At 38.7% G+C, this 72,089-nt stretch overlaps 3 protein-coding genes across 5 annotated transcripts; 1 reads left to right on the plus strand and 2 right to left on the minus strand.

Moving 5' to 3' along the window:
* Positions 1-1,185: 1,185 nt before the first annotated feature.
* Positions 1,186-10,501, minus strand: proza (protein Z, vitamin K-dependent plasma glycoprotein a). The gene is made up of 8 exons (XM_034030215.3): positions 10,278-10,501; positions 7,130-7,290; positions 6,981-7,005; positions 5,717-5,830; positions 3,394-3,516; positions 2,744-2,829; positions 2,290-2,407; positions 1,186-2,170 (listed from the first exon to the last, which is right to left on the minus strand). The coding sequence occupies exons 1-8, from the start codon at positions 10,354-10,356 to the stop codon at positions 1,650-1,652; spliced, it is 1,227 nt and encodes a 408-aa protein (XP_033886106.1). The 5' UTR covers positions 10,357-10,501; the 3' UTR covers positions 1,186-1,649.
* Positions 10,502-12,522: 2,021 nt separating this feature from the next.
* On the minus strand, positions 12,523-28,024 carry LOC117417628 (LITAF domain-containing protein). Of its 3 annotated transcripts, XM_059035626.1 has the most exons (6): positions 27,799-28,024; positions 22,944-23,577; positions 16,331-16,437; positions 15,883-15,948; positions 14,027-14,171; positions 12,523-12,996 (listed from the first exon to the last, which is right to left on the minus strand). In XM_059035626.1, exons 3-6 carry the CDS (start codon positions 16,431-16,433, stop codon positions 12,888-12,890), a joined length of 423 nt encoding a protein of 140 aa, XP_058891609.1. In that variant the 5' UTR covers positions 16,434-16,437; positions 22,944-23,577; positions 27,799-28,024; the 3' UTR covers positions 12,523-12,887. The 3 variants fall into 3 exon arrangements, with proteins under 3 accessions (XP_058891609.1, XP_033885667.3, XP_058891610.1); XM_034029776.3 differs by lacking the exons at positions 22,944-23,577; positions 27,799-28,024 and adding an exon at positions 18,616-20,747; XM_059035627.1 differs by lacking the exons at positions 22,944-23,577; positions 27,799-28,024 and adding an exon at positions 18,381-18,597.
* LOC117418345 (tektin-4-like) lies at positions 27,948-31,728 on the plus strand. The gene is made up of 5 exons (XM_059035299.1): positions 27,948-28,157; positions 28,510-28,572; positions 30,604-30,709; positions 31,014-31,112; positions 31,310-31,728. The coding sequence occupies exons 1-5, from the start codon at positions 27,948-27,950 to the stop codon at positions 31,543-31,545; spliced, it is 714 nt and encodes a 237-aa protein (XP_058891282.1). The 3' UTR covers positions 31,546-31,728.
* The last annotated feature ends 40,361 nt before the right edge of the window (positions 31,729-72,089 follow it).

Consider the following 72,089-nt stretch of genomic DNA (forward strand, 5'->3'; position numbering starts at 1 on the left):
AGGATTTCTAATGCAGAAATCAAAAGAATGAATGCACTCATCCAGCTTTTTTAGGTAAGCTTTCGATTTTCAATTTTGTCTTTAACGTAATGTTCATATGCACATTACTGGGTAAGGTAAGGGTGTCTACCAAGAAATTATAATAATTACGTGCAGTTCAGAGTTCAAATGAACTGCTAGCCGGGGTTAACTGTATACAAGATCAACTGTATACAAGATATACAAGGCTGTGTGGTCCAGTGGTTAAAGAAACGGGCTTGTAACCAGAAGGTCCCCGGTTCAAATCCCACCTCAGCCACTGACTCATTGTGTGACCCTGAGCAAGTCACTTAACCTCCTTGTGCTCCGTCTTTCGGGTGAGATGTAATTGTAAGTGACTCTGCAGCTGATGCATAGTTCACATACCCTAGTCTCTGTAAGTCGCCTTGGATAAAGGCGTCTGCTAAATAAACAAATAATAATAACATTCAGAATTGCCGACCTGCAGACATGGGGCGTGTCGCTTGGGTTCCTCATGACAGCATGGTTATTTCATGTGTGAAGCCATGTATATCTCTCATTTGTTTCTGGTATGTGTTCCCCTAGTGACGTCACGTCAACTTCGTGCATCATCGGTGCGTTGTCGGTATTTTCCGGAATTATTGATCATTTTACATCTCTCAGTGCTATAAAATTGATCATGGAGATTTAATTTCTTGCTCATTGTGAAAGTAAACCAAGTACGACCTCAAAGCTAAAAAATGATTTTCTATCTAAGATATGGACTTTAAATTCAAAAGACAGTCAAACATAAAAACCCTTCGTCAAGCTTTTTTCATTTCCTAAACAGCAGCGCCACCAAGTGGAAGAAACTCAAATACACCCTCAGAACTTTTTTTTTTGTTTGTTTGTTTTATTTTTTTTACTAACGGTGTAGTATTCTTTACAACTTATCCCTTTTTGATATAGAAATGTTTCTTCTTCATTTCTCACATTAAAAACTGGATGGAAAGTATGGGAAATTACTTTAAAATGTGGTGACAGAGAAGTTAACTTCTGCAGATAAACCCTCTACAGGTGAAGCAACTTCTAAAGGAAATATTTCATTTTTTGTATGCAAAGTTCCCATTTGATAGACCCACATCCTTTGTGTTAATGAGTGGTATAGAAACCCACCAGCCCAACAGAGTACTTCTACAGCAGAGAGTGTTTTACATCTTTTATTTGTCTTAGTAATAATATTCACATTTCAGTGTTCTAGTTGTATGAACAGAAGATATTATTATTATTATTATTATTATTATTATTATTATTATGTATTTATTTGGCAGATGCCTTTATCCAAGGCAACTTACAGGGTTACAGTGCAAGCTTAATATTTAAATACAGTATAGTTTACAGTAAGTGCAAATAATACTACTAAAATACAATATGAACTAGGATGCAACAAGTTCAGGTTTAGTGTTAAACAGTCTTCACAAGGGATAATCAAAATGGGAAGAAAATTAAACAAATGCGAGGGTCTTCATTTCTGGCAACTGTATGTTAAACTGACACTGCTAATCAAGAAAATTAAGATTTTAAAATGTAATGCTGGCTTTAAATGTATAGACAGCTACAAGACTTGCATTTATACTTCCCTTTGTAGAGAGTATAATTTTATTTTGCATTTAGGCATCTCTGAGCAAAGGCTTGAGCCAGGAGAGATATCTTGATATTTTGAAGTAAACATACCCATTCCTGCAATTGTATTCGCTGGGTGCAGCAATGAGAATGCCAGTCAGATAACTGAAATCCTTGTGGGATGTGATAAGAGGACTCCCTGGGGAGGACTTGCACAGTGCATTTTCATTATCTGCTTGGACACAGAACATTTTGCTGGTGATTGTAAAGTTGTGTTTTTGTTGGCACCAATCTAGAGGCTCATAGTTAAGGCCTTGGATATTGAGCAGACGCTCAACGAATGTATCGCCATCCTTTTGCCAGCTAGTGGCTTTTGTTTTCTGCCCTGCCTTCATCAGTACATTCTCAGCAAAGTCTTTTTCAGGAAGACAGGGGGGGACCACTGCTTTTTTGAATATGATCTCCTCTCTCAGTTTGACCACAGCAATGTCGTTCTCATAGCTGTTTTCCCTATATTTTGGATGTAAGTTAATGGTCTTGATGTACAGGACTTGCTTTTGCTGTTTCCCTGGGAAAAGAAAAACAAAAAAGAAAGAAAATAAATCAAACGGTTCTTGTTTTTGCAAGAAGGTAAATTATCCATCGTGGTTTAATAATTTTGACACTACAAATAATTCTGCAGCTTACCTACAAAAACACGAAAGTTGGCGAATTTCGAAGTGCAGCTGGCTGTGGTTAGAACTGCTTTGTTGCTCAGGATGACGCCGTTACAAAATGTTTTGGATTCTTCGTTTTTTAACTCAACCTTATCCAAGAGACAAGTCCAAAACAAACATGTTACACTTTGTAAAAGAGGAAAACCTACTTACTGCTTAAACAACACAACAGACCTGCTACCCTCCCAAAAGTACTGGGACAGGGTGGTTCGTTGCTGTTTCATGACAACTGGATAAACAGATACAGTACATGCAAAAATACAAGTGTGAAATACGGATGGGCAGATGTACAGACACACAGACAGACACCCCCCATCTGTGATCCAGAAGCTGAAGTTTTGAACAGGCATGAGAGGCTAGTGGCTTATTCCCCTGCTGTGCTGCTCAGCCCCAATATTCCCCAATACTGCATAAGGATACTGTACCTGCCAGGGGCATTCTTCTTCTGCGCACAACGATGAAACCGGATTCCAGGAACTCGGCTTCTTCACTTTTCCACAAGGAAAATCCACTGCAAGTGGAAACGAGTGAATGAATAAATACATTGTGGGTACACAGCGGGTCACAGGGATACATCATGGAGAAAGTCTGCCCATTCTGCATTCTCTGTACACACCACCTCTGTAGAAAATGCTTGAAAAAGGCAAACGCTATTCTTAAGGTCTAGTAGCTGTGTGACCCCACAAACGGACCTGTGCTTGGTATAGAAGGCCTCATTATTATGTCATTTTGAAACCCTATCAAGATATATATTTATATTTAAGTGCACTCCCAATTTGAGAACAGGTTCTTACTTTCAACAGTGTGACATCACAGCGGTCTGGAACAGGCCACACCCACTTGTGTAAATAATATTGCTGATGCAGCTTTAAAATACATTCTAGAGCAGGCCAGGGTGAGGTTTTTTTTTTTTTTTTTTTTTTTTTTTTTTTACTTCACTTCAGCATCAAATTCAACCCAGACCTGAGGTTTTCTGAACAGTGAATGTTTTTTTTTTTTTTCGCGATGGTTCTTTTGAAACTATAACAGTATATTTTATGAAGTAACTTTATGGTAGATAAGTTAATACTCTTACCAACGGCTTTACACTTGTTTCTGTCTCTCTTATCAAGCTCATATCCTTTGGCACAGAAACAAGCATACGATTTATACCCTGGCTTACAAAACTGATTGCAGTTGTCAAGGCATTGTGTATTATCTGAAAAACAAACACACATATTCCTATTAAGCAGACATGTGTCATTGTATCCTAAAATATGACATTAGAAAACTGCAGTTTCATTCCCTGGGTATCTGTTGCAAGCACATTATTTTTCACGATGTGAAGCAGGCACTACACTGATAATGTGACTGTGAAGCAGGCACTACACTGATAATGTCATGATGTGAAGCAGGCACTACACTGATAATGTGACTGTGAAGCAGGCACTACACTGATAATGTGACTGTGAAGCAGGCACTACATTGATAATGTGACTGTGAAGCAGGCACTACACTGATAATGTGACTGTGCAGCAGGCACTACACTGATAATGTCATGATGTGAAGCAGGCACTACATTGATAATGTGACTGTGAAGCAGGCACTACACTGATAATGTGACTGTGAAGCAGGCACTACACTGATAATGTGACTGTGAAGCAGGCACTACACTGATAATGTGACTGTGAAGCAGGCACTACACTGATAATGTCATGATGTGAAGCAGGCACTACACTGATTATGTGACTGTGAAGCAGGCACTACACTGATAATGTCATGATGTGAAGCAGGCACTACACTGATAATGTGACTGTGAAGCAGGCACTACACTGATAATGTGACTGTGAAGCAGGCACTACACTGATAATGTCATGATGTGAAGCAGGCACTACACTGATTATGTGACTGTGAAGCAGGCACTACACTGATAATGTCATGATGTGAAGCAGGCACTACACTGATAATGTGACTGTGAAGCAGGCACTACACTGATTATGTGACTGTGAAGCAGGCACTACATTGATAATGTGACTGTGAAGCAGGCACTACACTGATAATGTCATGATGTGAAGCAGGCACTACATTGATAATGTGACTGTGAAGCAGGCACTACACTGATAATGTCATGATGTGAAGCAGGCACTACACTGATAATGTGACTGTGCAGCAGGCACTACACTGATAATGTCATGATGTGAAGCAGGCACTACATTGATAATGTGACTGAAGCAGGCACTACACTGATAATGTCATGATGTGAAGCAGGCACTACACTGATTATGTGACTGTGAAGCAGGCACTACACTGATAATGTCATGATGTGAAGCAGGCACTACACTGATAATGTGACTATGAGGCAGGCACTACACTGATAATGTCATGATGTGAAGCAGGCACTACACTGATTATGTGACTGTGAAGCAGGCACTACACTGATAATGTGACTGTGAAGCAGACACTACAATGATAATGTCATGATGTGAAGCAGGCACTACACTGATTATGTGACTGTGAAGCAGGCACTACACTGATAATGTGACTGTGAAGCAGGCACTACACTGATAATGTCATGATGTGAAGCAGGCACTACACTGATTATGTGACTGTGAAGCAGGCACTACACTGATAATGTGACTATGAGGCAGGCACTACACTGATAATGTCATGATGTGAAGCAGGCACTACACTGATTATGTGACTGTGAAGCAGGCACTACACTAATAATGTGACTATGAGGCAGGCACTACACTGATAATGTCATGATGTGAAGCAGGCACTACACTGATAATGTGACTGTGAAGCAGGCACTACACTGATAATGTCATGATGTGAAGCAGACACTACACTGATTATGTGACTGTGAAGCAGGCACTACACTGATAATGTGACTATGAAGCAGGCACTACACTGATAATGTCATGATGTGAAGCAGACACTACACTGATTATGTGACTGTGAAGCAGGCACTACACTGATAATGTGACTATGAAGCAGGCACTACACTGATAATGTCACGATGTGAAGCACAACCTACACTAATGGTCTTCAATGACATTTGCAACCTCTTCCATCGTCCGACAAAGAAAACAAACAGACATTTAAACAACTCACTGTTTCACTGGGGTCTCTCTTCAGTCAATGTTAATTGTAGCTTACAAAATAATTCCATATACCTTGTGCTTCCAATCATTACATATGCTTCAAAGGTGCAGTTTTTAAAGAAGCCCATGTTATATCAAACATGTATGTTCATTTTAAAACAGACATCTGGTACAGTAAACATCATCTCCACTTGAAACTAGTGCTTGTGTTGGTAGTATTTCTTGCTAGTTTTCATAGTGTTAACACTCTTATTCCTTCCATGAAATGAGCTCCTTTCAAATCTGTCTCCAAATATAGAATGCACCCCTACTTACCAGTTTCACACCTGTCTCCAGAGAAGCCTGCTTTGCAGATGCAATCGTATCTTCCCACGCTGTCCGCACACACCCCTCCGTTCAGACAGGGGTTGGATGAACACTGATCCCCATCTACAGCATTGCCAGCAAACCGAGACACAATGGATTTTCAAGAAATACTGCACAGTGGTCCAGAATTTAAAGCTAAACTTTCAGGCAGGAAACTCTATATACAATGGCAAATACGATAATTTTAATTTATTTTTTTAATTAATTTAGTGTGTCCAATTATTATTTTTTCCCCAATTTGCAATGCCCAATTGCTTTTCCCTTCACAGCTCAGGAGACCTGAAGGTTCGGTGGGCATCCCCCGATCCCACGACCAAGCCAGCTTCCTTTTTCACCCAGGAACTCGAGAGCGGATATCAGCAAGCTACTGGCCTCTGAAGGACAAAGGCCAGCCCTGCAGGTGTTCGCTGTTGAGCTCACTGAGTGCCTGCCCAGAGGGATTCACTGTAGCACGATGAGGGGAAACATTCCCTGACATTTTTGCCTCCCTAAGTCAGGAAACTGCCAAATTCATGTCAAACGCTGGCAGAGAGATGCTTCAAAGCATTGGTCATCAGACTGTATCAGCAACAGCAAAACAGAGAGAGAGCTTGTCAAGTCTAATAGCTGCATTACTGACAAAAGATTAACCTCCACTGAGACACCTTCCAGCACCTTGAGGAGTCTGTGTCTCCCTGTGATCAGGGGAAACGGTGTCTGTTTTGAGACAGGTCCTAATAAAGTGGCCAGGCAGTGCAGTTATTTTTAAATGATGTTCCCTTTTTTTATTACTTAGAGTTTTGAAATGTGTTTGAATACAGCCTTTGATTCTAAATAAAGTGCCAAAAACAAACTATGCATGCAAGTCTCAGCTGCTTATTGTGAATGCAGAGTAAGAGCCTGAAATCCGCACTCGATACACTAAGTGCATGATTTGCTTTTCAATCAATACAAAACCTACTTTTATTGAGTGAACCGTTAAAGATAAATGCGCATGATCACATTAAGCAGTTTTCACTCTGTATTTCTTGCTGAATGCTGCCACCTAGTGGAAAAATACATTTGACACATTTGAGTTCAACATTCGTCAACTTTGTCGTTAAGTTAAGCGTTTGTAAAATAAAATAATAATAAAAATGCACAGATTTGTGAAAAATCCTGCGTTAAAGAGTTATAAGGTTAAACGTTGATTTCGTCTTGCTTAAACATAGACAGAGCGTAAAAGCCTACTCACCAATATACATTGACCAGAATATATCCTGTAAAGAAAGAATGAAAATAAAATGAATGTAACTTGGAGCTGCATACGGACATTTAAAACCCTGCCACTGTTGGGAAGAGTAACACAATGGTATGAAAAGGGTTTATAAAAAGAGCACCCACCGTATTGTAGGTGTCTTTAAATACTTCCCGGGCTTCTTCGTAAGTACAGACCTCTTCAATGCATTCGCGTTCTATGTTACCAGTTAATATTTCTTCTCCTTTAGAATTTGCACGTTTATGTCGTCCAAGGATCTCATCCGCATTTTCTTTGGCGAGAAAGACTGGAATAAAAGAGAGAAGCATCCAACAGATATGAGACAGTTAGCATAACTTTTAAAACCCATTGTTAAATTGTTAGATTTTTATGAATTACATGTAGTGTACAAACAAAAATTGTGCAATATTGAGGATGCTAAGAAAATAGTTTCCACATGGAACCAAAAATGATTCGGACCTTTTAAATGGCATGCCTGATGCAAATTGAGCTAATTAAACTGGTATCAATGGAACAATGTATATTAGCAGGGTGTAATGTAAAATAAATATAATGCCACGTGGAGCTCCTTGCTCCCAATCCAACCTCATGTAATAAACTGTAGAAATGGGTGGATTATTAAGACTTCATACCAAAAACACAAACTCACTTGCTAGCTGTGTTTCTTTTCAAGCATTCTCTCCCAAATCATCTGGGTGATGATCACAGACAGAGCCTAGGCAATCATATTTGCCCCCATTTTATACCAATAAATAAATACTGGTATCACATTTAACATCTTGTAGTTCAGGATGGTGAATTGTAAGGCGGTTAATCTATTTCCATTTTCTTATAAATTAATTTCTTACTTGTTGTCGATCCTATGGTAATGTTTTGGTTTACCTTTATTACGTAGGTGCTTAATACGTGTTTAATTAGGAGGAGTAGTGCTGGTCCTGAAGGCTGCGGGAGCGAACGACACAGATATGCCATAATAATAACGAGGGGTGGGCATCGTTATGAAAATTGTAAATCGATATCGTGCACGTATTTCGATATCGATAATATCGAAGTCTTCCAAGATATAGAAAAATATAATAACACAAATGCAATATGAAACATATTGTAGCGTGCACGGGGGAAGGCAGCAGTATGGCTGGTAGGTGACGTAATCACACACAATGACATAAGTTCCTTGCAGAGTAGACGGCTCTATGTCGGCGCTATGTTTTAGTGCGAGAGGTCCCGGGTTCGCACCTGCCCTACACCTGTGTGTGGATTGCCTCGCCCTGTGTGATGCGCATGCCTGCGTTAACCGAGATCGCTACAATATACTTCACTGCGCAGGCTAGCCAATTCAGAAGTAATTCAATCTTCTCTGCTTATAAATGCACGACACATCTAAAAGTATTAAGTACGGTGTCCCGCTGAATGTTCCATTATTTTGAGATGTGTTTTGATGTTTTAAAAGTACATCTCATTTATAATACCGAAAGTTCACATTTTAAAAACACATTAATAACAGTGTAAGTAATCGCATGGAAAAAATGCAATGAATCACATTGACGCATATCTCAAAATAATTCCAATAGTGCTTAATGCAGCATGCAAATAGCATTTTCCCGTGTATTATTTGTTTATTCAGCAAACGCCTTTATCCAAGGCGATTTACAGAGACTAGGATGTGTGAACTATGCATCAGCTGCAGAGTCACTTACAATTACGTCTCACCCGAAAGACGGAGCACAAGGAGGTTAAGTGACTTGCTCAGGGTCACACAATGAGTCAGTGGCTGAGGTGGGATTTGAACCGGGGACCTCCTGATTACAAGCCCGTTTCGTTAACCACTGGACCACACAGCCTCCTATGTGTATTATGTTTTTTTGTGTTAAGCTTGTCTTTAGGTGTTTATCCCTTTTAAAAAAAAAAACGGTCCTGTTTGTTTGTTGATGCGCGCACCTTTCGATAATAGGATATAGTTTCCGGTAAGGGATTGGCCGGTGAGAGGAAGCAGGTGAAGAAACGGGAGTAGAGCACACGAGAGAGGGTACACAGGTTACGGATTTGTTGTTTTTCTTGATTTATAGCTGTTGAATGTCTCTGCGAGCGTAAGTGATTTTTTTTTTTATCCAAAGACATCGTGATATGGAAATTATTATCGATATCGAACGATATGTGTTGGTTTAGTTCGTGGTCGTTAAGACAGTTGCTAAGGAAGTGACGCATTCCCTTTTGTAGTGCAGTGGCGCAGGCGATCAGAGTATGCTAGGAGGGCGCTGACAGCTGACAAAATTATTACTCGCGTGGCAGTGCATTTATTTCATTTTCCGCCCCTCATGGCTTTGTGCCCTGGGCGGCTGCCCCGCTCGCTCACCCCTAGTTACGGCTGTGATCACAGAAATACACCAGGGATGCCAAATCTATTGTTCAACCCTTACTAAATGGTCTTCAGAAGCAGTGCAATGAGCCATTGCTTCCACGGCAGATTATGAAAACACAAGCCACCTTGGTGACAGCAAAAGCAGATGAGCCCCTTTTAAACCACTCCAGATTTACCAGCCTGGATTCCTGCTTGTCACACATTAACCTGATGTTTGCTGTAACATTCAAAATTAATCTGAGCAAATAAAAAGTCAGTAAATAACACAACATGAAAAAAGATATGGCCTGCACAGAGTTACCCTTTACCTAGGAAAGAAAGGGTCTGGCTTCCAAATAACCTGGACACATTCCTTTATATTTAATGTATCTTCGTGCTGCTTCCTTCGGCTTAACATTTGCAACTAATATCTTCTCATGCTTAGTTGTTTGTTTATAACTGGGTCACAAGATCCATTCCTTTCGGGGGTTTTACTCCTTAGGAATAAAGACTGGATTGGAGGTGTGCACTACTGTGTAAGATAAGATAATATAATATCCCTGATGAATAAATAAACAAATCCATGACCTATTCAATCTAGAGCTTTCCTGTCTGAATACATGCAACAAGACTCGAGTGCTGCTGTACCCCAAATGCTGCCGATTTACTGAAAAGGCAGAGCAAAACATTATTCATTTGATTTCTCAACAACTTCTTTAGAATCGTCATAAACATGCATGTGTGCAACTGTGTGGTGATGACGCAATTACAGTTTATGAGATGAATAGAACAATACATTACAAGTTCTACATTTCATTTTATAGTTGTAAAATAACTAACATTTATGCCCTAGCAATTCCAGATTCGTTTTATATGAACTATATGATTTCCTAATAAACCCTAATACAGTAATTTGTGATGAATTTGTACTGTACCTTTTTGTTCAGCTTCATTAATTGAGCAGATCAGCAGGAAGATTGTCCACAAAGCCCCAGTTAAAGTTACAGACACCATTTTGATGGGCTCTCTTGTGAAAGCAGCAGGGGTAACGCTTTATATAGTGCACACACAGTTCAAAGTTCCCCGCTTGTTGTTTCACGGTCATTTATTTTGGTCACTAAAGCGCTGTCCTTCAAATCTGTCTCTAGACGAGTGACACAGAGCCGGATTAGTCCTGCATGGTATTTAGTGTTCCAGTCACATATCCAGCGGGATAACAGAGTCTTTGTGTTGCTAAAGCACAGAGACTCAAGATCTCTCCACTTTGTATTAACTGGTGACTTATTTACTGTCTAAGACAATAATGAATGATTCGTTTTTGCATTAATGATATAGTAGCCTAATTAGACCATACAGTATGTGTAATAGACAATGTCTTCTCACCAACAAAACATAACTAAATAAGTAATTTTTATTAAAACAGTGCAGGACTTTAACATGTAATCCCAGTCAACCGCTCAAATCTATTGTGGCTTGAGACCTGACATTCATTAACCAAATGTTTGCTACAAATAATCAATATCAGATGAAGTCCTCAGTACAAGTACTTGTGTACCATTTAACATACTTACAAGACTATTATTATTATTATTATTATTATTATTATTAATAATATATTATTATTATTATTATTATTATTACAGTGGTTATAGGTTTATTATTCAACCAGACTATTAAAGCATATACAGTACTATATAATACAAACAGCCTATTGAAGGTATTTTTAAAACCTGTATGGGGCCCTGGAACATGGAACTGTTTATTGAGTGAAGTTCAGGGTCAGTAGGGGAGCTAATCATCAAATAGGGGTCGCGATTCCATGTAGTTGCAGTAAACATCCACAAGATGGCCACAAAATCCACAAAAAACAAAGTATCAGCACATACCATATGTAGTATGTGCTTGTGTCTATAGAGACTGGCAGGTGGTGTGCGTCAGCAGTCATGGTATATTACAGAAGATTTGCAATCTTGTTGCGGATTTAGATTCAGTGCTGTCCTGGCTGCCTACGATCTTCTTACACTGTTGATGGTGTTTTCAATTAGGTTTTCTTTTCTCTCTCTCTCTCTCTCTCTCTCTCTCTCGCTCTCTCTCTCTCTCTCCCTCTCTCATCTCATTGCCTCCCTTCTGTTTTGGATTCCTGTACCAACAGTTTGTGAATTCCCAGTAGCTTCAATTCCCAGCTGACGGAGATGGCGAAGGTGTGCAGTTTTAATTGTGTGTTTCAGATGCACCAGTGAAGGAAAGTGCAGGGATTGCTGAACATCCCCCCAGGGCCACCTGAAACCTGGTTAGCAATCCCTAATTAAAATACCACTGTCAGTTCTCTAATTAGCCACCACTGGACTAGGAGTTGAAATCTGGTCCATTTCTTGTATTGTGCTGTTGAAGTAAGGTCAAAAACAAGGTCTAATACTGTAATTCCACGTGTAGTTACATGGTAATTACACTGTAAATACACACTCACACACACAGACACATGTACATAGCATGTTGTTATAAAAGATGTACGTTTATAATAGTCACAAGACTACTAAAGAAAACATACAGTCTATTTTTTTTTTTTGTAAACCCTTATTTTAAAAATACCATAAAACCTGCTTATCAACCCCAAACTTGCCACACTACTCCGAATCAAAACGGAGGGAGCAGGGAGGATTTTCTTTCTTTCTTTCTTTTTTCCTTTCTTCCTTCCTATCTCTCCCTCCCTCCCTCTCTCTCTTTTTTCCTTCCTTCCTTTCTCTCTCTCTCTCTCTGGCTGAATCTTTTGGGATTGTGTGTGGTGCTGCTGTCACCAGCTGGTCAGACACTGTAAAAATGGAAACGTCTGCTTTGTCCCAAGTGTAAATGACCAATTAATTTGTGATGCCAAATGCAGATTCTTTAATGGTGGTGTTTCAAACAACACAGCCCATCACATATACCGTATAAAGGCTACATCTCCCTGATGCAAATCCAATTCAGTCAGGATGGGCCAGACAGGATGGGCCAGACAGTGATAACAGGTTCCAGGTGGGTATGTCACAGCGAGTCAGATTGGCTGGGTTTTGGAAATGTTTTAGCTCAAACCCACTTACTTTTCAAACAGTGGTTGGTGGGAACGATGTTGTAATTGTGGGACCCAATGGAGCAAAATGTCAGTGATGATCAGACTGTCAGAGTTCAATAACGCAACAGGTCTTGAAACATCATCTCCCAACTTTATTTCACAATTAAAACCTAGTTTACAGAATGGTCAAGCTCACTTTATATCACCAACTAAACCTCACTTTAAAAAATAAAAAGAAAATGAGCAACAATACATGTATGAAATCTTATTTAAAAAAAGCATTAGTAAAGAACCAAAATTGATATTTTGAGCAACATGATCATTGGTCCCTTTTTCGTTGGGTTGAATTTCTTATATTTTATATATAGTATATTATACATGTCTTAACACACTGTCTATTGAAAACTGATCAATTATGTGCTTTTATGCAAATAGATTTTACTGGCTGACATTTGCACATGGAGCCTAATCTCAAGTCCTGTACAAATAAGGGCTTTCACAGCCGTTTGTGGATGTGGAGCAGCTGCTTGCAGGTCGGACACCTGTGCTCCACATCCTTACAGCTATCCACACAGAAGGGAATGAGACAACAGCCCAGACAACCCCTGCAGAGAGAGAAGGTTCGGGTGAATAAAATAAACACACACACACACACACACACAGTTCAGAACTGCAGAATTACAAAGTGCTGTACAGCAAACAGTGTATGCACTTGATGTAACGGATGCTTTTCAGTTTGAAATGAATGGGGACAGAGCAGAAGAAACCATGCATTACTTTTGAAAGCAAGATGAAGAAAGCATTCAGTCCTGTAACAGTCCAGTAGATTCTCATTTGTTTTTTTTTTAAGCAACAGACAGTCGTGTAAGCATACTCATTTTAGCAATGACTTTGCAACGCAGCTTCTCAGACAGCAACTGCTGTGTCTCATCACCTGTATATAGAAACCCCATTTTACACCCCAGTGTATCCCATCATACTTTTTGCAAGTGTCAAAGCAAGTTAATACTGAGTCTGTGAGGGGAAGCCAAAAATATTACATCTGAGAGGAAAAGCATGCCCATCTCTGGACATGGGGTTCATGTATTACACTACTCATTGATTATAGAGAGTTCTAAGTGGGAAAAAAGTCATGTATTTTATATTTTACAGAATGCTGTAGCTGTGGGATAGCTCCTGACTTAAAAACTGGGCAAAGCTGTTATTGTGACAAAACTTCTACAAGCTGGCCACTGAAATCAGAAACATAAATGCACACTCACAAGCACGGTATAAGATACCTGTCTCATATCTATTGGTAACAACCCCCTTGCAGTAATCCATAACAAGCCTAAATATCAGCATTGGTGTCTTAACAGATACATTTGAGTAAATCATGACACTTAATAGTGTATCTGTTATTAATTAGTCATTCAGCAGACGCTTTTACTTGCAATAGGACCTCGGTTTTACGTCTCATCCGAAGGATGGAGCACAAGGAGATTAAGTGACTTGCTCAGGGTCACACACACTGAGTCAGTGGCTGAGCCAAGATTTGAACTGGGAACCTCCTGGTAACAAGCCCCATTCTTTAACCACTGGACCACCTAGCCTCACGTTGGGGGTGTTTGTAAGGGTTGGGGGTTAAAGACTTACACAAATAAACAAATGAATCCACAGACGACCCAGGTGAGCGCGCCGGCTTGGTGCTCGGTTGTGGTGCGGACCTGCTGCTGGCAGTGGATGCACAGCGCCATTCCCGGCAGATCCGTGAGGGGCTGAGTCACCACCACAGGTGGCACTGGAACCAAATCAAAGAGAGACATCAGCATTTAATCTGCAGTACAGCTGCACTTTGGTTTCAAGCACAGGTGAAATACCTTTATTATTATTTATTTGTATATTAATGTTAATCTAATAAACAGTATCAGCTCTTAAAAATCAATCGTCATGATTACCTTGATTAACCCTGCAAAAAACATTTCTTGTACAGCTAGGGCCAAAAGTTTTGCTCACGTAGAAGTTTAGGATTGTGACATAATTTTTTAAAAAACAACCACCATATGAACATAATTTAGATATTTTATTTAACATCATGTAATCAAAGAAACTACAAAATGATATCGCAAAAATCTACCGGAAGCCATAGTAGCAGAAAAGTTTTTCATGTTAGATTTTGAAATGTCACATTTTTCAATTTTTGTCAGTTTTTTTTTTATTCAGTATGTGGGAAAACTACAAAGCGGTATGTAATTCAATATGTTAACGTAACATTATTCAGCAGGTTTCATTCGACTTTATAAAGCAAAATGAGTTAATTCTAGAGGTTGATGCAAAACCTTTTGTCCATGTTTTTCTCTTGCATAAATAGCTTGTTTACCTGGATTTACTATGATTCACTGTTCTCTGTGATTTCACTATGGTATACTCTCTTAGATTCCATTCACACTTGAGCCGCCTTTTCTCATATGTGAATGCTCCAAAAAAAAGGCAGCCCAAGGCCAACCTAGATTTAGGCCACCGTTTCGATGTGGCCCGGGGCCTGCAATTGCAGGACCAGGGTCGGCCTCTACATATATATGAACGCAAAGCAGACTTAGGGCCGTCTTTTCGTATCAAATGACCAATTTTGTTACGTAGCTCATTCGACACTCCCATACTCCCACGCATGCGAAAGGTAAACAGATAGGCGAATGCTCCGCTAGTCATGACGGCAGTGGTGGATCAATATTGAATGGTAATTATTTCTACATCATACAACCTTAATTATAAAAATATGAAATTAAAAAAGAATCTAGCGGGATAACGTTCAGGTTGTTTCCTTCGCATAATATATGAGCTGCAGTGCGTTCATAATTAAGCTTCATTTGTCACAATTACCTTTTCTTCCTGCTATTTAGCAACTAAGCGATAAATATAAAAACTGCAGGATTGTGGATCTCAATAATGATAAAAAATGCGATGACTTGGCATATTCAGCCACCATTGTTTATTTTGCACGCAACGATATACAAAGCTACAGAAGTGTGCGTCTTTACATTACAATGACGATCATTTCTTTAGCTGCTTGCTTTTACACACACATAAAACACTGTTCTCATCCACACATATTAAGATCGTTGATACACCATAACATTAAGTCAAAATAATCAATAATATATCTTTTTTTTTTAATATATATACCATAACATTTCTACTGTGCTGCACTGAAACCATATTAATAAGAAACGTCTGCTACAAATCAAGGATTACTGTATATCCTGGTAGCTCTCCATTCTGAGTGCAGGCTAATGTTCCTTAAAAAAAAAAAAAAAAAAAAAAAAAGCAATTTGCCACATTTTAGGCCTGCTTTTCAGGCACATATGTGAATGCGCAAAGGCACCTTAAACCGCAAATGTGAACGGGGCTGCAGACCTAAATATGCGACGGCCCTGAGCCAGCACAGTAGTGTGAAGGGGGGTCTTAGACGTAGCCGCGTGTCTCTGCCTGTGATACAGAACTGTTTCTCTTACCTGTTGGCAGCTGTTCTCCTGCAAGTGAATAGGGTGGAGGGGGAGGGTACGTCATTGCATTTACCCCTAATAAAGAGAAGAATAAATGCAGTTTCAAATCCTGACAATTGTGAGCATAATTAAAGGATTTCAGTTTCATACAATTTACACTCACGCTAATAGCAGTACAAACATTCTTTGTATTAGTTTTTACCTTGCTAGCAATCTAGAGCTCTATTCGAGAGTAAGGAAGCTATTTAAATAATGTGTAATAGCTCCATAGAGTTTTCGTGTTTGCTTGGTGAGGAAACTGCCTGAAGAAAATGAAAAGACAAGGCAGGATGTATTTAACCTGCAGCATTCATGCTGAAAAACTAGTCTTATCACTACTGCATGGAGAGTTTCTTCTTTTTGTAGTACCTGGGTTTTACTTACAGTCCCAGGACCACATCTTTGTCTCTTTCCATACCTGGATTTACAGGGTAGGGCATCTGCTGACCACTGGGGTAAGCATTCATTTGATTGGCTTGGTAGGGTGCGCTGGGAAAGGTATTAGAGCTTCCCTTCTCCATCTTCCTAAAGACAGTAAAAAAAACTATTCAAACAGTATGACACAAGCCATACCCTTATCAACATTTACCATAGTAAAAGCATAGCAAAGCACAGTGAACGCATGGTAAAGCACTGTAAAGAACAGTGAGGTATGGTAAAGCATATTAATAAACATGGTAAACCAGGGGACATTATGGTTAATACATGGTATTAAGCATGGGAAAAGTGCAAAAATACTGTGCAAAAATACCATGGTAAACTTGTATACTTAAAGAGTAAGAAGCTCTACAAATGGAAAGTTAGAGAGTCCGTATTGGGATTGCGGCACAACACCTCCGACCATGCAGCACATTTTCAACATCTGCCCAATCAGATCTTTCAAGGGCAATCTAGAGTCTTTGCATGCTGCTTACCCCTGATGCACTCGATTGGCTTTCAGATCTGGATGTCGATCTGTAATATGTTGCAGTCCAAAATGCCATACGAAAGAAGAAGACGGCTGTTTTAAATAACCTACCTGTCATTTTTCTTTTCATAGTTAACATCCTGACAACTTTTTACACTTATAACTTTAAAGTCTGTTCAGAATGTCTGCTCTAGTGCACTGGGGTTTGAGATCTGTCCTCTAAATCACTGCAGGAAGAAGGATACTTTTTTTTTTTTTTTAAACCAAGTGTTCTGGCTTTTCTGTTCCGTACCATATCGTGGATCCTGTTTGATAATGTGAGCAATAATCCTTACACTATCAGTGCACTAGAGAAGACATTTTCAAAATAGCTTTTAAACAGACTTTAAAGTTATAAGTATAAAATGTTGTCAGGATGTTAACAATGAAAAGAGAAATGACAGGTACGTTATTTAAACAGTTGTAGCAACACGTGGGGACGTGTAACGCTATATTTTTCGGAACCCCGCTACTTACTCTTTAAAACTGGGGAGTATGTAATAGTTTTGATGTGACTATCAGTATTGCTTTCTATTAGTTGATCCCATTGTAGATACAAAAGCAAAACATCATGAAATAATCTGGAACAATGTGGACATTCTACTAGAAGAGTGAGCAAGGCCACAATAGCAGTCTATGCATGAAATGGGCCTCATACAAAGACATAAGGCAAGCTTTATGGGTATATTATGGTGTGAATGAATACCAAATATAAAATACTGTAGCAAGAGGACAAGAGACCATAACATGCAGCTAATACTTGAGAGAGGAATATGTTAATCAGTTGAACACCTTATATCTATATCTGTGAGTTTTAATGTACTATACTTATGAGGGAAGACAGTCAGGTATTCTTTTTACAACAAGTCATTAATGGTGAATCTGTCGACAATACTGTTTTAGAAATGTTCAGCAGTACTAGCCCACGTAGCCGCTGTATCGTTTAAATACATATTGGTAATATAATTGTATTATTTTAAGATATGCAAATAATCTGTTACCCTAAAGATGTGATAAAGTTACAGTACAGTACATCTGTAAATTATTAACACAAGAATATACAAGTAAAGCTAGGTTAGAGGAAGTGCAGCAAATAAACTGTGATCTTGTTTTATATATATATATTGATTTTGCTGGATCAGTAAGGGGCAAAGGTCTTAAAACAACAAGACACACCCAGACTGAACTATAGATAATAAACTGAATAAAAATTATACATGTTTTATTAAAAAATAAAAATAAAACACACAAACCGGGTAACCAACACATAACTATAAGCTGTCCTGAAATTCTAAAACTGAACCTGATCCTAATATATTCCCCAAACTGGGTATCAAATCAAGGTCACAAAACCATATACATTCTGTATACGTATTGGATTAAATCCAATAAAGAATGGAAATTTTATCTATGACCTATTATTATAGTGTTGCACCTTTGCTTGCATTAATCCAGAACGGCTTCATGACCATTAAACTTGATTGAAGAAACAAACTTAAATAAAAACACCCCAATAACTCACAAGGTTTGTGAATAGAGCTCACATATTCATCACTCGGGTGAGGAGTTCTGTTGGACCTCAATGTCTGTCCCTTTTTCTACTTGCCATTTGTTTTCCTGTGTTACCGGATTTATGAGTTTTCGAATATAGAAAGATAAAAACAATACCATACACAATTATATATGTATATTAAAAAAAGACACATTAGTATTAAGTTTACAAAGACAATAAGGATAACGCTGTTGGGTTTTCTTACCTTTAATAGCTGTGCGATGAGTCACTCCTGTTGAAACATTGTGTAATTTATATAGTCTCACTATCGCTGGGAGGGGAAGGAGTGAAAGGGAGTGGGAGGGTTTTTTGTTCACCATCCCATAATAGTCATGAGGCAACTGTTCTGCCCACAACTCTTGATGTGATTACACAGTAGGTTACTACTGAATGATAGTTAGAGATGTTTTGTTGCACAATAGATAGGGAGTGGCCACAATCTATATGTTATCTTGGGACTTTGTAACATTTGTACAAATCTGAGGTTTTTGATTTTGTTTGTTGTTGTGATGGATTCTTGTGCTTTTTACCCATAGTCAAGGGGTGATTTCAGTTCATTTCATAATCTCTTTTTTTCAGTTTATGTTTTGTAAACCCCATTGTGTGAATTTGCAATGAGAATGAAGCGGTAAGAACCATTATGCAGATCAAGTATGGGGAATTTCTTTTAAATAACCACTTTTTAGTAGTGCATGAAAGGTGATTACATTCTTAAAAAAACAAGATTATACAAGGTGTTCAAAAAATATAGCGTAGCGCAGCTCGGGGGGCGTGTAGCTGGGGATCTCTAATTAGTCTCTAATTCCCTATCACGTCATTGACGTGATGTGTTCTGCAATACATAAAGTCTGCATCTCCCTATTTTTCAACAGTTTCAGTCACAATGGGAAAGATAGTAGGTCTGACAAACTTTGATAGTGACAGGAGCTCCTGTATACTGCAGAGAAACAGACCTTGATGGAATTAGAGCCAACAGTTAATCAGAACAATGTAAGCATCTTGCCATGTTGAGTGGGTGCCTTCTCAGATGCCCTTGTTGGTCATGTAACAGACTATGAACAGTGCTGTGGTGCCTTTTGGAAGGAATTCCACATTCTAAATCTGTCAGGTTGCAACTGTTAGCTAAGAACAAAACTAAATTGAACAAGGAAAAAGTACAACATCAAATGACAACATGAAAACTGAAGCATTCACTGTTTCTTCTGCTTCTAGTTTTCCCGTGGCGGGTATTCGTTTCTGTGACCTTTCTTCTACTTCAGACGCCTACTTCATCATTCGACTGCACGCCTCCAAGACAGATCAATTTCGGTGTGGTCAGTTCATTCAGCTGTCAAGTATCGAGTCCCCTATCTCCCTTTCTTTTCAGCGGCAAGGTATCTCCCCAGCAGGAGACCCTGCCGCCCCCCCAGACCCTCTGTTCATTGATTCCCCTCGCTCTATCGTCACTCGTCACTGGTTCTCAACCCTCCACCCTCATATCATATTCATTCTATATAGCCACAGCCACCTCCGCCACGAGGACCAGAATCAATCACAGCCTGATCAAGAATATGTGGAGCTGGTCCTCTTTTGTGATGGATTCTTAGTCATTCATCACCATTGATATAGTTGCAGCCCATTCTAAAATTGCTAGTATGCCCAGAGTGGGGGCTTCCTGTCCGCCGAGGCCACCATAGGTTTTCCCCTAATCGGCCTCAAGGGGGTTTTTCCTCTGCACTGAGCGGCAGGTATTCACAGTCACACCTACTAATAATTCCTAACCACCTGTGTTCGTCCTGTTTGTCTTTCTAGTCTTTTGTATATGTTATACGTCGGCATATTTTCTTTGTTTTGTCTCACGGTGCAGGTGTTTCGCGGAGAGCCGGGGGTCCATCCTTTGGTGGGCAAGTGATCTCACTTCCCCGACCTCAGGTGCAGGCATCCGCCTACCTTCCTTCTAATGGGGGGATGTTGCAGGATGGCTTGCAGTGGTGAGGTGTGGTGACGTCACGGACCAGGAAGTAACTGAACCAAAACAATGGATGGGCGGGTGAAACTGAACGCAACGGCGTTCAGCTGAATTTATTAAATCAATAAACCAAAACAACAGATTTGAACAAAACGACAAAACACAAAACAAAAAGGCGCGATGGCCAAACAAACAGAAACAAGTATATTTTTAAATATAGCAATTGTTTTTCGCTCGCTCTCCCGTGTTCTCCCGTACTCTCCTCTGTACACTCCACCCCCGCAGCACGGACAGCTGCAGGTTCTTATACTCTGGCCAAGGGGTTAACTAGCTGTTAATTATCTTATTACCCCTCGGCCACAGTCTGCACGCGTTTGGTAAGGATGCGTGACTGTCAGCTAGTTAAATAATCAGTAGCTGATCAGCCACGCATCCTCACGGGGTTTTTAAATATAAAAAACAAATAACAAATACGCGGTGCTTTTACCTGCGCCGCAAACAAAAATACAAATAATAATAAATAAATACATAGGGGCGGGACACTCCGCCACAGGGGAGTTCTCAATGCCGTGAGTCAGAGCGGACCCCCGGCCACACTCTATCCTATCGCAGCTCATGCGTTTATCTTACCTCACCTAGTGAGGCTCTGTTCTATCCATTCCTCTCTTCGGGACGTGGCCGCTTTACGCTTCCCTAACTAACCTCACTAACTTGCATGCTTTCTCTTTACTTCAGATCCCAGGCAGCATGGACATACCCAGCTCAGCCTGTGAAATAAATAAATAAATACATATAAGAGGCTTAATATTTAACATTAGGGTAGTGTGTGATATGTAAGCAATAAGGCCTGACAAGGTGGGTGATATTGGGCAATACCGCCCACCCTGGGGGTCTTATTGCCCTTAGAAAACGGGCAACAGTTACAAAAAAAGACAGAAACAGGTTTTGTGGTTTAAAACTTGAACAATAGGTGGCTCAAGCATATCCGTCCAGGTGAAAAGGCACTTATGCTGGTACTTTTTGTTTCCTGGTCATCTATTTCAGTGGTTTTCAACCTTTTCATTTCAAGAACCAGTGTTTCCAACAGGGACTACCAGGTGTACCAGTGACAATGTGCAATCTTAAACTGCTGTTGTAAAACCTAGACCTACCCCATTACAACCAGGTTTGTGTCTGTACTCGCTTGTTTGTTGCCTCATTCTGCTGAATGGTTCATATATTCATGAACTCTGCATGTTTATATTTTTTTATATTTTGCAAGTGTTGTGTTTGGAATTGGTGACCGCACCTTTAATTGTGTACAGTTGTACAGTAATATGGAGACAGCGTGTTGCAGCTGCCGTGCTCAGTGTTAGTGACATCCTGATCTGACAGCATGTAACACAGACAGCTCTTATGATTTACATAACGTTTATTCTCCAGTAAAAACAAGTTTAAATTGCAGTGAGTTTGTTCTTCTATATTTACGATATCTGATAAATAAACTTTGTTTTCCCTGCAACCGCTGACCCTGCTTTAGTTCAAAACTCACGCTACGTACTGTTTTACATAATGGTAACGGTGCTCATAACTTACTGTGCCTGCTTCTTTGGCTGAAGAGATATTATCAGCTCACCTGGAATCTTTAAATCAATTAAATCATACCGTACTTAAACTGGTGACGATAAACAATGTAACTAAAGGTGCTTTCACACAGAGGAGTTATGACGGTTCAGAACCGCCACTGTAGCGGCTTATAGGTCTGTGTGAATTGCTTATACCGCCACTGAACCGTCATATTTTATGCCGTTTCTGAACCACCTCGTGAGGTAGTTCAGAGACGGCACTGAACTATGCATCAGCTGCAGAGTCACTTACAATTACGTCTCACCCGAAAGACAGAGCACAAGGAGGTTAAGTGACTTGCTCAGGGTCACACAATGAGTTACTGGCTGAGGTGGGATTTGAACTGGGGATCTCCTGGTTACAAGTCCTTTTCTTTAACCACTGGACCACACAACCTTCTAATGATAAAAAATATTAAATAACAAACAAACAAAAAAACATATATATAAATGATCTTGTGATCACAACATAACGGCTGGTAGCCTAATATTGAGACCCTTGGGTGAATTGTATTTCAGCTTTGTGTTTTTATGACTTGGCGGCAACTGGTACTGGCATTTAGCAGTGATATTGCCTTAACACGTTGCTCCCGGGTAACAAATGTTTTTTTTTTTTTAAATTATTTATTTATTTTTATTTCTCGCTTGCATTTTAAGTTATTTTAGCTTTAAACTACAAGTTCAGATCTTTCTTTCCACTTCATGTTGTTCAGATTGCATCTAATATTACCCATATAATATTGTATTTTAACTGTAAAAAAAAATGAAAGGTTAATCAAACAATGAAACCGTTTCTTGTTTAACCGTTTTCCTTCAGTGCAGTCAGTCATTTTACATTTTTCATATTCCAACTTTTTTTTTTGTTTTAAATAAACCTTGGATTTATTATAAGCCTGACTGGTTTACATTTAAAACTCACCTCAACACAACATGTATTTTCATTTAGACGAAAATGTATAGACAACATTTAGAAATTCTTACCTGAATTAATTTATATACACCGTCCACACTGACGCTGATCACAGTGTTGCCAGATCCTCCCGAAAAAATAACCTCTAGATGAATGCGCGAAAACCTTTAGAATTACCCTCAATACCTCTAGGAAAAAAATATTTAGTATGAGAGCTCAAGTTCCTGTTTTTCTAATTGTAACCGCAAAGAATTAGGCTGGTGAAATGTTCAATACATACTGAATTTATTAAGAGACACTGGCATCCAACTTAAAATAATTCCAGAAGCACATCATGTTAAGTCCTATTACAGCAGATTCTTGTTAATCGCATAGCCCAGGTGCCCAACAGTTTTAATGTAATACATTTAATTGTATGCCATATAATTGCATACAACTGTGAAGTACAGTAGTGGTAAATAAAAAAAAGTGGGTAAACTGCCCTGTTTGGTGGAGTTGAACAGATAGATTGAACAGATAAACATGAACATATACATTGTTATTGGCCCTCAGCCAACCAGAGCCCCCCCATACAGTCCTTTACCGTTTCAGGTGCTGTTCACGTGAGCTACAGAGCCGACGGTGCGCTTCACTGAAAAGTTCTGTGAGCGTCCTTTCACGGGCTAGGATGAAGGCTACTAGCGCCGCCCTGCAGGTCCAGTGAGCCTAACAACATAACATTAACAGAACATAAACAACCAATCATACACACTCACACACGCACACGCACACACACACACGCACACGCACACGCACACGCACACACACACACACACACACACACACACAGAGTCCAGTGGCCACGCCCCCCTGCTCATGCCACAGTTCTGAGAGCTCTCAGCTGTCAGCCTCGCACCCAGCAACGCAACACATATGCTCACCGTTAAAATATGTTGTCTTTAACCCAGGATTTGCATAGCACAGGAGAGTAGAAGTGAGTAAACTCTGTATCCCTTATATGAGAAGTGGGTAAACGGGATATTGCTCAAATTAAAAGTGTGTAAACAGCGTTTACCTGCATATACCCTCGACTACACGCGCATCTGCCACCTTAGTAAAGGAAGAACTTGTATATTATGAATAAATCTTAGGGAACAAAATGTTTTCAAAACCTCTAGATCTGGAGGGAAAACCTTAGATCTGGCAACACTGGCTGATCGTTTTTTTCACAGGAAGCTTGGCACGCAGAGCGGCACAGCGTACTTCCCTGCACGTTGAACCCTGAACACAACTCCCCTCCCGGTAGCAGCAGATTGTGTTTATATGTGCATGTTAACCGTTTAATTAATTTACCAGAGTATATATATAAAATTAAATTAAAGTAATAAATAAACTAAACAGTCTGTTTAATTCTGGTCCTTTCTGCCACCGAAATCCAGGTTATATTACTAGAAGCATCAACTGGCGATTATGACGTATGTTGTTCTGTTTAGTTGCCAGGCTACAAGTATCCAAGGACGCGTTGCTAAACCGAGAGAGATTGGCAGTACATGTACTGAGGACAGAAGCTAACCTGAAGGATGACACACGTCATCCCGTGCATTATGTAAATTATGAAGGGCTGTAATGCAGGAAAAAGCGCAAGAATTAAACAAACAAGGAAGTGAAAAGGTTACCGTACCAAGCTGAAAAAAAGTTCCTTATGAACTCCAATAAACCAATGTTCCCTTTCGCCAGTCAAATCGTAGAGTGCCTAAATAAAGTTCTGAGTCAACACGTCTGTTACATCTTGCATCCCAGATATAATAGACTTATACCATTTTCACACAGAAATGCAGCTACTGTGCCGTCTCTGAAACGTTTTAAGGAGTGTATAAAATACCCTTTCACACAGCATGAAATTGCGCAATCTATGACGGTGTAATACCATCATAACCCTTTCACACAGCCAAGAGATCGCGCGAGTACAACTTTCAAACATGTCAATCAACAGACTGTTCACTGACAAGACCTAACACATGCACGCAGTGCTTAATTTGTAAAGAAAGAGGTGCCGGGATGCAAGAAATGACAATAATACCGACCCTAAGAAGAGCATATTCAAAATCATAACACGTTTATTTGAGAGTATTGTAGCTACTTGCGTTATATGTTTACAATCACGTATTCTACATTAAAAATAAAAAAAAGTTCAGAAGGACGATATTGACGAAAAAATGCACCACAACACGAACATTGGTTTGAGCCACGGTTTGCACTATTATCAGCGATGTGTATGCAACAGAAGCTGCTTGTAGATTACAAAAACGATTAATTAAACTTAGGCTAGGTAGTTGTTAACTTAGTATGTTTTATTCTCTTTTAATTAAATTATATTCATTGAAAAAGGCAAGAGAACCAGATTGTTATTATCTTTATTTATTTTTTCATTAAAAAGTTGCCGTTGTTCTTTGTTGAAATTAATGTGTTGAGCTTTCATATTTTGTTGTGTACTACTCATTTAATCAAACCAAGTAGTGCAAGAAGTTGCTTGTATCGTTCATGACGTTTTTCAAATTAAGTAAGCTTATTTATATATACAAAAACGAGATCAGAGTTGCAGCCAGAGTACTTAAAGGCACCGGCGTATATGTAGCTACGGACGGTAGGGACAAGTCCCTACCAATGTCAAGGGACCGTTGAATTGTCCCTACCAATAATTTTGATAAATCTGAAACGTCTTTTGTCAAGTCATTTTATCTGCTCCACAAAGGGTTAACTCTTTCAAGCCCCCCGCTAATTTGATTGGCTTAGGCCCTTCCATAATGCATCACTGTAACACGGACTCAGTGCGTGGCTGAGGTCAGGGACCAGCAGAGTGTGTTGTTTTCATGGAAGTGCGAAAGTGCACAAGGACTCGGGAGTGAAAGGTAAAATCCGAGTTTAAAATAAAAAAAAAATCTAGTCATTCTTAAACGGTGTATATTGTGCCACAATTTTCACATTTATTTAAAAAAATAAGAATAAATATAATCAGTTTAATTCGATATTTAGTTTGTGTTGTCACATTATTTCAATCCTCCTCCTTCCTCCCTTTGTAACTAACTTACTCCTTGCTTGATATTTTTGTATCGTGTGTGTAAAAAGCGAACACGAACATATGTATTTGATTGAATGGACAGTGTGACTATCCAGGCGGCTAAATAAATGCACTATATTATATAGGCAGTAATAAAAAAATATATATTAAAAAGTCAAATTAAACGGGGGCGGGGGACGACGACAGATATACAAATTAATTTCAGTGGGGCGTGAGTAAAAAAAGGTTGAGAACCGCTGGCTTAGGCTGGACTCTGGAAAGACGCTCATCTGATGTTGCCGCTTGCCGGTCAGTCTGATAGGAGTGTGAGCCACTGACTGAATGAAAGCCAGGTGCCGGGGCTGAAGGTATTGTCAGCTCGTCAGCAACATAGTTTGAGTGAATAAACCTACCGACCTACCTACCGACCTATTACGTTAGTGACCCATTGCTAGCTGCTAACCCCACGTCCTTGGTGGCTAGCTAGCTTGTTTCACAGCTAAATCATTATGTGTGTGTGAGAGAGAGAGAGAGAGAGAGAGAGAGAGAGAGAGAGAGAGAGAGAGAGAGAGAGAGAGAGAGAGAGAGAGAGAGAGAGAGAGAGAGAGAGAGAGAGAGAGAGAGAGAGAGAGAGAGAGAGAGAGAGAGAGAGAGAGAGAGAGAGAGAGAGAGAGTGTGTGTGAGTGAGTGTGTGAGTGTGTGAGTGTGTGAGTGTGCTTGAGCATGTTTTGATATCGTCATCCAACTAACGTTAGCTAATCACTTCAATTTGGCTTTAGGTGACTAAAGCATAATAGCAACCAAAAAAAGAAAGATGGACATAAGGAAGTTTTTTTTTTACAAAAAGTCAAAGTGTAAGTAGGAAGATGTTATTAAAGTAATAAACACAATTGATACTGATTCTCATAGCAAATGTAAAAATAATTTCCTAATGAAGTTAGCAGTCATACTTTCTCTCTAAACAGCATGCATCAATTTATCATTTTATCAGGCGAGTGAAGCAGTGCAACCTGGTAAAAGCAGTACAGAGGCAGGTGGAGCAACAGGGTCGCAGGTGAGGTCTGTAATGGCTTAGTGATTATAACAGTGAAAGTGTTAGACTCAGTTTTGAGATATATTATTGTTTGAGGCACATTGTGATATAATAGTAGGCTAATGCTGTATAGTAATACTCAGCAAATAAAGTTAGCATAGCCATATATTTTCTCTCTATATGGCATGCATCAATTTATTATTTTATCAGGTGAATGAAGCAATGCACCCAGGTACGAGCAGCAGCACAGACACAGGAGAGGTAGGCAGAGCACGTGAGCGTGCATGTGCTCATGCTTGTAGCGCCAGGGGTATTGGTAGCTTACAGTAAGGCTGGGATAGGTTATAATTCAGGTTGTTAGTAATTCTATAGCAGGGATGTCAAACCAGCTTCCAGGAGGGACACTATCATAGTGTTTTAAGTGTATACCCGCCAACTTCATGTCAATCAGATTGTCCTCGATTCATGTCCAGCATTCATTTCAAGCCACCAGAAGTTACCATTTAACAGCTGTCTCCTAAAAAATTTCTTCCCGGGGGGGCATGCCCCCGAACCCCCCTAGCGACCGTGACTCCGCCCCCCTAAAAAATTGTGTCCCACCAATGTTGAAACCAAACCTACGCCCTTGCTTAAAGGCACTCAAGCTGAAATCGTAAAGTAATTTAAAGTAGGCTACAAACGTGGCAGCGGACTGTCTCACTTTAACGCGAATGCGCATTATTGTTTATTTTTTTAAGATTTATACATAATATTATATTATTTTGAACAATAGTTTTTATTTATATTTAGTAAACGTCAGTGTAGTTATGGACAACCATACACAGGAGCCTGCTGACTAGAACAATTAAAATCTTACCTGGAGCACCGAGATTCCTTCTTGTATTCTATGAACTTCTGTGCATTGGGCTACATAAGTTAATGAAAGACTGATATAAAATAGACGCAAAGGCGAAAACGTACTTAAAATAAACATTAGATGGTTTCATTATCAAGTAGAAATAAGGTATGCAATATGCAAGACCTGTGCTTTTCGATGTTTGGACCTCTGGTAAATTATCACTCTACGGTCATGGACTGACCTGGCTCCTCGGGGACAAAACGAGACTGGAGAAACCACTGGATGCTACTGAAATAACCCGTGCCATAGCTACTGACAACCAGCAGTGCAGAGAAAGGCTTACACGGTCTGATCAGGACACAGATAGCGTGAAGGCCGTACTGACAACCCGCAGTGCAGAGAAAGCCGTGTGGGGTCTGATCTGGTCACAGGGTGGACGTCATACTGACCACCCGCAGTGCAGAGAAAGGCTACAGGGTCTGATCTGGACACAGATAGCGTGAAGGTCGTACTGACAACCCACAGTGCAGGGAAAGGCGTACGGGGTCTGATCTGGTCACAGATAGCGTGGACGTCATACTAACAGCCCGCAGTGCAGGGAAAGGCGTACGGGGTCTGATCTGGTCACAGATAGCGTGGACGTCATACTGACAGCCCGCAGTGCAGGGAAAGGCGTACGGGGTCTGATCTGGTCACAGATAGCGTGGACGTCATACTGACAACCCGCAGTGCAGGGAAAGGCGTACGAGGTCTGATCTTGTCACAGATAGCGTGGAGGTCGAACTAGTCAATGTAAGAGGAATATATAACACAACGTGTACCCATTCTTTAAACTTTAAATCATCAGTAAGCTAAAAGATTTGATGAGTTAATAAAAGTCTGATATTCATAAAACTATCCTTAGACTGTTAGTGACTTCTTAAAAAAAACATCTAACACATTTTCACGAATATCTAACTATTTAATTAAACAGTACGACCAAAAAAAAAACCACAAAAACATTCGGGCCGTTCGATAAAATTTTGTTTACAGGGCCCCATATTTCATTCATATAAAATAAACCAAAATGTAATTCTTTAAGCAGGCTAACCTAAATGATACCCATTCATCAGTGCTTAATTTGTGCCGGGGCTTGCAGTGGCACAGCCCCGGAACCTCTGGGCATGCAGTCATATTCTCGGTACCTGTAGTTACAAATCTCATAAAATGCTTTCTTTTGAAATTCTCAACACAGTTGTATCAAGTCTGCAAGTTCTTTTGTGCGCTGCCACGTTTGTAGCCTACCTTAAATTACTTTACGATTTCATCTTGACTGTGTTTAAGTAAGATGACACTGGCTGCAACTCTATTGTCGTTTTTTATACACAAATAAGCTTACTTGATTTGATTACATGAGTAGTAGACAACAAAATATGAAAGCTGAACATTAATTTCAACAACGAACAACAACTTTTTAATGAAAAAATATATTATAGCCTACTTCAATAGGAATATTAGCCTGCTATATTATATTAAATCAAAACAATAAAAAATAATAACGATCTGATTCTCTCTAGCCTTTTTCAATGAATATAATTTAATTAGTAGAGAATAAAAACATACTAAGATTACAACTACCTAGCCAAAATTTAATTAATCGTTTTTGTAATCTACCAGTTTTTGTAATCTGTTGCATACACATCGCTGATAATAGTGCATACCGTGGGTTAAACCAATATTCGTGTTGGGGTGCGTATTTTTTATTTTTTTTTAAATCAATATTGTCCTTCTGCAGTCCTCTGAAAGCGTTTTCAATTGTTTGTTTTTTAAACCATGTACAAGACCCAATGTATTGCATATGATAAATATTCGCATACTGTTTTGTTAATGGTGGAAAAATACGATACATTACATTAAAAACGGCGTAATAGACCGAAAACAGCAAGTGCAGTGCTCTGTGTACCACTTTTTAACGCGTACCTGAAAATAACACTCCACCATGCTTTCTAACATGATTAGGCTTAGATGCGGAGTACATCCAGAAGAGGGCAGCATAGCACCATGTACGTGGGAAAGGCGCTCGGTAACAGTTGTTGCTGCCGAACCTTTTCAATATTGGAGAAAATATTGGTGATTGATTAGGTATATACCCACCGACAACTACCAGCAACTTTCCTTTTTGGGCAAAACAATATTTAAATTTAATAATGCAGAATGTGATCATCACATATATAGTTTTTGAAAGAACGTATAATTGTGTGTGTTTCTGTGTACAGAAATAAAAACAAATGAAAAGATTGTTTTGGATGTACACAAAAGGTTTAAATGCTTTAAAAAAATCATTTATTTCCGGACATTCGGGCAAAAGCTCTTCTTCAGCTGTGTAGAAAGAAAAGTAAACAGAGTCCAGTAAAAAAGTTGTTTTTCAAGAATTCTAGGGGATGATGTCATGATTATTTCAAAATAGAATGTTCATTCCAAGAGGATCCAAAGTTCCCAGTTTGAAGATGAACTCCTTTTGTTTCCAAGCAGCATTTGTTCCAGAGCACTGACTGATCCCACAGATGGTGATGCGTCTTCAGCAGCGTGATTATCATTGTTGAAATGGAAATGTAGGGTGTTGATTCGAATACTTCATAAACGTTCCAGAAAGTGGTCTCCTAAACGCCTCAGTTTACCTCAGTGTGTTGCATTTCTTGCAGATAATGCAGTATACTATTCCCTTAGAGGTGGATGTAAAAGGTTAATGGGTGTTGAATGATGCTTTAGCGTCTCCAATCTTTTAAATACAATATATAAATATATTACATGAATTATCTTTTTTGTTTTTCTTTAAAAAACTAGGAATTAAATCTTATTCGAATCATTCAAGAACTTCTGAAAAAGACTCAAGCCATCAACCAAATAAGGGGAGATACTGCCATCCTGACCCTCAGAAGACATGTTTTGTGTTAAAAAGTCAATTTGGAATATCCCAGAAAGGAACCTGAACTACCATACACTGTTTTCTGTACTATCATTCTTCCATATATGGGAAAATGTTAATGTTGAAGATGAACAATGATAATTTAAGTAAACGGTATGTACGCAAGTTGCACAAAGTATCCAAACTCTTATGACAAGGGAAATACAAAACAGAATACAAAACAAAGCAGCCTGTAAATCAGTTTCATTTTTAAAACACAGAGCTTAGAGAAGAATCATATGGCTTTCTGCAGCTCAAGTAATACAGTAGCACACTTGTGATCTTTTAGATCAAACAGAGAAGCCAAACAGACCCTTAGAGCTGGACTGGTCTGATAAATATGAAGCTTACAACATCAATGACAAATGTGGCCATTACCACAACCAAAGCACTGATTAAGGGGACCTGAGCCCCTTTCACACTGGCATGCCTACCCGGGTCACAGTCCCGCGTAGTGTGAAACCACATACCTGGGTCGTACTGTTTCTTAAGTAATGCCTTCAATTCGTAATCCCTACCACAGTGCCTTTCCTTCCAACACATCTTTTATCTGATCTTCAAAGCCCAACAGAATGCTTAATTCAGATGCTCTTGTCTGTCCCTCCAGGCTGGTGGGTGAAGTTGGTGAGATCACAGAGTCCATTGAATCTCTGCAGCGCAAGTTTGAGGAAGCCAAGCAGTCTCTGAGTAACATGGAGGACACCCACATGATGCTGGAGAAGGAAGTCGCCAACAAAGCACACAGCCTCTTCACTGACCGAGAGAAATGCATGAGCCATCGCATGTGCTACCCAACCCTCATCCGACTGACCAAATATTAATACTGAAATAAACAGCGTGGACGACAGAACAAAACAGAGAAAGGAAATTAACAAAGACACTTTAAATCTCAATCTTTTTTTTATTATTATATCAGAATAAGAAAATAAGTCACATTTGAGCTAAGGTATCTTTATTAGATACTCCTACTCAGGCACATTTACCTCTGCAGTGTTGGTTTCGAACTCTTGCACAGTGCAATATCAGCATGGTCCACTTGATGACAGTAAAGTATTGCAATATATTTTTAATGTGGTGTGCAGGTTTGCAGGCAGCAGCAAACTGGTAACAGCTAACAAAATAACTCCATCTTACCTGTCCTGCTCTTCCGTTCGCTATATTCAGTAGATCTCAAATGTGCAGTTTTGAAAGAAACACATGTTATAACAAATATGTATACCCCTTTAAAAAAGATCTTTAGTGCTATAGTAGGGTCAATAAAGCTCTGCTTGCAAGACCTGCTAGGTACCCTACACCTTCTTTTCTAGAATCAACCAGCTGCTTTCACTAATGCTTTGAGTCAATTAAATGACAGTAACAGCCATGTCAACAGACCACTTGTTTTTGTGAATAAAAACCATGCCTCCTTCCCTGAAGGAAAGATGTATATGTTTGAGGACTGGTTGTAGATCTCTCCAGAACAACAGGGACACCTTAAGACTTGTTGCCACATCAAATCAGCACCTTACTGATGAGCTAGTGTATGGTGTCTCGATACCCTACCGACTCTGGTTAGCAAACACTGGTGAACACAGGAACAGAGACACCAGTTTGTTCCTGCTAGTGTTGACTAAGCATGTCTGGTGATGCATGATGACCCCTTGGGCATAATCTATGCCTCCTGCCAGACGCATATCATTGTGTGAGGAGGTTTTTCCAGATTTGCACTTTTTGTGGAGATGTCAATCTAGTTTTCTTCAACCATTTCAAAGCAGGCAGATGTTTCCCCTAGTTGGTGCCAAAAAACAAGGATAACACATCATAAACCAACAACACATGACACAAGTTTGTCGTCACCCCTCATCCACGCTATACCCCTAACTGATTGCAATCTTGTCTATCAGTGTATTATCAGAATGTTTAAATCTGTTTACATTTTTTTTAACAGTCTAGGAAATTCTCAAGGTTACCAAAATGTATTTAATTAATCAAAACAAATAAATAAAAACAAAAACCAAAAAAGAAAAATCAAACAACTTGAATAGTGACTATCCTAAAATGATCTGAATAAATGTCTCAGCCTCGACAAAAACTGATCAGTGTCTGTTTTCTGGACGTCCTACTTTATTAGAAACATTGAGAAAACTTTAAGGACAGTTTTAGGGAAAGTTTTTTGAAGGTTAAACAGTGGTTTAGAAAAATGAGAACAAACTAATAATTCTCAGTTGAAAAGGGTTAAATGAACTTCAAATCTAATTTATAAAAGCTTGACACACACACACACACACACACACACACACACACACACACACACACACACTCTATATCTAAAACATTCTTTACATAGCACAGGGATCTCTCATTAGGGTTGGTGCCCAGATTCTCCTATCTTCACCTGCCAACTCATCATAACAGAATGACCGTTACACACCACTGTGCTTGGAAGCTATGATACTGGAGCCAGTGCCCAATATATTAGTCTTTATTAAAACAAGATTAGGAGAAAGCATTACAAATATATCCCTAAATATTCACCTTAAATATATAGGTAGCACATTAGTTTAAGTAACCATTTACCAACTACAGCAATGCATGCAGTGGTACACAACAGGCCTCTACAGGGCATTATATTGGTATTCCAAAGGTGTTTTTCAAACAAACAAAAAAGTACCGATTCTAACCAACCCTATGAAAAGAAAGAACCTGCTTCAAATAAATGCGTGTATACATCTTTTTATGTGATAAAGACCTGTTAAGAGAATAGCAGATTGCACTGTGATCACCCAGCCTTTGATTTATGTGATTTATTATTGCACAGAGCCTTTATCTTTCAAAGCTAACTGGAAACCAAAACAAAGACAAATGCTAGATAAGACGTCACGCACGATTTTCAAAAGGTCGTAAATGAGAACTCCAGTGTTAATCAGCAAATTGATATGTAGCGTTGATTTTGGCATTTTCAAGCGGCCGTTATGTCTATTTCGTTAACAAATAATCGTCTTAATGTGATTTCCCAAATGATGTTGATTTACGAAATAAGATCATACCTTAACGAGCAGTGCTTCTTGAGACTATTTCTTTTGTTTACGTGGGAATTTAAAAGGAAATCCGTGTTAATTGTCATAATTTATCAGGAGTTAATTTGCACTTGGAAAAGGAGGGTTTTAATTAACGAAACAGTATATAATTCACCTTCAAACAGAAATTTAACAGACCGCTGCCGATGATAGAGAGAGAGAGAGAGAGAGAGTGAGTGAGTGTACAGGACCAGAGTTAATTTCTTACAGACAACCTACATAATTCAATATTTTTAGTTATGAAAATATTTTAGCCTTTTCTATTGATTATGAAGGAGATTTATTCACTTGTTTTACCATTTGTAACCTTACAGAACGTTTGTCGTATTGCTAAAAATGAGAAACTGTTATTTGCATGACGTGTAATGTTACTACCAAGAAATTATCAGTGCAACTGTACAGCCTATTTGAATTCTGCATACCTACATTTTATGACAGCTGACCGCTAGTGTAGATTTTATATGAACTATACAACTGAAATCTTGGTATTGAAAACGGCATATTAGATATTACAATAAGGTTTCCTTAGGTGATTGCGGATTTGCTTTTAACACGTGTGTCTTATCCACACAAGAACGAAGAACAGTCGTCAAGGACACACAGCGATGCACTAGGAATGTGATCAAGATCATTGACATGGAATGTGCCTAAATGTATTTAATGTTGTCAGACTCCCCCCACACTTTATGTACAGTGTACACTTTCACCTTCACACGTTTGTATGCATATACAATGTTCTTATAATACTGTAAGTGTTCGGTGGCTACTTCTATCTAATCATGCTGAGTTTATTATCACGGAGGTGACTAAAGAGTACCAGAGAAAATGCATGATTAGAGGAACAATTAATTCTAAACAACTTGTGTATTAGGTTAGGGAGTTCTATCGTCATTTTAAAAGCTTAATAAATATATAATGAAGTGTTACATACATGGTATACATGTATAATAACTAACAACTACAGACAAAAATGGCACTTCAGACGTATTTATTTATAGCCTACAATTGTACATTCTAAAATACAGACAAAAGTAGATGTCATCATAAGAATATACATAGATGGTATTTGTTGCAAAATGCACATTAAAAGAGTTGTATATAGTAAGCTGTGGCAATGCAGAATTTTAAATGAAGTTTATAAATTATACATAACTTAGATATTCCCATTATTTTTTATTTCCATTTGTTTTTTGCTCGCTGGTGGGAGAGCCGTCTCCCTGTATGCTAGTAGTTTCCTGAACAGCAAATTATGCCATTCATTTGTCTTGACCTCGTTAACATGCATTTTGATTAGCGAGTCCCCCTTATCTAATTGTTGAGACAGGAAGTGATGTAGGTGACCTGCGACAATTAAGCTTTTTAACGAGAAATGTGTTCATTAACGACCTCATCACCTCAATTTCAATCCTGCCCGACGTGGCCAGAATGTTCTCCCGAACATAGTGAAAAATTGGATGTAGTTTCACCTCAGAATGTACAATTAAGTTTTGAAAGTTTTGTGGATGCCTGATAGAGTTCCATCCTGAAGAATTGCACGGTTTTCTGCAGCTAAACTATGACAGCATCAAACTTGTGATCTTTTAGATCGAACAGGGAAGTCAAACAGATGGGCTGGCCTACTACTGCAAAAGTCAGCTAAAAAGCAAATTCAGTTTAAAAGCAATTGGAGCACCAGGTTTGTCTTTTTTGCTGTTTACATAGCGGTGAATCCAGGTTTAAAAATTACACCCAATGCTTTTAATAGCCTGTCTGCCACATGGCAATATTTGCTGCCTTTTCAAATGAGACGTGAGGGAAACTGGTTCTGACTGTCCGTGGGCAGTGAATGTGCCTCAGCCAGGCTTCCACCGAGAGCTGGAAGCATTGGCTTTCATTCCTTAAGGGTGTTGTGACAGAAGACGGGCCCCTGTTGAAACAGTAACAGTGCTTCTGTAGTTTTGATTTGTTGTGCATATGAAACAACTGCAACTAAACATTTTGGAAAATTGTCAAATTAAGCAAGTTAGTGATTGTTTAATGTAATAATAGATGGGCTTCAGTGAGCTACAGGAATAATAATTCCATCTAGGGTTTATGTTACGTCATAAACTATGAGAGCGTTAGGTCAAGTAATTTATAAACTGTCACAGAAACCCAAGATGGAGTTATTTTCCTTTAACTTGAAGCCCATCTATTATTATTTTTTTTATCAATAAACGGGTGTTAAGGTTCAAATTGCAAGTGAATTTAATGAATAATAATAACGTAAATTAAGTCAATACTAAAGAATCTTACATATCATTTATAATTCAGGAACGGTGAATTAAACTGGGTAGATAATGAACTGCAAAAAATAACGTATTTTTAAAGAAAAGGGGTATGCTTTTTTTTTTGTTGTCGAGTAATTAAAAACGAGACATTTTGTTTGAAAGTGGTTGGGGTGCACAGGAGTCAAATGTGGGTCAAAGGTCAAGTATAATCTTCTAGACGAATATGCCATTTTGACGCCACTACTGCGGTATTATGCCTTTTTTTCCCGAATGGCTCAGGATGCAAATATAGACTTCATCCATGTGTATATATATATCTATATATATATATATATATATATATATATATATATCTATATCTATATCTATATATATATATATATATATATATATATATATATATATATATATATATCCTACCTCACACTTCTACATTTCATACTTTAGTCACAAACATTAACGTTCCTTGCAGGAGCTTTACAATAATATGCCTTACATCCATTATTTATTATCAAAAGTGCCGCCTGCCATCCCTTTAATGGCAGCCTCTTGGAAAAGCACTGTTGAGTTCCCAGATAAATGCCCACATATTGATTCATGTGGAGTAAAGTAACCTTTCCTCAGAGGAGTTAGCAAGCGGTTTTTAGGTTGTCATAGAAATGAGCTCTCCTCCATTATGTTGTTTTTTATTTTCACTTCAACCCACGTAAATGGTTTTTAATTTTCAAGGACAGATTTCATTGCCAAGATAACAGATACAACATTGGTAACAGTGTGTGAAGATTTAAGATTTACATACAGCAACTGGGGGCAGTGTTTGCTTTCTTATAAAGTACGGGACACAGATAGGATAATCTAATGGAAATGTATCAATGACCAGGACTGGTTTAAGCAGGTCAGAGCTGGAGCTTTGCTGGCTTTTCTCTGCCTGGGATTGTATATACATGCTGGGTTCCCAGTAAGAGGACCTTTCCCAACACTAAGCTCACAGCTCACCAGCAGTTGCTACAGAATTAATTAGGTGAGCTGTAAAATTACATTTGATTATTCATATAAGTGCTCTATTTCAATTTCAGCACTTGTGTATTAATAATATATCCAGTATGGGAATGTAGAGGTTTAAATTAGGCATATATATATACAGTGCCTTGCGAAAGTATTCGGCCCCCTTGAACTTTGCGACCTTTTGCCACATTTCAGGCTTCAAACATAAAGATATGAAACTGTAATTTTTTGTGAAGAATCAACAACAAGTGGGACACAATCATGAAGTGGAACGAAATTTATTGGATATTTCAAACTTTTTTAACAAATAAAAAACTGAAAAATTGGCCGTGCAAAATTATTCAGCCCCCTTAAGTTAATACTTTGTAGCGCCACCTTTTGCTGCGATTACAGCTGTAAGTCGCTTGGGGTATGTCTCTATCAGTTTTGCACATCGAGAGACTGAAATTTTTGCCCATTCCTCCTTGCAAAACAGCTCGAGCTCAGTGAGGTTGGATGGAGAGCATTTGTGAACAACAGTTTTCAGTTCTTTCCACAGATTCTCGATTGGATTCAGGTCTGGACTTTGACTTGGCCATTCTAACACCTGGATATGTTTATTTGTGAACCATTCCATTGTAGATTTTGCTTTATGTTTTGGATCATTGTCTTGTTGGAAGACAAATCTCCGTCCCAGTCTCAGGTCTTTTGCAGACTCCATCAGGTTTTCTTCCAGAATGGTCCTGTATTTGGCTCCATCCATCTTCCCATCAATTTTAACCATCTTCCCTGTCCCTGCTGAAGAAAAGCAGACCCAAACCATGATGCTGCCACCACCATGTTTGACAGTGGGGATGGTGTGTTCAGGGTGACGAGCTGTGTTGCTTTTACGCCAAACATAACGTTTTGCATTGTTGCCAAAAAGTTCGATTTTGGTTTCATCTGACCAGAGCACCTTCTTCCACATGTTTGGTGTGTCTCCCAGGTGGCTTGTGGCAAACTGTAAACGACACTTTTTATGGATATCTTTAAGAAATGGCTTTCTTCTTGCCACTCTTCCATAAAGGCCAGATTTGTGCAGTATACGACTGATTGTTGTCCTATGGACAGAGTCTCCCACCTCAGCTGTAGATCTCTGCAGTTCATCCAGAGTGATCATGGGCCTCTTGGCTGCATCTCTGATCAGTCTTCTCCTTGTATGAGCTGAAAGTTTAGAGGGACGGCCAGGTCTTGGTAGATTTGCAGTGGTCTGATACTCCTTCCATTTCAATATTATCGCTTGCACAGTGCTCCTTGGGATGTTTAAAGCTTGGGAAATCTTTTTGTATCCAAATCCGCCTTTAAACTTCTCCACAACAGTATCTCGGACCTGCCTGGTGTGTTCCTTGTTCTTCATGATGCTCTCTGCGCTTTAAACGGACCTCTGAGACTATCACAGTGCAGGTGCATTTATACGGAGACTTGATTACACACAGGTGGATTCTATTTATCATCATTAGTCATTTAGGTCAACATTGGATCATTCAGAGATCCTCACTGAACTTCTGGAGAGAGTTTGCTGCACTGAAAGTAAAGGGGCTGAATAATTTTGCACGCCCAATTTTTCAGTTTTTTATTTGTTAAAAAAGTTTGAAATATCCAATAAATTTCGTTCCACTTCATGATTGTGTCCCACTTGTTGTTGATTCTTCACAAAAAATTACAGTTTCATATCTTTATGTTTGAAGCCTGAAATGTGGCAAAAGGTCGCAAAGTTCAAGGGGGGCGAATACTTTCGCAAGGCACTGTATATATATATATATATATATATATATATATATATATATATTGTAAGGCAGTGTGTTGTGTGAGACAGCAGGGAGGGGGTTAAAACCTCCCTGAAGGAAAAATGGCACCTTTTTGTATTTAGTTAATTAGTTTTGTTAATTATTTTATTATTAATTATCCCCTGCACCTGGTAGCTATTGTAAATTAGAGCCAGGTCAGTCTGCTCGAGGCTGCTGAGTAGAAGGAGGCAGATGAGGTGCTCTGCTTCTGAGCAGTCAGAAAAGTAAGTGCTGTGTTAGCGTGTGGGTTCTGTGGTGCCAGGTAAACGGCTTAGCCGTCCTGCAAGTTAGCCAGGGAAAGTACCTGTTTAGTAAGCGCTCAAAAACGGAGTTAGGTTTTTGTTTTGTGTTTATTTTGTTTCTGTTTAATAAAAATAGCGCAGCCGCGCTTTAAATCTTCCATTTCTCTGTCCTGGGTCGCAGTTCTTAAAGGGGCACGAACCCGAGTGAGTGGCAAGCTCGCTCACAATATATATATATATATATATATATATATATATATATATATATATATATATATATATATATATATATATATATATATATATAAAAATTGAACTGCAGTATAAATGTCTTATTTTCAAAAGGATAGTTGTAGTACCAGAATATATATTTTCTATCAACTATTGGAGTATAATTTTGTATTTTCAGCATATCTTCAATATCTTACTTTTTTTATTTTGTAATAATTTTTTGTTAGATTCAACCAGTCCAGACTGGCATACAATTGCCATTACCCAGATACAGTTCAGTTAACATGAGCGATCTTTGCAGACTGCCCTGGGGTATTTGCCTGAACTGAACACATAGTTCTGCCCTGAAATAATTAATAATTAATAGTTTTTGAAGTTATTTATTTAACAGAGGAAAAGGGTATATTTAAATAAAACACACTTGTTCTAGTTTAAATATTTGTATAGTTATAGTTTTCTGTCTAAGGGAGTTTCATGCTTGAGTGTATTGGGTACTGCACAATGGTAGTGGATGTCACTCAGCGTAGCAACATACACTATGAACGAAAAAAGCTATCTAATTGGAAAACAGCTTTGTAATGTATATGTTACGTAAACAGTCAGACTACTGGCAAATCTCAAGATTTACTGGTAAATGACGACATTTACCAAGTAAAGCGGTAAATGTCTGAAATAAAATATGAACGCTTTACTTCAGACATTTACCAGTAAATCTCAAGAATAACCATGTGCCTTTACCAATAAGCTTTCGGTAAATGTCTGAAAAGCCATATATTTCTTCATAATTCTGGACATTTACCACATTTAAGATTGATCACATTCTTTTACCGTAGCATATTGTAACGACCCTGGGTAACTGCGTTTGGGAAGGCTCTGCCCCAGGGTCAGCAGTTCAGTGCAGCAGGTGTTCAGGGATGTCAGAGATGGGAGAATCACCACCAATCTGGGGCTCGGCTTGTCATGCCAGTGGTCCCCAGCTGCAACATTGCTGGCAGAATCAAGGGACGAGCAACTTCACGGGATCGAGAGTGGGAAGCTGCATGCGGCTTGTCTCTCTTCTGTTGTGGCTGCGGAGAGAGACAAGCTGGAGAACGAGAGAGAGACAAGCAGGAGAATGAGAGAAAGAGAGCAGAAGAGAAGCGGGACTACAGTAAAGAAGGAAAACACAAGAGACTGCACTTGGTTGGCTGTAGCACACGGCCAAAACTTTTCTTTTGTTTTAATTAATTTGTCACAGTCTGAGTAGCACTGCACTGCTCAGCTGTAGTTGTACCACTGGCTGGTAAAGCAGCTAGCTTTTACCTGCCCAGTGTAGAGTCCCGGCTTAATAAACTGCAACTTCTGTGTGAGACGCCTTTATTTTCCCCACAAACGCTACAATATATACAAAATAATGAAACCAACAATGATACAATCAGTTAGACCATACACACAGACACATTATTATATAAAGTTACAGACCACAATATTTACCTTCATAATATTTTTGGAAAAATCGTGTGTGACTGTACAATTGCTATCTAATTAAAACATGACTTTAGAATATGCTATTAAATAAAAAAATTCTACATAACTGAATATATATATATATATATATATATATATATATATATATATACAAAGTTGTCTTCCAATTCCATAGCCTGTATAACTACACCTAATGAAGACATGCCATGTGTCAAAACGTGTCCTGTTTTTCTTTTGTTCTAATGAAAAAGTAAATAAAATGACAGAAAATTTTGCTGCACAACATCAGTGGTCATGTCTTAGAGAATACAGTGCAAACAGTCCCACCTCCACAAATATCAACCACTAAGTGAGGTATCTATGGTTGATTTACTATTACTAAGAACTATTTAATGACTTTGTAGAGACATTATATATATATATATATATATATATATATATATATATATATATATATATATATATATATATATATATATATATATATATATATACACACACACACACACACACAAACACAAACACAAACACAAACACAAACACATTTTTGCTCCAGTATGTCTACACTACTCACAAACTAGTCTGCAGCCTGGAGAGAGGCTCTCATATCTCTTTTTTTTAAAAACACTTACTTCAAGATTATTCTGTTAATAATACAAAATATTATTAACTCCCCTGGAAATGTCCTGGGTCAGGGTTGTTAATGTTATTACAAGCCGTAAAAAAACAACAACAACAACAACAACAACAACAAAAACATTTCAAAAAGTTTTTACTTGCCTTTGTTAGAAACATTTTACTGGGTAGAGAATTAACAGCCTGTGGAATAACCCATAAGATAAAATGTATTTGCATTCTTTTAAATTACTCATAAAACAGTCAGAGCTACATTTCCCAGCTGTGTCGAAATTATTCCAGTGATTTATTTTTTTTAACTTAAGCCTGCATTTTTAAATGATTAGTCATTTTTTTTTCAAAGGCTGGCAATTCATATTTACAAATAACAGACAAATGTATTCCACTACTATACTCACTAGTTCCCTTATAAGTAGGGTGTCTGATTTCCAGGTTTTACCCGATTTAACTGGATTTCTGCCCCCCCACCCCCCGAATGCTTTTTTCTGCTTTCGGGTTAAACTCCCCAAATAGGCACATACTGTATATGTATAAACGCATGCGCAGTTGTCTGTGATTCAAATACAACAGAGCAGAACTGGCGCCGATGACGGTAAGCTGATTTACCTATTAGAAAAATAAGCGCAGCTCTGTAGCATACCAAACACGTCAATGGGCGTGGGCTTGCATGTTAAAGGCCTATGCACACCGGACGCGAACGAGCGAGCGAACAAAAAATAATTAAAACTATTTATTTAAATGGAGTAATGCACACCGCCAGCGAAGCGAGCGGCGTGAATGATGAGAGCAAATATAGAAATACATTTGTTTTGTTTGTTTTTGCACTACATACTGTTCGTGTAGCAATGGACCAATCAGAAATAAGGTCAAAGGTAGTGGCTGTCACTGTCTCACTCATGCAGAGATTACCACAGAAATGAAACAAAATTGACATCAATGAGACTTTAATTATTCAAGTCCAAAAATATAATGTTCTTTATGATGCCAGTGAAACTTTGATATTATAATGAGATTCTTACATTTGGATACAAAAGTAGTTTGAAATGAACAATCTTAACTAAACTACGAGCAGGGATGAAACTGAGTTACGGGAGTGAAAATCACCTTAATACATCGCGAGTAGGACTGCAAAGTCACAAAAACTTACGCAAAGTCAAGATAAGAAAGAAAAATGAATGATATATGGAGCCCATGGTCCGTAACAAATAAAATCTTACAACATTGAAACCACATGGATTTCGTCTGACGGTCCCACTGGAAAAAAACAACAGCAACAACACTGTCCTCTATAATCTGAAGGAAGCTTGATATTTATTGCTTTGTAAGTTATTTATTTTGCAAAAATATTGTGCTTGAATGCTTCTCCCCTATGTCTCATTACTACATACTGTGGGGACCCTGAGTTGCCCGGTTAAGTGTTTTCACATGCTTTGCAGATTGAAACAATGGGAGTGTGGATGTTTATTTGCGTAATCATAACCCTTTAGCCTATTTGAAATCAGGAAACAAGACAAGTTAGCAAAGACAGGCTGCAGTACAGAGAATGGGAGTTCTGCTGCGTGGTTTGTCTTTTAATTACTCTATGATCCCTTTTAACACCCAGGTTGTGAATGTGTGCTCCTAAGCTCTTAAGCTCATATAAAATAAGTGCCAGCAGAAAGGCGTTGCACGAAGTGTAGAAATTCAATGTAACGATACAGCTGGTATCTGAAACCCAGTACAGGTAAACTGGAGAAAGAAAATCAAAGCTGTCAAATCTGTGTTACATGAACTATCAATCACTGAAGGGATCAAACATTACCAAGGCTGCAGCAGCTAGTGCCACCACTGCAATATACCAAATAGAGTTGCTCAGATAATGATCTTGCCATTGGATGGAAAGCAGAGGTACTTCAATTTTGAGGTCCATTTAATCTCTAATTTAAATGCTAATCGTACAACATGATACAACAGTCTAAAATGTATGGCATCCAATTTTGAGATTCTTGAAAAGCTATGCGTTGAAAGGAGGTTAATTGGAAGGATATCATCATAATAGCATTCTGATGTTAAATGTTAAATCATTTGATGACACTTTTTTGGCTGAAAGCCATTCAGATAAGGAGGGATTTGTAATGTGTCTTCCTACAATTAGTAACTTTCAACTTTAAAGGTTTCCTTCCAGTAATAATCAAACAGCAGCATGAATGACTTCAACGTACCTCCACTCTGGTCTTGTAACTAATGACAAACAGAACTGAAGAGTTACTCAGTCCAATTTGCTTTTAATGTAGCATGGTCAAAGGTCTCAATGAAAATCAATACAACAAAACAAAAACATTTAAATGCAAATTCGTGTTGAAATTACCAAAGCATACTGATTGGAATAAAATGTGGTCTAGCCTAGTGACATTAAATCAACTGCAACAGAAAACATCACATGCCGTAAATTAGAAGCAGAATTCACATAGATGGCAATAAACGTGCCTCTTCATCCTTGAAGAAAGAAAAACATAACCCTCCTCTCCCTTTCTTCTTAGAGTTTACCCGATTCACCCCTTCTAAAAGCAGAAGCATAGCAAAGTGAAAAACATGGTTAGCCATGTCACACGCACAGTAAGATCGCATTACACGCAGAATAGCAACTTTCCATGCATATTTACTACAGTAAACTTTGAAATGGAACATGCAAAGCAGCACCAGCTGTTGCCTGTCAAATAAGAGAAACAAGGTCACCAGAAGCTGTCTAACTTGCTTTGTTTTATTGGGAATGTCATATTGAAGTGGGCCCTTAGAAGATTATCTTTGAAAGAAACACACATCAGTCTACGTTTATGTAATGTTTCAATGACATAAAACCCTTTTGGAGTGCCAATGTACAGTAGGGTATGTTACTTCCTGTTTAACAGAACAATGAGTTTGAATTATCTTTGCATCACTATGAAATGACCAGCAGTGAAAGGAAAGCATTGTGGGATTGTGCCTTTGTACATTTTAACTGATTTTTATATAACCTGTTGTCTGCAACGTAAGAGGACTAGCCATTACACAAAAGGCACGGCATTGGTCAATTTTGAAAAAGTGGTCTGCTGTTGCTAAGGAGATGGTTCAAGGGAATTTAGTAAATGTCAAATTAATTTAATCTACAGCAACACATTCCTCTCTCTACCTGTCCACCTTCACAACACACACAGGGGAAGGTGTACTAAGATGGGCCAGTCTCAGTGCAGACATACTGCAATTTTCATTTTCATTTTGTCGTATGTACTAAGAAATAATATGTTAATGAAGAGAGCCGCAATATACTAATTTAAATATTATTTGTGTCATCTTAGCGAGATCTCTAGGGAGAGTTGTGCGACATTTTTTCGAATAAAATAGCGGCAGTTTAGTTGTTGTTTGTTGCAGCAGAGAGTGCCTGAAGGATCATGTCTATACATGCAATGGTGCAAGTATCAAAATAACATAGTTTTTGTTAAATGTAAACGTCATCTGTGCAATGCATTCATGTTTGTCCGACATAAGGAGGTCTCAAGTTTAAAAACAATACAATAAAATCGCACACACATACATTTACAGTTCTCGATGTATTTTAAATATAAATCATTGCGCTGAAATAACACTAATGTGTTTTGGGTACGCTACACATTACAGTATGTTAAAATATAAATCTGTACAGTACATTAGTATACAGTACATTAGTAAAATCAAATGAATACCTAGCACACTTTTTTGTACTTTAACCTACTGGTAACGCAAAATAAATCATGCTGCTGCATTGAACACATTGGTGTTTTTTGAAGGCTTGTAAGTACACCCTGACTAGTGAGAATTAGGTACTTGGGTGTTCGTCTCAAAAATGCATTGAGCACAACTAGCAACACATGAGAAAAAGCGGACTGGGAAATGCCAATTGCGACTGTTTAAAACATGCTTGCAAAAGTTCTGAACAAATTGATGCAATTATAAGTGTCGCAATTGCCCGCAGCTTTAGTATATCTCATTACAATATTTTGACCCAACATTTTTGTACATCTACCCCTTAATCTTAACTGTCCCCTGAAATTAATTTTACAAACACTATCCTATTGTCTAAAATGTACCGGGAATGTATCATAATTTATTTTAAGAACCAATATGACTGGTGCTAGTAACCTGCAGTGTATTTCCTTTAAGCTGTATGAAGAAGCACACAAAGGCAGGTAAGTGGGTTTTCTTCTCTACAGTATACCATCAGTAAATAGTGATTGAAGAGCAAAGACAAGGGTTGCCAAGGTTACCAAGTTTGCTGTTCTTTACACCACTTTCAAGTTATGGAACAGGGGTCTAAAAATGGCAATTTTGTCTACAAGGGACAGCAGGAAATGAAATGTTTACTATGAATGTTTCCCATAGGATATTTTTGCATAAATTAACTTGACTGTTGCCACATTCTGTGTTGTATTGAATACTAGGTAAGCCTACTTGTGCCATTTCTCTAATTTTAGGTAGGCTTGATGGTTTAGTGGTTAAAGAAAAGGGCTTGATATCAGGAGGTCCCCGGGTTCAAATCCCAGCTCATCCATTGACTCACTGTGTGTCACTTACCCTCTTTGTGCACCGTCCTTCAGATGAGACATTATTATTATTATTTATTTCTTAGCAGACGCCCTTATCCAGGGCGACTTACAATCGTAAGCAAATACAAACTGAGGTCCTATTGCAAGTGACTCTGCAGCAGCAGTTGTTGATGCAAAAGCGTCTGCTAAATGATTAATCAATAATAATAATGTGAGCATTAGTATTGCATTTTAATATTTATCACACGTCATAATGCTAAACAACATACTGAAAATTGAAGTTGAGATGACGCTCACATTAATCAATGGAAGTAGGAAAAATGACCTTAAAATAATACAAAAAATACATGATTTGATACACATTGAAAAAAATGAGAATTAGCAATAACGAATATACTGTACAGTACCCTGGACTTGAAAGGTTCTCCTAAACAAGGTAGATTAACATCAAGAATCTTAAAATTCAGATCAAATCAAGAAAAGAAAAAAATAATGGGATTCTGATGTAAATCCTGCTTGGAGCTGATGAGCTATGGTTTCACTTTATTCATGAAGCACACCTGCACTTTCCAAAGGGAAAGCACCTCCATATACTGTAGGAATACAAATTGTGTGAGATTATAATGGAGTTTATAGTCGGCTTGAGTCGATCGTTGCTTTAGCTCAGTTTGTAGCATCTTTGAAACCTTTGAAAAAAACAATGAATTGTGAAATAACCATGGTACTGTATGTACACATTTCATAAATCTGAGTATTTATAATCTACAATCCCTGTCTGATTTATTTTTTCATGTCAAAACTAATACTAATTTCTGCACTATTTATATTTCTTTCTTTCCTTTCCTTTTTAACTTTTGTAAAATTCTGGAACATTCCCCAAGCTATTCCACCCCTCTGCCCTGGCTCTCAGTTACACTATCAACAAACTTATGAGAATGATGATGAGGAGCCACCCCTTCCAAACTCATATTAAAAGACAACCATATTCTGTTATTTTATTAGGATACTGAAAAAGGCATTAGTCGAAACTTTAACCTACTTTGAATAATAATTTTACCATACGCAGGGAAACTTGTGAGTCACACAAAACAAATGTGTGACCCAAGGACCTGAAGGAGATACATAATGTATCATATGCATCAAATATGTAATAAAATACATGAAAAATCTGTCTAGACTTACACTCAACTGGGTTGTATATATAGTGGGTTGCATCTGAATTTGTTGAACAGGTAACAATTAGTAAAGTATTTCTGTATATATTAAATATTTTATGTCCACAGAAATATGGTTTACAAGCAGACATTTGTGTGTTCATAAGAAGATTAAAAGACTGTTGATCTTTCTTTCCTCCCCTCCAGTACTGCTCCTGAATCATTTTGGAGAATGCCTGTGTAAGCAGCTCACATTTGATATATTGTGATGGAAATTAAACATCTTAATGTTTTTCTAGGTTCTTTTTTTTCTGAAGATGGTTAGCTGTTGGCCTGCTGATATCATGACATTCTAACTCACCTCCAGGAAAGATAAGAATGCTCTTTCCCAAACCACTTGAATTCCATACGGATAAAATAACCTGGAGGATATTATGTCTGCCCACAGTTCAGAGTAGATAAAGTGAACAGAAACTACTTCAAAAAACGGTTTCATATTCACTACGTTGGCTATATAAAACCTCACCTCACCATTTCATGCCAGTTCATCTGCATCCCATTTATTGGTCCCTTTTCCTGTTTTCAAGACAAAACAAGGCGCTAATAAAAAAAAAAAAAAAGTTGTGTAATGTAAGCACACCTATTAAAAAACTAGAAATGTAATAATATGGCACCCAGGAACTGAGGGCTGTGTGGATAAACGAATCGAAAACTAGGTTCCGGTTGGCTCACACTTTCCACGTGTATTGGTCTGGGTATCTCAGACATCTCCTGTTTATAGTGTGTTAGAAGTTCATTATCTGGGTTACTGGGCTACAATGGTCTAGTAGCCAGCTGGATTGTCCCATTGGAGTTCTCCACCACCTTCTTCCCAGCAGAGGCATGCCTTTAACCAATCCCATCAAAGTGAAACAGAGGTGAAACAATCCTATTGGATATCAAAATCAACACATCACTTTGGTTTGCAGTGAGACTGTATTCTTGATGCTGGGTGGAGCTCAGATGCCCTGCAAGATCAAGATGGTTAAGATATCCAACTGCTGGCTGTGATAGGCAGTCCAGACCATCTCGACTCAGTCTGTCCGTCTGTCATCTGCTCAGTACTTGAAATCTTCAACTACAAACAATCTACAGCAATATGCAATACTATTGAGTCAATAGGGATCCAGAGCTGGTTAAATAACCCCAGGGTGAACATCTTTCATGAAAATCCACTGATTGCATGCTGTGTAAAACTGAGATTAATCAGGGTGTAAATGTAGACGAATGGATGCACCATGGTCTTCATTCCTAGCATGAGAAAATACTCATTTAAATACAAGAACAGGAAGAGAGATGTTATATGTATAGTCATATTCAAATGTCATGCATCTAAAATTATTTTTTCAATCTTCACTTAAATGCATCAAGCTAGACAACCTGGTTAAAACACATACTATATTGCAAGGTTTTAGCCCAGAGTCTTTTAAAGCATTATATGTCTTTTACATATGATTCTCACCTTTGCAGTTTACAGAAGTTATAGTAACACATTATAAATGGTCATGCCACTTAACTGTATCCAGTGAGTAAAGACCAAGGCAGGTTTCTTAGAGTGTGCAAAAAACAAAATACACATTTAAAGTTTTGAAAGGTTAACAGATATTTTTTTTCAGTGCTTCCTATGACATTTTAGTCGGGTTAAATACAATAATCTGTAGTTCAATGTGCTAGACTTATTATTAGAGCTTATACTGTAAAACATGATGAAGTGAGGAGTCATATATTATGGGGTTTGTCACACTCCCAAACCCCTCTTTCTAGCCAAGATATGCAGAAGAATATTCTATATTCCTAAATGAATGATTAAGAATCACATACGTTGGCTTTTTATGTTTTACGCATAGGCACAGTGTTTAATTACATACCAATAAAACTATTGTAATAAATATTAAATTATTCAGCTGCACCATGCTGACTGCCATAATTGAATTATATTGCGTTTGCATTTCAGATTGTGCTGCTTCATGCAGTCGTCTAAAGCATGTGCCAAATCTTCAATAAGAAAACTAATAAGAAAGTCTCACAGTTCCACCTTCAGTGCATAGAGATTTAGCAACTCAAAATCAATCATATAATGGATATATGATTCATTACTGCAGGAGTTATTAGTAGATTGTTTGTGAAAAATGAATCTTACTAACATACTGAATGGGAATGCAGTAGCAGAGCAATATAATGGCTCTGGCCTACAATGGTTGTACAAGTCCAGCAACAATGAGCATAAGAACATAGGACAATGAATGAGAGGAGGCCATTCGGCCCACCTAAGCTTGACGGGTTAAATAACAATGGTATGCAGCCTTGGTAGAAAGTGTGCATGCTTCTTTACTGGTATTACAATGTTATATAAAACTTTAAAAAAAAAACTCTCTTTAAGGCTAAACCAAGAAAAGTGATCTATATAAATGTTAGCATACAGAAGAAATTATATCTGTATTTTTTGTCTCAACGTGATCTCTAGGAGTCTAGGAAGTTTCTAACAGCTGGAAATCTAAATCAATTCTTCCCTGGACAGCACCGAAAGCCAGAAATATGGAAATCGTTATTTATAATACAACCACTGATCTGTGAGTAGTCAAAAAAAAAAACCCACATATTTGGAATATCCTTGCTGAAGTGAAATGTACTTTGGAGGTATATGTTCCACATTAACACAACAATGAATAAAACATCTTCTTTGCACACTTCAAATAATGAAACTCACAGTGTGTTGATAGTCTTTCGTTTTATTTATAAACCAGTAAGGAGAAACACATGTAAATACAGCAATCAGTTTTGTCTTTGCATGTCTTTCACCTACTCCCCAGATAAAGTGAATACTATTTCAACTGTTCCTCAGAATATAGATAAGAAAAAAAAGATACATTTGAAATTTGAGATAAAGACAATCTGCCAAGTCCACTGGTGGAGGACCAAAATTAATGAATATTTTTATTTTTCTGTCACAACAGTTCTGCCTAAGTGTGTTTGTGACCAGGTCTTACGACAGGTGCAAGGATAGCTGCTGTTTACAAGTACAGAGAGACATTGGGGGGTGGAGTTGAAACACCGGCACAGGCGCGCAGGATTTATTAATACAAACAGAAATGAAAGTAAAGGTGGTCATGTGACGTTACCAGCCATGGTAACGCACAGAGGACACACACAGCAAGCTGTACAAAAGGCAAAATAAAACACAGTACAAAAACTACAAATAAAAGGTGCCCCAGAGGGCGAGCGCTAGCCTTATAAACGAGGCGTCCCGCTCCAGGAACCGGCTACACTACGTAATCCTCCCTATACATCACATGGGATCACTATTCCCTAACTAACCTACTCATGAGCCGGTATTCATACAACGACTCGTGCTGCTTCATACGGCCTTGGCTGGGCATTGCCTTCACAAGCACCGCTTGCAGTCTCAGGGTTGCGTAGCTGTCGTTCCTGCAGCGCGGACCCTCTCCTCCCGAGTATACGCCACTCCCCTCTGGCATGGCGTTACAGTCACCCCGGACCATCTCCCGCGGATGCTTTTGAACTGACGGACACTCGGTCAAGACCCGCCCACCTGCTGATTGAGGTCCAGCACAGCCAATCACTTGCTGCCCTTCCCCTCAACCAAGCCTAGCAGGCAGCAAGTCTCAATCGAGCGCCCGTCTGTAAAACAATAATTCAATTAAACAAATCAACTCCAAAATGACATACAAACCCATTTCCCCAAACAAATTACATCTACTCTAAATACACACATGCAGGGCAATCGCCCTGCTAAGTGTTCCATTGGTCTTTTCTCTTAATATTCTTGAATACCCCCTTAGATATTCCTGTGATGCAAACTAAATAATGCACACATCTTTAAACTCACCCACTAGAGTCATTCTTGCAGTGTGACAGCTCTTGTATTGAGGTTCTTTGTTTTTTTAAACATTGGTATGATATGTAAATAAATAGCTATATAAATAGTTATGAGGGAGTTCACGTTTAAGATGAAATTGCACCCTCAGCTCTTCTCTCTGTCCAATGCCTTTGACTATTAATCCTAAATTCCACTAGGAAACGGAGGAAGGCTGAAAGTTTACCCAAGAGACCTTTTAGCTGTTGGATGCTGTGTACTGAATCTGGGAGCTTGGACTGAAAAAGTTGGTTTATGTTTTGTCCTACGTAGTCTCCCAAGGGCGTCAGTGTGGTACTGTATGAATATTTCATTGCATATTTGCTAGACAAGCCATGAAACACAATTATGATGCACTGTTTTAAGCGGGTGTCCAGTGTATTGGGATTAGCACACAGAAAGATAACCTTTGAGTCCCACTGTTATAAAGTGTATGCAAAGAAACTTTAGCAGTAACACAATGGATTATACTGCACAGTGACGCTGATATTGATGTGATGTCATGTTATTGATTACCAATGTGTATTAGTTTAAACCAAAGACTGTGACACCAAAATACAAGCATTTTTACACCTGTGGTGCCTCCATTAAATGCCTCATGCCATTGTAGCTGCCCTTGTGTAATCATTGCCCTCATGCATCACTGTTACATCATCATTGCATTGTTCTAGAACGTCTTACAGTTATGGATGCCTGAAGCAAATCCTGGAGCTTTAACATTTTGCTAAGTAACCATCTAACAGGCTGTAAAATATCTGAATATTTTATCGAAACACAAAAATGTGAGCCAATTCAGTATTTATGGTCACTATTTTATGACTTATATAAGCATATGAAACACATTATAAAGCATAAATACCCTGGTATCGTGGGCTAGTGTTCATTTTATAACACATAATTTACTACATATACAAGTGTAAATCATTCTGCTTGACGGTATAAAGAATTGACAGGCGGGAACCTTGCTTGTTTCTAAGACGATAGGGAGCGGACGTTATTGAATACTAAATAGCCATCTAGTTATTTCTGATAATTGTTTTCCAATGTTGTATCTAGATATTTGAAGAAGATTAAGTACATGGTATGAATATTCAATTTTTCAGGTAAGAATAAACTTTTTAAGTGGTGGGTGTTTGGCAGCAAAGGATTAGTCCACCTTTATTCAGTAGAGGATCATTTTTCCGATAAGGAAACTGTTGAATGACAAGACAACTTGCAGTATAAGTAAATAATGAGTTGTATTAATACAAATGAGCCACATTCTCTACAGAGACCATTTACATATATTGGGCTTCACACAATGTCTGGGTTCTTACTGGACAACCAGCAGGTACTGTATAAACCCCTATTACAGGATTTCAACATTTACAGTGTAGATCACAATCACTTGACTTCATCACCAGTACCACTGCTGAATTAATACCACACGGTACATAATACTTATATAAAATAAACAGGGATTATTATTTTAGAGTCAAACCTGATACAACTTGGTATCAACGATCCGAATGGAATTTTGAAAAGTAGGTTAAACACAATTTAAAATAAGTTATTTTATTACCCTCCATAAATGTTTTATAACGATTATTCATCAAGGATACTTTCTTAACCAATAATCTTTTTTTTTTTAATAAGTGTATAATTGGGAGTTTATGTACCTGTTAAGCCTCAAATGTTTAATTTAAAAATAAAATCCAATCTGACGCAATTTCCTTGGAATTGGAATTACATATATATATTTTTTTTTACCAGAAAACATTAACGATAGAAAATCAGTACCCCTATAAATAAATAACTAAATACAAAGGTTCTAAATACCAAGTACAGAAACAGAATTAGCATTCCTAATAACAGGAAAACATCTCAGTTGATATTGTTGAGTTCCACTTCTAACTGGAACCTGCCTGGTTAACAATTACCATTAATCGCACAATCAGAAGCAAATGCCAGTCACTGACAAGTCAAGCAGCAATGATACTTTGTTCCAAACTGCCTCTTGATCTCTAATCTTTCCACTTACAGTTATGTGTTAAGTCAGCTGTTTTTAAGGTCCTTTTAAAGAGGCGAATGAATTGTACACTAGTGCGACTTATTTACTGTACAAATGTGGCTTAAAAGCAGCCGCCGTGACAGTGTTGATCGCTGACTGCAAATCGCTTCGCCTGTATCTGTCTCAGCATGACATGAGAGACAGCATTTGCATGTTTGATGTTATAATGGTAAACCACTCCAGCTCGACGGTAGGCAAACATTTGTGACAGTAAGTGTCACAAAGTGACTAACACAAGTATGTTGGGTAAATGGCATTTGGTTTTAAATTGCATGTACAGTAATTTAAAAAAAAAATGATATGTACATAATGTAGATATTTTATTTAACATCATGTAATCAAAGAAACTATAACATGATATCGCAAAAGTCTCCTGGAAGCCATAATAGCAGTACAGCATTTCATGTTAGATTTCAAAATGTCACATTTTTATAATTTTTGTTAAGTACATGGATAACTACAAAATGGTATGTAATACAATATGTTAAAGTAACATTATTCAGCAGTTTCAATTGACTTTATGAAGCAAAATTTGTTAATTGAATAGGGTGATGCAAAACTTTCGGCCACAGTTGTAGAATCTTACATATCTATCATGGTCTGACAATGGTAACCATGGTAAATGATGGGCAAATCAGGATTGACCAAGGTAATAGACCCTGATTGACATCTAATTTAAATTTGAAACAAATTTGGCAATGCTCTATTGGTTAGTGCTAAGGATAATTCCGAAAAACAACTTCCTGTAATGCATTTTTAAATTATAAATGTTCTTATATGCAATATGTTTCAGTAATATTTTTTTGCACTCTAAGTAAAGGTTTGGAAGAGTTTTGATGATTAGTCCAGAAAGATACATTTCTTAAACTGCATTATAAAAAAATCCCTTTCTCTATGCTTGCAATATGTATCCCTTTCTGGCATAAAAAAGGGGCAGCAGTGTGGAGTAGTGGTTAGGGCTCTGGACTCTTGACCGGAGGGTCGTGGGTTCAATCCCCGTGGAGGACACTGCTGCTGTACCCTTGAGCAAGGTACTTTACCCAGATTGCTCCAGTAAAAACCCAGCTGTATAAATGGGTAATTGTATGTAAAAATAATGTGTAAAAAATAATATAATTGAATGTAAAAAATAATTTGATATCTTGTAACAATTGTAAGTCACCCTGGATAAGGGTGTCTGCTAAGAAATAAATAATAATAATAATAATAATAAAAGACTTCAAAACTCATTATAGTTTATTGATTTAACGTCAATACAAAGCACCAGTATCAAAGCAAAAAACACACAAAAAAAAGACAGGGTCATGACCACCCAAAACACTGAACTTAAACTTAGCAGCAGGAAATATTGATAGATAATGGAGCATTACCCTGGCAGCCTGCCTCCAGCCTAGCCTAGGGGGTGTCTTAATGGGTGAAGAAGCAGTTCAGTTCCCATCCTAGGCAAGTAACCAGGGCCAGTTTGTTTGGCTCTTTTGTGCAATGAGAACTACTGCTCACTCGCTGAGAACAAGTGAGCAGTAGTAGTTTTTTATTATACTGCATGCATAATAATAATAAAGCAAAAAAAAAAAAACAATCAGAGTTCCGGGTTATAAGCGTCAGTGTGTAGGTTACAGTATATTGACATTCAGAGCCCGTAAAACAATATCTAACCAAAATCTTCACATTTCCCCTCCAAGGTGATCCTGAGGGTAATGTATCTACAGTATGAATACGACATACTGTACTGTGATTGGAGACTCCAATTCGCTCTGCTGAGCAGATTAGAGCCCAGTTATATGATAATACCCCATCTTAAAGAGCGTTAGGTAAGCATTAGCCCATATTTTGGGGTGATGCTTATCGATTGACATCCATTTCTAAGCAAATGTTGACATTTGTTATCCGACACATTTGATAGTTTTTCTGAGGAGAATTCTTTGTGTTTGATGCTTTTACCTGTGGTATGTCTACATACAGTAGGATGCAGATCTACATTCTTTTCAATCTGAAAATAAAGAGAGTTACTGGAGTTTGATGAACGGTATTCCCTTTAGCTTCAGTACCAAACCACTGCTCCCCTCTTGAGAAGTTGTAAAAGGGTGTGGGAAGACTGAAAGAGAGACTGTAGGGATTGTAGTTGAAACACAGCACAGACACCCAGGTTTTATTTACAAATGTTTACAATCAAAACAGAAAATGCAATGTCTAGTAACGATAGCTCTGTGCAAGCAACACTTCCTTTATGCTCCCCTTGCAAGCCGAGGATCTAAGCTTCTAACTAACTTTCTGTCTTCCTTTCAGGTCCTCAAACCCCTGTGTGTCTGGTGGGCCCTGATAACGGAGGTACCCCCTCTTATATGTTTTCAGGACCCCGATAATGGAGGGGCCCTCTCTTATATGTTTTCAGAGCCCTGATAACAGAGGGGCCCTCTTTTCTATATATGTCTTCAGGGCCCCGATAACAGGGGGGCCCTCTCTTATATGTTTTCAGAGCCCTGATAACAGGGGGGCCCTCTCTTATATGTTTTCAGGACCCCGATAACGGAGGGGCCCTCTCATATGTTTTCAGAGCCCTGATAACGGAGGGGCCCTCTCATATGTTTTCAGAGCCCTGATAACAGGGGGGCCCTCTCTTATATGTTTTCAGAGCCCTGATAACAGGGGGGCCCTCTCTTATATGTTTTCAGGACCCCGATAACGGAGGGGCCCTCTCATATGTTTTCAGAGCCCTGATAACAGGGGGGCCCGCTCTTATATGTTTTCAGAGCCCTGATAACGGAGGAGCTGTCTCTTATATGTTTTCAGGACCCCGATAACAGAGGGGCCCTCTTTGTTATATGTTTTCAATCTTTACTAACTCTAGGTCCGACATCTCTACATGAGCCTGGCTTCCACCCTGTGAATGATTGAATAGATGTCTGTATTGAAAGAACACAAAACAGAGGAAAGCTCTGGAGATCCAGGGAAGCCCGGTGTCCACTCTGTTAAATCAAGAGGGCAGTCCTTCAGAATAAAACACAACAAAGATTTAATTTTCAACTCGAAATGCACGTTTCAATATAATTTAGCCAAGGTTTCCATTCTATTAGGATAAAAAAAAAAAATTAGTTTATATCTAATAGGTAAAAAAAAGAACATGAATTATTTATTTGAATTTATAGTATTCTTCACAAATGATCATAAACACTTGAAAATACATGGAAATTGCTTATTTGATTAGTGAAAGAACATTTGAACTTGAGCATTTGTTTAACACTAGAACCGCCGAGATTTCGGACTACATACAACCGCCACACCCGCAAAATGCACGGCTCCATTTTAAAACGGCTTCGATATGAAAACGAAAAACAAACAATCGGATACAACTTAATATTATTATTTATGAACATCATGCATAACATTTTCAGAGCAGAAACACCGTATTTACATTGAAAATTAAACTTTTTTCTTATTTTTTTCAAAAAGAGCACATACATAAACATGAAAAACTGTAATAAAAAAAAATACGCAATAAACTTCTGTGTAAACAGGTGTAGAAAGCTGTATGCACATATAAAATTAGAAAACATAAATAACTAGTTATAAAAATAGCATAAAACAAAAAATAACATAACTTATGCATCGTGAAAGCACTTTGAGTGAAACAGAGTTCAAAGGCTCTGTCTGTGTGTTCAGAGTTCTATTACAGCTTCCTAAGTACAATCTATGCAGAAAACACGCTTTTCAACTGCACCAGTGCATTTTCCACAGACTGCCTTTTCACAACGGACGCAGACATCAAAAGTTCTGTTTTTATTGCATTTAGCAACCTGGCATTGTTCAGCAGATTGCTTTTAAATTATTATTACTTATTTTTTAGCAGACGCCCTTATCCAGGGCAACTTACAATTGTCATAATTATATCACATTATGTCTTTTATTCCATGTGTCAGTAGGCTCAGCGCTGGCTGAAGGTTGAGGGGCATTTGCCAGCCGGCTTTCATGTCTCTTATCAAAATGTTTCTGCCGTAGCTCCAGGGCTAGCTGCAAAATGATGTCCCTCCGAGTGATTGTGTTGCTGGTGCACTTCTTGTACTAAACCAAAGTGTTGATGGCTGCCAGGTCCAAAACATTATAAAAAAACAGCCACAGAATAGAGCCTTGTCATTTGATCCAGTATATCCACACCGTACTTCGTTGCATTGTAAAATGCAACAGTCTCTGGCTTTTGTTTAGCATCAGTCCCAATGGTCACTGATTTGTGCAGAGAGCTTTGAATAAGCACATTTTTAATTTTTTTACACCTGTAAGTAGTGTAGCTATATCACACTGTATTGTGATTCAATGTGTATATTTTGTGACAACTGCTAATAAATAAATAAATTAATAATAATAATAATAATAATAATAATAATAATAATAATAATAATAATAATAATAATATAAGCTGTGTAGAATGACTTTCATTAGTGTTTCAGCACTCGACAGGAGTATATAATACGTTCTTTCACAATGACTTGGATTTTATTACACAGCCCAGACTAAATTGTCTTCTATATTATATTGATTTCAATATGCCGCATAAACTGCGGGTCTGGCGTTTGAAAAGGCAAGTTCTTATAACTTATTCATTTTTACGATTCTGCGGCTGAAACACCGTATGGGTATTTAATTAAAATATTTACACTTAAGAACGGACATGCAAGAGATATTCACATCCGCGGAGATATTTAAATTTGAATTACAAAAGCCATTCAAAAAGCAGCTGTGGCGGTGCTAGTGTTAATAGAGCTTCAATGTAATTTACATAAAAAAAACAAATTTGATTGTCTCATGTTAAATCATTAAAACACCCCTTTTAATTATGAACAATTACCAGCCTGTTACCACAGAACTAATTCCACTCTACACACATTTCTCAAATGTCTCCTTTGTTCAAAGCGTTATTACTTCAAACCATCTCCTATGAGTTGGTGAACAATACTGGACAGAAAATTACCATAGGAAATCAGGAAAGAGAGACTGGTTTCATTTTGCAGTTTAATACTATGAGGAAGAGATAATGCATACTATTAAAATAACTGCAATGCTATTACAGATTAAATCAGACTAAATGCCTTCATCAGTATTAACATGTACATTTGTCACTAGATGTTTGTTTTTGGTTTTACAAATACATTGATTAGAGGCATTAGTTAAATCATTTCTCTGTTTTGACTTAGAATGGCTTATTTATGACTATCAAACAAACAAACAAAAAAATGATTTTCCTCTTCCCAATCTGTCAAATAGGGTAGGCTTCTTGACAAGTCCTTTATACTGCAGTAGCATTAAAAAATATAATTTATACATTTAGATTTTTTTTTTAGCCTTCAAAAAGCTATCCTGGAGAATATAGAAACTAGATATGACATTTCTATATTGGTCTTTTTTTTGTGTGCATATTTCATTACTCTCAGCCCTTGCACACAGAATGATCTGACCCATTATGCATCATTATAGACTGTGGATTTTAAAGTAATATTGTTGTAACCATAGTAAAAAAGACACTCTGAAGATACAACAGCCCTTACAGAAAAAAACATATATTTTTAATATATGGTAGAAAAGTATGATCCTTATATTTTCCATATATAAACATTGGCCCATTTTTAAATATATTTTAGTCTGTAATCCATATATTTATTTTATATGTTGAAAATATATGGTGCACCATATATTTTTATTAGTCTGTAATTCATATATGGATATATATAAGAAAGGGGCCAATTTCTAAATATGAAAAGTATAAGGATCATACTTTTTATATATTAAAAATATATGTTTGTTCCATAACGAAGTATAAAGCAAACCTCTCATGGTGTCAGTCCGGACCAATGCTTTCTATTCTGGTGAATGTATGTGCCATTCAGCTTTACTATTATTATTATTATTATTATTTATTTCTTAGCAGACGCCCTTATCCAGGGCGACTTACAATCGTAAGCAAATACATTTCAAGTGTTACAATACAAGTAATACAATAAGAGCAAGAAATACAATAACTTTTGTTCAAGCAAAGTACAAGTGTGACAAACCAAAATTCAATGATACAGCAGATAATAGTGATAGTTACTTCAGGATATGATTAAATAGTGATAGTTACATCAGGATGTGATTAAATACAAAGTACTACAGGTTAAACACTTGGCAGATTACAGTATTCTGAAGTACAGGATTAAATGCAGTAAAATAGGGGGCAGATAAGAGCAAAATAAAGCACATTTACATGAAGGGTGATAGTGTCCCAGGATACAAACAGAGGAGTTCTACAGGTGCTGTTTGAAGAGGTGAGTCTTAAGGAGGCGCCGGAATGTGGTCAGGGACTGGGCAGTCCTGACATCTGTAGGAAGGTCATTCCACCACTGCGGAGCAAGGGTGGAGAAGGAGCGGGCTCTGGAGGCAGGGGAGCGTAGCGGAGGTAGAGCTAGTCTTCTAGTGCAGGCGGAGCGGAGAGGTCGAGTGGGGGTGTAGGGAGAGATGAGGGTCTGGAGGTAGCTGGGTGCAGTCTGGTCAAGGCATCTGTAGGCTAGTACAAGAGTCTTGAACTGGATGCGAGCGGTGATCGGGAGCCAGTGGAGCGAGCGGAGTAGTGGAGTAGCGTGGGTGAAGCGAGGCAGAGAGAACACCAGGTGGGCAACAGAGTTCTGGATGAGCTGGAGCGGACGGGTGGCGGATGCAGGGAGGCCAGCCAGGAGGGAGTTGCAGTAGTCTAGGCGGGAGAGTACCAGGGCCTGGACCAGGAGCTGGGTAGCATAGTTGGTGAGGAAGGGTCGGATTCTTCGGATGTTGCTCAGGAAGAATCGGCAAGTGCGTGCCAGAGTGGAGATGTGCTGGGAATAAGAGAGGCAGGGGTCCAGGGTGACTCCAAGGTTCTTAGCTGAGGAAGAGGGAGAGAGTGTGGTAGATTCCAGAGGAACAGAGATAGAGAGATCAGAGGAGGGGGAGGAGGAGGGAAAGAAAAGGAGGTCAGATTTAGAGAGGTTGAGTTTGAGGTGATGCGAGTGCATCCAGGAGGAAATAGCAGACAGACAGGTAGAGATACGGGAGGAGATGGTGGAGTCATAGGTGGGGAAGGAGAGGAAAATCTGAGCATCATCAACATAGAAATGGTATGAGAAACCATAGGATGCGATGAGGGGGCCCAGGGAGCGGGTGCAGAGAGAGAGAACAGGAGAGGACCCAAGACTGACCCTTGGGGGACTCCAGTTAAGAGAGGGTGAGGTGTGGAGGTTGCTCCACGCCAGGTTACCTGGTAAGTGCGGTTGGAGAGGTAGGAGGAGAACCAGACCAGAGCAGTGCCAGAGATCCCCAGGTCAGCAAGAGATGATAGTAGAATAGAGTGATCAACAGTGTCAAAGGCAGCAGAGAGGTCGAGGAGAATTAGGACAGAGGAGAGAGAGGCAGCTCGGGCACACTTAAGTGAGTTGGTGACAGATAAGAGGGCGGTTTCAGTGGAGTGAGCAGAGCGGAAGCCAGATTGGAGAGGGTCAAGCAGAGAGTGGTTGGACAGGAAAGCAGAGAGCTGGCGGTGTCCAGTCCGCTCGAGGGTTTTGGAGAGGAAGGGTAGGAGGGAGACAGGACGGTAGCTCTGGAGGGAGGTGGGGTCGAGGGTAGGTTTTTTGAGGAGGGGAGTGATGGAGGCTTTTTTGAAGGCAGAGGGAAAGATACCAGAAAATAGAGAGGTATTGAGGAGGGAGGAGATGAAGGGGAATAGAGCAGGAGCAGCAGCTTGAAAGAGGTGAGTGGGGAGGGGGTCCAAGGCACACGTGGTGGGTTTGTGACCCTGGAGCAGGGAGGAGTGGTCAGAGTCTGAGAGGGGCAAGAAGGTGGAGAAGGAGGGCGAGTAAGTAGGGGATGTAGTGGGTGTAGGGGTTGGAGCAGTAGGGGGTGCGGGGGAGGGAGAGGTGTTAAAGAGTTTGCGGATATCTGAGATTTTAGAAGAGAAGAAGGAGGCAAAGTCATCAGGGGAGATTGAGGGAGGGAGGAGGAAGGGGGGGTTTAGGAGGGAGGAGAAGGTAAAGAATAGTTTACGTGGGTTGTTAGTGGAGGCTTGGATTACAGATTGGAAATAAGCACATTTAGCAGAGGAGAGAGTAGAGGAGAAGGAGGAGAGGAGAGTGCGGTAAAGGTCTAGGGCAGCAGGGAGTTTGGTTCTCTTCCATTACTTTTCAGCAGATCGCAGTGTGATTCTTGCCGAGCGGAGCGCAGAGGAGAGCCAGGGATGGGGAGGGGAGGGGCGAGCAGGTCGGGAGGTGAGGGGACAGAGGGAGTCGAGGGAGGAGGTGAGTGAGGAGAAGAGGGTGGAGGTAGCAGAGTCTACGGAGAGTTGTGAAAAGGAGTCGATAGGAGGGAGGTGAGAGAGAGCAGTGGAGGCAAGGACAGAGGGGGAGAGAGAGCGGAGGTAGGAGGAGCAGGGAGAGGGGGGAGAGACAGAGAAAAAGAGATGAAATAGTGATCAGAGAGGTCCAGGGGGGTGACAGAGAGGGTGGAGGGGCAGCAGGCCCTGGAGAAGGTGAGGTCCAATTGACGGCCAGCTTTGTGGGTAGGAGGGGACGGAGAGAGACAGAAGTCGAAGGAGTGAAGGAGAGGGAGGAATCCAGCAGAGTGGCTGGGGTTGGAGAGATGGATGTTGAAGTCACCCAACAGGACAGTCGGGGTAGACAGAGAGGGGAGGGAGGAGAGTAGATAGTCGAGTTCATCCAGAAAGTGAGTGAGAGGCCCAGGGGGGCGGTACAGAACAATGAGCAGGAGTTGACAGGGAGAGGTTAGTTGGACTGCATGAAATTCAACGGTATTGAAAACTGTGGGACATGTGAATGACATTGAAGTTCTCACTGCAGGACAGTTTCCCTACCAGAGGAAGCAGCATGATTCACCTTTAAATACACGTCCTCCATTGTAATTAAGATCATTGCAGCATGAATCCTTCAGTTATAGAAGACTTGGAGCAGCTTTAGTTACAGGCTAGTGAGAAAAGCAAAGCTAGCGTCTTATTTCAAGACAAATCTTTGGGTAAAAAGCTAGTGCTACACATTGATTCACATGCATTATGACAGCTCAAGCTTTTATAGAAATTGCAGAGCAATTGGTAACAGGTCTTTCGTTAATAATCATTTTAAATGTACTATCTTTTCTGAACAGTAAGAGTACAGTCTTTGAAAAGAGAAGAACTTTCTCTTTGTCTGTGTTATTCTTTTATCTCAAAGCAAACTCGACAAGGTCCCCTCAAGAATGCTAAACAACCCCATGCACTTATGTGTACTGTACGCCCATACAGCAATTTATTTGTCATATAATTACCGATGGAACCAAATAATTTAAAAAAAGTAATTATTGAGCAAGATGTCCAATGTTAGGGTAAATGTTTGCACAAATGCCTTAATCAGTGTATTCTATAAAACTAGACGGGAGGCCTCCAAACCTGGTTGTCATGGTGATTTCAAAGTGCATTAAATCAATGAAGTATCTACCCTGCTGTTCCAGCCAGGCTGTTCTCTTGAACCTGAAAGCTCTCGGCACTTGCTGTAGAAAAAAGATAATTCTCTGTAAACAACACACAGAAGGGAGAGCACATGGGCAATGGAAAGAACATTACAATAAACTATTTTTATGGAGCAATTTACTGTACTTTAGAAGTAATCGATGGGAGATAGATTGATGTAGTCTAGGATGATTCCCCAGTGCTGTAAAATGCTCTAAAACAAATCAATTTTAGGCTGTCCTGTCAGGGTATGGGTTGGTCAAATCTACCCCTAAGTTTATTTTTGTACTACAGTGGAACGTCGCATATCCGAACGTCACATAACCGCCCTCAATAAACCACCTCGCTAAATAAATAAATAAATAAATAAATAAATATTGAAAGTAGGCTACGAGAGTAATGGCATTGGCAACAAATGCAGCTTCCACGATGGAAACGAAAGAAAGCATTATAGCAATCAGCATTTTGGTGCGTTCCCCTTTAAGAGAGACAGACTGTGTGCGTGTGTCAGTCAGCTGCGTGTAGCAGTGACGTTTCAATACACCAGTCGAGAAAGCTTTTTTGTGCAATGTGTTTATATAATGGAGCGCACGCTTGCAGATATTGGCAGCGTGTTCTTGTAGCTTTTAAATGCATTTGAATTAAACAAAGCTAGCTTCATAAACGCAATACTTACCGGCTGCTTTGTAAAATATTCAAACCGAGCTGCTTATCGACTGTTGGCAATATCAAGAAAGAGCGCAAAGTACCGTGACAGAGTACCGCAAAGTACCGTTAAGAAAGCAGAACCAGGGAGTCAGGGACTTCTAGAGTTGAGAAAGAAGCCATCAGTTGCAGGTTACTGTACATTTACCGTTTGTTTTGTATTTTTTTAAAGCAGTTTGTGTGTTGTTTTTGTTCACTAACCTATTTATGGATGTGTAAATGCTTTTTCTATAGATGTTCCGACTTTTTCACATATCCGCCTATACCCCAGTCCACAGGGGGTCAGATATGCGACGTTGTACTGTATTTGAATATCAGTGAATAAAAAAACAGTAAATTGATAGCATAAGCGTGCAGTGCAAAATAACAGCATAGCTTCCTCATGGTAAACCTTTTTAGGGTAACCAAAAGCAGCTTTCCATGTTTCATTTAAATAGTTTCGATACCATGACCTAAAAACATACACTCCAATCGGGCTGTTTGTCTGACCATAAACATCCACAGGCATAACATGCCAATTATCTTAACTTACTTGCAATATTAGGACATTTATAAGTAAATATAACTGTGTATGCACATGGCAATCTATCACATCTGAAGTAAATATGTACATTTCACTCACCCGACGATTATGCACAAACAAATAAAGCAGTTCAGTAATTCTATTCAATCTCCTATTCAGACATCTAACACATATCTGATTCACAGAACCTGCTTACGTCTAGTTATATACTAATGTTTAGTTTTTGTTTGACCCAGTGGGAGTAATGCATTGAGGTGCAGCCCTGGCATTTGTCAGTGGTCAAACAAGCCATTCGGGACCTTATAAGTCTGCTCTTATTGCTGGTCTGTGGTGCCATAAACAAAGCATGGTCTGGCAATGCTTGGTTTAAACAACACCTGGCACCTCACTCCTTGAAATACATGAAAATAGATCCTGAATAAACATTGCAAACCTTATTTGTGTCAATAGAAGAGTCATTAAAAGGTGGCAGGAAAGTAGCACCATATTTGGAAGGTAGTGTTTTTAATGATAATAATATATAAGTGCTACAGAGCCGTTCCTACAAAGCTAATATTATAAAAGCACTTTGACTGTCTTTTTTTGAGTAATTACCTGCCAATGTTTTTTATTTTTTCTATGCAACTAGAATAAAAAAATTGCAAATCTGTTTTCAGTAGTATGCAGAGAATAGTGAGCATGATAGTGAGTATGCATGATCGGCTGCCTCTGCATTATTGCACTGTATAAAAAAAATGATTGCCTTAGCCAGAACATGGCAAAATATATAAATAGACTTGCTACTATTCGATTTTTATTTTTTTGCCAAATCGACGATTAATATCGCCGTTTATTTTAAAAAGAATTTATGTTTTTTTTCGATTTTTATTTTTCAATTCAAGCAGAGAATGGATGAAATTGACCTTTATGCTTTTAAAAAAAATGACTTTTTATGCCATTGAAAAACATGTCATTTAGCCCCTTTATCATATTAAACATGCAACAAAACCATGGTTATCAACATTCTAATTGAAATAACGTTTGGTCACAGCAGAGCTATACCTTGTAAAGATAAAGATCCTACAATTCAAAAAATTGCCTCAAACAAATAGTGGAAAATGCAGCATATAAAAGTGTATTACACAGACTTTTATATCATAAATTTACTAGTAAAAATAATATGCACAGAACAAAACATTAGATAGTTTGAACAGAACCAACTTGCACTTATTATTCGGAGTCTGAGCACCACCCCTTCAGCACAGCTGGACCCAGAATCACTGGGAGGCAAGACAGACGGGCTTGCTTCATCCTGCCACAGAGACTGGCAACTGATTCCACCATTTACTTATTCCTATTTCATATTTAGAAAACTAACTAAAAATATTGCTGGCAAGTAACATAAAAAAGTGTCGGACAGAATTACAGCCGTAGTTTTAATGTAAAACAAGTGGCAACAGAATAATATGCATTAGCCTCCTATGCATTCCCTATATTCTGTATTCAGTGCAGTAGGAGGAGCAGTCTTTCCTTTCCTATCTCTCAGAATTCAAATGGAAGCTTGTTCGTCTTGCTTTATGAGAGTAGAGCTGTATACTGTAGCACGGCAGCACTCCTCACTAGGGCTCTTTAGAACTGAAGGGCAGGGTTGTGCAATCTGGCAGATCAAACATATACGACATCACAGTTACTTTACCCTTTCACCATGTAATTTCACAACAGCAATTCCCAAAACATATAGGCTAGGAATTGATTTTATAAGCTTAGGGACTATTACAAAAAAAATAAAAATCCTTACAGTACTTGAAATAAAAAGCTTTTTAGAGTGAGCAATTTTACTAGAGGTAAGCACGTCCAATTTACTTTAGTCTATACTGGTTTGGCAGACGTTTCATTTGCTAATAGCTTTTTCGGTTAAAATATAAAAGAACTGTATTGTTAGTATTTTTTTCAGTCAGGGAAGGACAGCTTGGTTAACTGAACCTTTTAATATCACAAAGGATGTACCCAGGTTTGCATATCTGAAAGAACTTCAGTTGTTCTGGAGACTTCCTAGAAAAGGGCAAAACAGAAAGCAGTGCTCAAGGCACTGTCCATATTTAATGCCTCTTCTTTATACAAGTCCTTTGTTCTTACTATCAAAAGGTTCTCCTTCACACAGCCTACCAGACAGCAATGTTTTTTTCATGACATAGGTCATTTTACTTGACATTGCACTCCCTGGTCCCTACTTTCTGGGAGCTTGCAAATCTTTATCTAAGCTGTGGACCCTAAAACTGTGAACCCTCACTCAACTCCCATATGTATCCTCTCGTCACCTCTTTATCAATTGTGAATAGCAACTTCGGTTAACCTTGTCGATACCATTATACAATGTTATAAACATCAATACAATGTCGCCCTTACTTTTCTTATTTCATGATGCATAGATGCAGCTATTGTATATTTACTTTTAACAGAAATAAATCTTTATTCCAGCAGACAAGTATATTGTAGCATGCACGGGGGAAGGCAGCAGCAGGGTTGGTATGTGACGTAATCACACACAGAGACATAAGCCCGATATACGCTCCTTGCAAAGGAGCTGGCTGTTTTGTACAGTGGCATTGGCGCTATGCTTTAGTGCGAGAGGTCCCGGGTTCACACCTGCCCTCCGCCTGTGTGTGGATTGCCTTGCCCTGTGTGATGTGCCTGCCTGCGTTAACCGAGATTGCTACAATATCTTAGAAACCCTGCTCAGTAAAGTAGCATATTTAAAAGCTGCAAGGATTATATTGTAACTGTTTTTCATTTTAGTTCTTTTACTGGAGGCTGGTGCCCCAAATTTACAATTACTTCCATCTGGGTTACCACCACCTCCAATAAACCATAGGCTCTTTTTCAATGCGAGTGAAATTGGCGCAGCTTCTAGCAATTCTTAGACAATGCTTTGGGAGATTGGCGCCAGACAGTAGGGTACCACTGATCTAACAAGATTCAACAAAATTAGACAAGAAGTTAAGAATTAAGACTGAGTTGCTGTTTTTAAAAAGAAGTGGGAAGCAATTATTTCTTCACACAATAATGAGACGTCTTGTGAATCTCAGCTTTTAACTACAGATAAGCAGTGAAGAAGGGGCTGGCAGAATAAGGTAACACAGCTATTGATTATGTTTAAAAGATTTTCTTTTGAGTTGCGATGGTTTTAACAATGAGAAGGGATTCAAAATGCTTAAAAACTCATATTTAGATGATACATTAGGGCCACGCAAAGGGGTCCGTGTTTTTTAAATTAACTCAGTTAGCCTTAGATATACATCTTCACAGCCATTGAAGAAGTGTTATACTCAAACGAATTTGTGTGTAGGGTGTTAATTACTTAGTACAGTGGCTATTGTACTCAGGAACTACTATTGAACATACTAATTATTATTCTTTTTTTTGGTCTATGCATGAAATTACATCAGTACATTTGTAGAGAATAGGAAAAAAAACAAGGGAGTCTATTCAATACACCTGAACAATGGAAGATCTAAATATTGCTGTTATTTAAAATCGCTAAATAGAATCCTCTCTGACATTTTCTTTTTCTTCTTCTTCTTCTTATTTATTTGTTTGTTTATTTATTTATTTATTTATTTATTTATTTGGCAGACACCTTTATCCAAGGCAACTTAAAGGTGCTACAGGGCAGTACAGGGTTACAATGCTAGCTTCATATTTAAATACTGTACAGTTTTACAGTAAGTGCAAATAATACTACTAAAATACAATATGAACTAGGATGCAATAAGTTAGGATTACAACAAGTTACATCTACGATGACATAATAGTGCAATAGTGCAAGCATAGTGCATCAGCTGAGGATCCAGTAACATGGTGCTGGTCAGGCTGAAATACACCAAACAGATCCACATGCACTGTGGGATGTTTGATAGTTATAGCAAGGAGGCTGTGTGGTCCAGTGGTTAAAGAAAAGGGCTTGTAACCAGGAGGTCCCTGGTTCAAATCCCGGTTCAGCCACTGACTCATTGTGTGACCCTGAGCAAGTCACTTAACCTCCTTGTGCTCTGTCTTTCGGGTGAGACGTAGTTGTAAGTGACTCTGCAGCTTATGCATAGTTCACACACCCTAGCCTCTGTAAGTCGCCTTGGATAAAGGTGTCTGTTAAATAAACAAATAATAAAAGGTACACAATTATCTCAGTGGCGTTGTTCAAATCAATTGAATATAACCCATTCTCTTATTCTGACCAAAAGTAATAGCAGTAACCCTCATTACAGCATTCTATTGCACAGAGGAGTTGCCGTATGGTCACTGTGACAATAATGGGTAAAAGGAGGTGTTTACAGAGATTTATTTTTCTTTTGGTAAATCTAGGTTAGATTGTACCCTAAAATGCGATGCAAACCCGATATGATTAGACCTCATAGAACACACTTACAATACATTTGGCGTTAGTAATAAAACTCCATGGTATGCTTTCAAAATGAATTGTTTTTTAAGGTATTTTACAGCTATAAGTAAGGACTTTCCATGGAATGCTTTCATTTATTAAATACACATGTACTCGGTTAAAACCTCTTTTCTGCTAATGAATCGGCTGTGCTATGTATAGTTCAGGGAGATCAAAGAGGCAATCAAAACTATTGTTCGCTTTCAATGCAGACCTGCACATAGCATGCAGGGGATACTTGACAGATATTGTGAGCAATAAGAAGCATGAAGTGGAATCTGGAAATGAAGTGTCTTCCTTATGGATGCTGAGGGAAAATGTTACATTCAGAGATATTTCTCATTTTAAAAGCAAGGGGCTTCAAAGGTCAATTTCCTATGATAGTTGCAATCATTGAGGGTGGTTCTGGGTTATGTTGCTCCAATATCTGTCTTTACTTGACTTTGTAATCGCTTTGAGACTGGAGAATCCTAACTGCCCTGAACAGCCTTCCTCATTACATTCAAAGCACGTGACAATGTGACCTTTCAACTCTGCAGGCCCAACCTACTCTACTAATACACAGAGGGCGATGAAACCGGCCAAATTGAAATTGTTTCAATTTCCAAGACCACAAACAGGTAAAGACAGACGTAAAGAAAATGAGAACCACTCAATATTGGATCAACAGAAACACTCAATAGAATTGCATCCATCATAAAGAGGCAAGGGGAAGGGGAAAAATAAATGCAGTCACATCTGAAGCTACTTACTCTTTAGAAAATGTATGAGGAATGGAAAGTGGAACTAATCAGTACAGGGGTACTGAACAGAGTAACACAGCTAATTAAAGGGAATTGCATTTTTAAAGCTGAGTTAATACATAATACAGGATGTTTTTGACATACAATTCCCCTACATCTTTTCAGCATACTGTATTCCATTACAATCTATCCCCCTCACCCTGCCTCCGCCTCCGGTAACCTGCCTGACACCTTAGATGAAAGCAACCTAATATCCTTTCACATATGGAGATGAACTCGGGTCAAATAAACGTCTAACTAAAAAAGAAAACAAAATCAAAAGCTTTACAACAGCAGAAAAGTACAACACCTGAAAAAATATATCAAACATCTAAATAAAGCAGAAAAAAATCTGTTTTCTTAAACAAGTGCACTGTACAAGATTGTACAAGACCTATTGTCTAATAAGCAGCCTATAATATTTAGTTATTCCCTCTGTGACAGATACCAAAACCAAATCAACAGATAAACCATGAATTACATGTATAGCGTTGTGACAGGATGGCTGAGTCGGTGGCGTCACGGCAGAAGCAGGAAGGTAAAGCACTGACACCAGGCACTGCAGTTTTTAAAGAAATACGCGGCTGGGCGCTGATTTATTTTTAAATAACAAAAATAAATAAAATATTTAAACACAAAAACACTTGCTCACAGAGCAAAATAAAAATGTTAAACCAAAAATAATCACGGACTCCAGACAAACTGGTCAGGCTGGGCAATCGCCTTCACTGAACCTACGGTAAGTTTAGTTTCGTTTTAGCTCTTTGATTCTTTGCTCACTCGTTCCTCCTCTGAACTCCCACCACGAGCTGGAGAGCGGCAGGCTTTTTATACCATGGCCGAGGGGTTTAACTGCCTAGTAATTAGTCTATTACCCCTCGGCCACAATCTGCACGAGTTTTTCAATTACTGTGGATGGGGTTTCCCATCCACGCTACTAACCAAAATAAACAAACTTTCGGCTACGTCGTCATATTTATAAACAAAACATATGGCGCTTCGCCGACAAATCTAAATAATAAATACATAAACAAACACAAAATACAAAATAACACAGGGGCGGAGGGGGAGACCCCGTTCTAAAATAAACAAACCCTGTACAGGGCTGCTTGCCCTGTTACAAGCGTATTGATGAGCTTTTTTGTACGATGCAGCTCATTAAAAACACCTGTCATTATGATGGGTGCATGTAAATTAATGACATGCACATAGCATTGCAGTTGTCCACCCAGTGCATGGCTGCTAATAACATTGTGTAAATAGTTGAAACACTGGAAGACACCAAACAAACACACTGGAAAACATCTAAGGTTACTTCTGATTAAAGACACAACATAAATACATGGTTTAGATTCTAGTTTTCAAGTCCATGTAATACAAATGAGAGGAACGTTATTGTTGCTCTTAAAGGAGAATCTCCAGCAAGCCTGGTGTTAAAATTACCCAACATACTACATTATGACATACAGCCATTGCAATCACAGATGCTACATGGTATGGGGGCTATGCTAAGCTGAACTGTTGCCTTGACTTTGTTTTTTGTTTTTTTAACTTTGCTCACTATTTTATGGTGTTCTGTTAGTTACTCACATGAATTATTACATATAAACAGGGAGTTGAAGTGGGACAGACAGGGTTGAAAGGTTACGTTGTTACATGCTTTTGAGAAAGGCTGTTAGTCCCAGCAGGATTCTCCATATACGCTCAAAGCCAAGTTAAAGCAGATGTGGAGAACATTCAATTAACTCAATATTTGAGCAACAGGACCCTGAACCACTTAGATTGAATGCAAACAGCATACAGCACCGAGGGTTATACAAAAGAAAATGATACTTGTTCTGCTTACTCTTAAAGAATGTCCATGGCATTTCCTGAACTAGGCTAATTCCCTTAAGATCTACAGTAAGTCGATGCATGTTTGCAATCTTCTTAAGGGTAACAAGATGCAGATAAGGTACATCGATGCCTCCCTTCCTGGCCCCGAACTATAGGCAAGACTTTTGGGACTTTAAACAGGGATGCCATGTGTGCTACGCACAAGGGGGGAGATATGTGATGAGGTACCACCCGCCCCTGTGTTTATTTATATTACTATGATTTAAATGTACTGTTTTGTGTTTAGTTTAAACAGTGTTTTATTGTTATTTTTGTTTTACAGCCTGGATGGGGTTAAAATGCCCGACCCAGATAAAATCGTGAGACTGCGTGGTCAACAGCGAGTGATCATTGACAAGCTGTATGTTGACCACGCATACGAGAAACCCTGTGCTGAATGTGGCAGGATAAACTAGGTAATTGATAGCCAGTTAATCCCTCAGCCACAATATAAAAACAAACAGCTTTCGTGTTCAGAGTGGAGAGTCGTGAGATAAAGAAAGTAAGAATAAAAACAATTGCTACTCGTGCTGGCTATAAACCAGCACATTATTTTTTTTGCATCTGTTGTTTGTTTTGGCCACTGTGCTGTTTTGTTTTGCATACGTGTTTTGTTTTGTTTGTTTAAATATTTTATTTAGCACCAGTACTGTGTCCGGTTTCTTCTTCATAGTCCAACTTTACCGATAAGATACCCCTGCTACACACCTCAAAGAAGAACAGTCAGAGGAATGTAAAATGACTGAGTAGTAGCAAAGGGGTTCACTGCAGGTTTAACTTTTAGTGTATTCCTTGTTAATGGCTTATTGTTTTAATGGATTTCCAACAGCATTACATTTCCTCTATAGACTTTCAGCAATAGTGTGCTCTGTGTCTGTGGAATGCAATTAAGCACATCAGCAGAAGCCTTTCCCTAATGGATCAATTTAACAATAAAATAAAAAGTCTGAATACAAATTGGTTTGTATTTAATTTCATGCAAGTTCTGAGCTTGATTTCATTTGATGCAATGTTTGAAATTCAAATAACCCAGAAAGTCTATATTATGTTGTAGCAGGGCGGAAGAAAAGCCCTGCTGTTTAATGATATTGTTTGTTTAGTTTTAGATCGGGGTCTCCCCCTCCGCCCCTGTGCAGATTGTTTTGTTTGTTTATTTATATGTCGGCGAGCGCCGTATGTTTTGTTATTGTTTGTATTTTGACGGCGTAGCCGATTTGTTTTGTTTAGCGTGGA

The sequence above is a fragment of the Acipenser ruthenus genome, chromosome 13 (genome assembly GCF_902713425.1).
Source record: "Acipenser ruthenus chromosome 13, fAciRut3.2 maternal haplotype, whole genome shotgun sequence".
Lineage (NCBI taxonomy): Eukaryota > Metazoa > Chordata > Actinopteri > Acipenseriformes > Acipenseridae > Acipenser > Acipenser ruthenus.

Excerpts from the sequence above, each read along its gene's own strand:
- proza (XM_034030215.3), bottom strand. The coding sequence starts at position 10,356 with ATGGTGTCTGTAACTTTAACTGGGGCTTTGTGGACAATCTTCCTGCTG. Across the intron at positions 7,291-10,277 it reads TAATGAAGCTGAACAAAAAG|TCTTTCTCGCCAAAGAAAAT; the intron begins GTACAGTACAAA and ends CTTTTATTCCAG. Across the intron at positions 2,171-2,289 it reads CAACTTTCGTGTTTTTGTAG|GGAAACAGCAAAAGCAAGTC; the intron begins GTAAGCTGCAGA and ends TTCTTTTCCCAG.
- LOC117417628 (XM_059035626.1), bottom strand. The coding sequence starts at position 16,433 with ATGGAGAAGGGAAGCTCTAATACCTTTCCCAGCGCACCCTACCAAGCC. Across the intron at positions 15,949-16,330 it reads GCCCTACCCTGTAAATCCAG|GGGTAAATGCAATGACGTAC; the intron begins GTATGGAAAGAG and ends TCTCTTTATTAG. Across the intron at positions 14,172-15,882 it reads AGGAGAACAGCTGCCAACAG|TGCCACCTGTGGTGGTGACT; the intron begins GTAAGAGAAACA and ends ATTTGGTTCCAG.
- LOC117418345 (XM_059035299.1), top strand. The coding sequence starts at position 27,948 with ATGCAATATGCAAGACCTGTGCTTTTCGATGTTTGGACCTCTGGTAAA. Across the intron at positions 28,158-28,509 it reads ACACAGATAGCGTGAAGGCC|TGCAGGGAAAGGCGTACGAG; the intron begins GTACTGACAACC and ends GACAACCCGCAG. Across the intron at positions 30,710-31,013 it reads CCTCAGAAGACATGTTTTGT|ATCAAACAGAGAAGCCAAAC; the intron begins GTTAAAAAGTCA and ends GTGATCTTTTAG.